At 39.8% G+C, this 68,718-nt stretch overlaps 8 protein-coding genes across 13 annotated transcripts; 2 read left to right on the top strand and 6 right to left on the bottom strand.

Annotated features, from left to right (window-relative positions):
* Positions 1-9,648: 9,648 nt before the first annotated feature.
* LOC146662259 (uncharacterized) lies at positions 9,649-20,580 on the bottom strand. Of its 5 annotated transcripts, none has more exons than XM_085418779.1 (16): positions 20,096-20,580; positions 19,123-19,166; positions 18,824-18,888; positions 18,568-18,710; positions 18,314-18,362; positions 17,905-18,115; positions 17,712-17,798; positions 17,184-17,327; positions 15,440-16,176; positions 14,768-15,265; positions 13,541-14,105; positions 13,366-13,436; positions 12,148-12,288; positions 10,231-10,391; positions 10,035-10,125; positions 9,649-9,892 (listed from the first exon to the last, which is right to left on the bottom strand). In XM_085418779.1, exons 1-16 carry the CDS (start codon positions 20,117-20,119, stop codon positions 9,810-9,812), a joined length of 3,114 nt encoding a protein of 1,037 aa, XP_085274905.1. In that variant the 5' UTR covers positions 20,120-20,580; the 3' UTR covers positions 9,649-9,809. The 5 variants fall into 5 exon arrangements, with proteins under 5 accessions (XP_085274905.1, XP_085274902.1, XP_085274904.1 ...); XM_085418776.1 differs by having other exon boundaries at positions 15,479-16,176; positions 18,869-18,888; XM_085418778.1 differs by having other exon boundaries at positions 15,479-16,176; positions 18,869-18,888; positions 19,123-19,163.
* A 2,558-nt stretch (positions 20,581-23,138) lies between these two features.
* Positions 23,139-25,279, bottom strand: LOC146662258 (uncharacterized). The gene is made up of 7 exons (XM_085417788.1): positions 25,180-25,279; positions 24,795-24,939; positions 24,528-24,641; positions 24,257-24,401; positions 23,979-24,127; positions 23,415-23,554; positions 23,139-23,290 (listed from the first exon to the last, which is right to left on the bottom strand). Exons 1-7 carry the CDS (start codon positions 25,277-25,279, stop codon positions 23,139-23,141), a joined length of 945 nt encoding a protein of 314 aa, XP_085273914.1.
* Positions 25,280-27,307: 2,028 nt separating this feature from the next.
* Positions 27,308-29,047, bottom strand: LOC146662257 (uncharacterized). Its single transcript, XM_085418773.1, has 7 exons — positions 28,945-29,047; positions 28,711-28,855; positions 28,517-28,630; positions 28,036-28,180; positions 27,794-27,942; positions 27,573-27,712; positions 27,308-27,459 (listed from the first exon to the last, which is right to left on the bottom strand). Exons 1-7 carry the CDS (start codon positions 29,042-29,044, stop codon positions 27,308-27,310), a joined length of 945 nt encoding a protein of 314 aa, XP_085274899.1. The 5' UTR covers positions 29,045-29,047.
* A 3,563-nt stretch (positions 29,048-32,610) lies between these two features.
* Positions 32,611-33,111, bottom strand: LOC146662256 (nanos homolog 2-like). Its single transcript, XM_085418770.1, has one exon. The coding sequence runs from the start codon at positions 33,109-33,111 to the stop codon at positions 32,611-32,613; it is 501 nt and encodes a 166-aa protein (XP_085274896.1).
* A 1,364-nt stretch (positions 33,112-34,475) lies between these two features.
* Positions 34,476-41,525, top strand: kpna1 (karyopherin alpha 1 (importin alpha 5)). Of its 2 annotated transcripts, XM_085418769.1 has the most exons (15): positions 34,541-34,588; positions 34,853-34,917; positions 35,209-35,342; positions 35,491-35,604; positions 36,229-36,328; positions 36,612-36,706; positions 36,889-37,020; positions 37,159-37,247; positions 37,348-37,447; positions 37,613-37,776; positions 38,153-38,231; positions 38,325-38,450; positions 38,567-38,694; positions 39,121-39,296; positions 39,433-41,525. In XM_085418769.1, exons 3-15 carry the CDS (start codon positions 35,217-35,219, stop codon positions 39,618-39,620), a joined length of 1,617 nt encoding a protein of 538 aa, XP_085274895.1. In that variant the 5' UTR covers positions 34,541-34,588; positions 34,853-34,917; positions 35,209-35,216; the 3' UTR covers positions 39,621-41,525. The 2 variants fall into 2 exon arrangements, with proteins under 2 accessions (XP_085274894.1, XP_085274895.1); XM_085418768.1 differs by lacking the exon at positions 34,853-34,917 and having other exon boundaries at positions 34,476-34,588.
* A 2,012-nt stretch (positions 41,526-43,537) lies between these two features.
* fam162a (family with sequence similarity 162 member A) lies at positions 43,538-47,017 on the bottom strand. The gene is made up of 5 exons (XM_085418771.1): positions 46,732-47,017; positions 45,736-45,834; positions 45,250-45,361; positions 44,628-44,736; positions 43,538-44,199 (listed from the first exon to the last, which is right to left on the bottom strand). The coding sequence occupies exons 1-5, from the start codon at positions 46,772-46,774 to the stop codon at positions 44,083-44,085; spliced, it is 480 nt and encodes a 159-aa protein (XP_085274897.1). The 5' UTR covers positions 46,775-47,017; the 3' UTR covers positions 43,538-44,082.
* Positions 47,018-47,205: 188 nt separating this feature from the next.
* On the top strand, positions 47,206-50,937 carry mix23 (mitochondrial matrix import factor 23). Its single transcript, XM_085418772.1, has 5 exons — positions 47,206-47,363; positions 48,747-48,872; positions 49,824-49,970; positions 50,477-50,536; positions 50,637-50,937. Exons 1-5 carry the CDS (start codon positions 47,313-47,315, stop codon positions 50,685-50,687), a joined length of 435 nt encoding a protein of 144 aa, XP_085274898.1. The 5' UTR covers positions 47,206-47,312; the 3' UTR covers positions 50,688-50,937.
* An 11,310-nt stretch (positions 50,938-62,247) lies between these two features.
* Positions 62,248-63,818, bottom strand: LOC146662252 (cystatin-B-like). Its single transcript, XM_085418767.1, has 3 exons — positions 63,708-63,818; positions 63,517-63,618; positions 62,248-62,982 (listed from the first exon to the last, which is right to left on the bottom strand). The coding sequence occupies exons 1-3, from the start codon at positions 63,774-63,776 to the stop codon at positions 62,854-62,856; spliced, it is 300 nt and encodes a 99-aa protein (XP_085274893.1). The 5' UTR covers positions 63,777-63,818; the 3' UTR covers positions 62,248-62,853.
* Between the last annotated feature and the right edge of the window lie 4,900 nt (positions 63,819-68,718).

The following is a 68,718-nucleotide window of genomic DNA, read 5'->3' as shown; positions in this document are numbered from 1 at the left end:
ATGAGCAGGTAAGCAGGAGGGCAAGGCCTGATGGGTAAGTATTACTGCGAGGGCCATGGAGAGTGGGCAAATAGGCAGGTACTCAAGGCAAGAGTCTATTTTCTTTGGAGGGGAGCGATAAAACTACTCCAGGACAGGTGGTTACTTTTAAGTAAGAGCCTCTTTTCAGAAGAGTCTCAATCCAAAACTTCAGCAGCTTCATGTAGCAGGGGGTCAAACAGCCGGGGTCCTGCAGGAGCAAACTAGGGAGGGGGATGAGAGTGCAAGGTTAGTACACAGGAAGTAAAACACAAGAAAAGAGAGCCCGATTGTTGCTGCTAAGGTTCTTAAATCCACAGCAGGTAATGAGAAAATGGAAGTAGAGTGTTGATGCCAGGTCTCCAGGTGGAGTTTCCTGGAGAGGGGTGCCTGGCACACCCAGCAGAGACAAGCGACTCAGAGGAAGGAGATGGAACGGCCAAGCCATAACAAGGATACAATTATTAAAATACCCTTTATCAGAGCTTTCTGATTTTCAATGCAATGGAAAAGCGATTAATGAGCCGACATCATGTTTGAGCAACAAATTGACAGGTGGGTATAGTATGTGAAAGCTGTATTGTGAGTCTGGAGAGTTTAAAAGGGTTTCCACAGCATTCATTATCAAATAAATGTTGAATCTATCATGCGCCAAATCCTCCTTTTTTATGGTCTTTTTGTTCTGTTTTGTAACTAAACACAAATGAGCTGTTATCTCTCGCCTCGCTGTGTTTTTTTTAATGCTCTGAACATTTTAAGTACATATTCTAAGCTAAATTCAGAACTGAAAGGTTGGGTGGGTGTTTGGGGCGTTTGTGGCTAATGTATGTGGTGTGACCTGTATTGTAAAAAGTCTCCGTAATACAGTCCGTAATACAAATACCACACAGCTTAATCACAACACCACAAACCGCAGCCTCACAAAAATTCACAGCTCTGATACGCTGTAAATAACTATTAAACATTCAAAGGGTTTAAGTTTATTGTAATTGAAATAAGGCAGCTGATGTGCTAAGACTTGTGTGAATCCTGGATGCATGTCACACCTGAATAAAAAAACATTAGAAACAATTTAGTTATAGTAATTGCAAAACAATTACCGTAACAGTTAAAACAATAAACTATATTTTAAAAATAATGCAGAAGTAATCATATAAAAATAAAAGAGACTTTCCCTGAAATCCATTTCTCAGCAGCTTTCAGTTGAGAAGAGCTGTAGCAGAAAAACACTGATTAATCCGTGAGTCGTTCGTGCCTGTATCTGTGACTAAAGCTCTCGCTCTGCTTTTCTAAAGCCGGGACACTTTTTTGAGAGAATCTTTCATTTGATACGCCTCGAAAGGTGCAGACGGAAAAAGCTTGTTTGTGGATTTCAGCTGCTATGAATCTGACTGCAAGGTTGTAAAGTGGAAAAATGGAAAATGTAAACTGCCACTTCTGATGGGAATCAGCAACTGATTTTCAACCATCTGAGACGACGCAGGGAAAGTAAAAGGCCCGTGTGGATTACATTTGATGAAGATGATGGGACGACATTGGACTGATTGAAATTTAATAAAGATTGGCAACAGAATGGAAACACTTTCAAATATTACGCAAGATTTCGCTGAGGATGCAGCTGCTGAGAGTGCCTTCAGTCCTGCTGTAGTGGTTTATCACCTTATCTTGTCAGGTATACTCCTACAGCCTTCGCTGACACCACTTGTCATGTCTCAGATGGGTTGTGATTCATACTGATTAAGCAGTTTATTTTGACACACAAATTTTATTCCAGTGTTTATCTGTTTTAAATCAATTTTCCATAAAATGTGATTTATTATTGAAGTCTTAATTAAACAGGTTTCTTTTAATTGTTTCAATCTTTGAGTCTCCCTCTACCCAGCCACCTCCTCCAGCTTATCCGGGGGAACACCAAGGAGTTCCCAGGTCAGCCGAGAGATATAATCTCTCCAGCGTGTCCTGGGTCTGCCCCGGGGCCTCCTCCCAGTGGGACATGCCCGGAACACCTCACCCAGGAGGCATCCTTGTCAGATGCCCGAACCACCTCAGCTGGCTCCTTTCGATGTGGAGGAGCAGCGGCTCTACTCTGAGCCCCTCCCGGATGGCCGAACTTCTCACCCTATCTCTAAGGGAGAGGCCAGCCACCCTTCGGAGGAAGCTCATTTCTGCCGCTTGTATCCGCGATCTCGTTCTTTCGGCCACTACCCACAGCTCGTGGCCATAGGTGAGGGTAGGGGCGTAGATCGACCGGTAAATTGAGAGCTTCGCTTTTACACTCAGCTCCCTCTTCACCACGACGGACTGGTGCAGAAAATTCATTTGGCTGAATTTTTAGCTAATTCAGCCAAATGCTAGAAAACCGATCAGATAATGATAATTAATGACCCAAACCATCCTCCAAACCATCCCAAAAGTTTCTCACAGCGAAGAAATGGGATCAAGGATACTTGGGTAAACTGTTTAGCCGAAGGTTAGATTGTGCAGGGAAAGGACATAAGAACTACATCTGAGACTCGACAGGCCTCATTAGTGTGTTAAATGTTAAAGTTCATTAGAGTGCAATTAGAAAAGAACGGAGGATTGTTGCCAGGAACAAACCATGATACTTCTGAAACAATGTCCTTTGGACAGATGAGATGCTCAACACCATATTTGGTGAAAACCAAACACAGCTTATCACCACAAACACGTCATACCAAAGGTCAAGTATTGTGGTGGAGGGGTTTGTCTTGACATGACGGCCTTCCAGTCATTGAGCCGAGCATGAACTCTGTTTTAGAGTCCATCTCTCTGACACCTAAAGACAATGATCCCAAGCACAGCAGCAAATCTACAACGGAGTGACTCAAAAATGAAAGAATCGACATGCTGCAATGGCCCAGTCAGTCCAGACCTCAACCTGACTGAAATACTGTGACGGGGCTTAAAGAGCTGTGCATAAATCAATTCTCGCAAACCTCAATGAACTGAAGCAACGCCTAAAAGAAGAGTGGGCCAAACAAATCCTCCACAACCATGTGCGACACCGAGAAAGCAAACAAAAGATGATTACCTCAACTTGCAAGCTGCTGAATAATTTTCACTGGACTGTATATTTATTTGTTTTTCACAAATGTAATTAAATGGGCTTAGTAACCGAATATATCTGATACTCAAAACACACATGGCCATTTTTTAAACACTAACACTGGAATTTGCAGGTCTGCTTTTCGTCTTGTTCTCTTTTAAATTATATCTGGCCAGTTACAGCTAGTGTACCTGGCTGAAGGTGCTTCTCTCAGCATCCATCTGCAGCTGTAGAAGAGTTCAGCGGGAACAGATTGAATCCAAGGTTAGAGAGGCCTGAACGAGCTGTTCAGGGAGGATTCTTGAAGCGTATGTGTGTCATTACAGCACACAGATGGAAAACCATTTTCCACTAAAATGACCTTTTATCATTTAACACAGGGAAGATAATGACTGTGCCCCTTGATTTCTTCTTTAAAAAAAAGAAAAAACAAGAAGCTCTCAATATATGTATTACGCTGACAAGCGAACATACTTGGCTGAAGCAGCCAAACCTGCTGACAAAAGATAATTGGGAATTTTAGATTCAAAGGCTGCTTCGGCTCCCTCATCAAGACAGTAACCCTGAACACATCTCTCTACTGTACTTCTTTATAAAGAGAAACGCTGGTCCATCATGGTCTGAGAGCCCCCTCTTTCTGTAACCGCAGGTGAATCAGGTCATCAGGGTGAAATGTTTACATTTTTCAGACTGCTTCCATATTATTGCATCATAATGATATTTGTAGAAAAGGTTAATGTCACAAGAAGTGACGTCAGAGGAAACCTTTTCTTATTTACGTCTAATTTTTGATTACTGACTTTTGACAACACATGGCACGTAAAATATTCTTTATCAGTGCTTTATTATATATTATATTAGCTTGAATAAAACACTGGTGCAGTGCATCACCAGATTTATTAAATCTACTTAATCAATGTTCATTTTGATGAATGCTCCACTGCAAACTATTTACAACATAGTTAGACTAAACGAACAAGGCTGACTGTTCAAACCACCTCTTTGAGTTTTACTGAAAAGGTTTTTGTGTGTGTTCAGAATGTATTCTTTTCCTAACACAGGCTTGGATTAATAAACTCAATCCAGTCTCCCTTTTTCTTTTTCTTTGTTGTTGTTGTTATTGAAATCAAATAATATGTCTTCCTGCTGCTGCTGAGAGTGACTCCTACACAGCTGAAGATAATTATTTCACTGTTAGTTTTTACTCCAGTCTGTTTGCCCAGTAAAGTGTGCGCAGTCTATAAAGCCAAGTCCGCCAACCTGAGCGACTATATTTGTCCCTCTCATACAGGACTGTAGCAGGGGCAAGACAAACGTTTTAAAATTACAATTTTAATCAAAATTTACACTCACCGGCCACTTTGCTAGGTCAACTTTATTAGTACCAGGTTGGAAACAGTCATGATAAATAAAACAGTCTGAGATTACATGAGCTTTGTGACGTGGTGCGTTATCCTGCTGGAAGAAGCCATCAGAAGATGGAAACACTGTGGTCAGCAACAATACTCAGGTAAGCTATGGTGATTAAATGATGCTCAGTTGGTACAGAGGAACCCGAAGTGTGACAAGAAACTATCACACCACTGCAACGCCAGCAGCCTGGATGAATCCTTGCTTGTTGTTTATGCCGAATGACCCTACCATGCGAATGTTGCAGCAGAAATTGAGGCAGATCAAATGAGGCAACATTTTCTAGTCTTCCGTTGTCCAGTGTTGGTGAGGCTGTGAACTCTAGCTTCAGTTTCCTGACTTAGCTGACAGGAGTGGCACCTGGTGTGGTCTTCTGCCGCTGTAGTTCATCTGTTTCAGGATTCAATTTGTGGTGCATTCAGGGATGCTCTTCTGCATATACTGGTTGTAATGAGTGGTCATTTGAGCTAATGTTGCTTTGCTATCAGCTCAAAGCAGTCTGACTATTCTCTGACCTGTAGGATCATTTTTATCCAGAGACCTGGTGCTCACTGGACATTTTCGTGTTTTCAGGCTGTTCTTTGTAAACACTAGAGATTGTTGTGTGGGAAGATCAGCAGTTTCTGAAATACTCAAACCAGCCCGCCTGGAACCAACAACCACGCCAATTTCAAAGCGACTTAAATCAACTTTCTTCCCCATTCTGATGCTCGGTTTGAACTTCAGCAGGTGATTCATTGGATAATTTTCTGAACAAACAGCTGAACAGCTGTAAAAAGTGGCCAGTGAGTGTTTAGAGTTTTACGAAAGTCTGCTAATCCCTATTTCTTAATCCGAGAACATCAATAAGTCAAAATGAAGTGGTTTTATTTCAGGATATCGATCCTGTGATAAAACTAAACTGTTTGGACATCTCTGCATGTCTTCTGTGTACACCCGCACTGCATAATGGATGTGCATATGATTTACTTCTCTAGTAACTAAAACACTGCGTCTGTTTGCAGGGGCGTACTCCTCAGTGCAACTCCTGTGGATAATTTTTCAATGAGAGATATTCAAATTCTGTTTGTGCCAAAAGTGTCAGTATCCTCTGTTAGCAGGGGTGTAAACAGGATGTAAAACAACACACTGGAGTTCAGTGACATGGGAGACAGGGGTAGGAGACTGGCTCTTTCAGCTGTTCGACTCAGGGTACACATCAGGAACACAAACATGTGTTTAAGGATTAATTAAAAGGCTTTATTTTCCCTCTCAACGAGTCTTTGTGTTAAAATTTCAAATGAGCATTAAAAAAACGATTTCCTGTTATTTGCCTGAACATGAAAGCGCTCACTGATTAATAAAGGGTGATTCATGAAACAACACAACAGCTTTGTTGCAAATTGGTTTATCATACACTCACGCGCCCATTAGCAAGTGCCCCAAACAGTTACTTGGAGCCAGTTCGAACAAAGGCAAGGAAAATGATCAGTGCCTGAAGTCGGGTCCAAGAACTGAGACTAAGATTAATGACTGAAAACTTGAATAGGCTTTGTTTGGACAAATGAATTCATGGCAGGCTCAGTGAATGCAAGCCCTGTGTGATGTCTGTAGGCTCAGACTGTTAAATATACTCACTGGCAGCCAGGTTTCTCATTATAAATGCTGTCCATGGTTTATCCCAGTTGCTTTAATTCAAGATTAGAAAGCTGTGATTGCTATCCCGACTCATCGTAGCTTAAACTCTGCTTAAACTATCTCAGAAATGTAAACACTGGCTCTCCAGAAGTTGTCTGCTGATAAGCACTTTACTCACAAAGGACCTGTTTTTGTGAAAGAAATCAAACATCTGAGCAACAACTTCCTGCATCAAACGTTTCTCGGCAGAAAGAGATAAACACAAAAGGTCATTCATCTCTCCCGAGCACGCCTGAAGCCACACACCTCTGCTTTGCACTTTGAGCTGAATCACATGGAGTTTGATTGAAATCAGCTTTTAAATATATATTTATTTGCATCTGATTACATTGCAAGCCCTGGGTGCAAAACATAAAATACTTCTTTTCATTTTCTCATGTTGACATCTTAGGTGAAACTTTAATAAAATACATGCTGATCCCCACGAGGTATTAGACCGGCGAACTAAGCGCCGTATCTGTGGCGGTTAAATGAGTCATTATGCGGTTTTAGATACACTTATGTCAGATGCATTAAGGAGTAGAACTGTGAGTAAGAGAGTGCATTTCGTTGGCAGAGGCTGAGGTTAAGCTCTGTGTTAGGCAGACTCTGGATACATTATTCAGTGTCTGTCTTACCACTTAAACCAACTTATCTGAGAATGGGAGTCCACATTTGCACTTTAGCGCAAACTAAGACAGCACACTTCTTTCACTCTGTCACTCATTAGCCGAGGGTTTTTCAAACTGGCTTGCAGCTTTGTTCTTAATTTTGGTGACTGAAATATCGTTAGACTTCTAAAGGAAATTTAGCACATGAATCTGTGCGTTTGAAAAATCGGCAAGACCGAGGCCTAATCATTTCTGAGTGTCTATGTTAGAGCTCAAGCCACAAGTTCCTAAGGGATCCATGTGATTTGAGCGTTTAGGCTCAAATTAGGATTAAAAGTTCAAATCAAACACTGCATCCTCTCACATTGTCTTCCGCTTCTCTTTCGGGTTCACTACAGGGGGTGATCTGCCTCCATCTCACCCTATCCCTGTCAACTGTAACAACAGCTCTCCCTGCAGCATCCATAAACCTCCGCTGTGGTCTTTTCCTGCTGCTGGGCAGCTTTAGCTTCAACATCCTTTGTCCAATATATCCACTATCCCTCCTCTGCACATATCCAAACCACCTCAGCCTTGCCTCTCTCATTTCTAATTCTACAATTTTGGTCACTTGCATCAAAAATCTTAACATCTTCGATTCCAATTCAGCCTCGTGTCTTTTTGTCAGTGCCAGTGTCTCCAAACCATACATCATAGCTGGTCTTGCCATCATCTTGTAAACCTCCCTTTTCACTCTTGCCGCTATCCTTCTGTCACAAATCGCCCCTGACAGTCGTCTCCACCCACTCCACCCTGCCCGCACTCTCCTCTTCACCTCTCTCATGAACTGTCCGTTGCTTTGGATGGTTGAACCCAGCCATTTAAAGGCATCCACCTTTACTATCTCTGATCCTTGCATCCTTTGCATTTCCACCAACCTCACCTGCATTCTCTTTTTTAAAACGTGAGAAACACGAGGAGACGGTTAGTGAGCAAAAATTCACTTTGACGTTATTCTCTGCGCCCTGCTTTTCCTTCACAACACCAGATCAGGCTCGATGTATTTCGCTCACTTCCTTGCACAGATGTTGCGTTACAGGCGGCATATTACAGTAGTTTATAATTAAAGACCTTGGGAGGCTATTCCCGTGAATACTCTGGAGGTCCACACACATCCTGAGTGAGAGTTCCTGCCCCGAGGAGAGTCAGTCCGTGGGTGCACTATGCAAAAACCAGACGTTCAGAAGTGATGAATTATCAAACCGGCAGGTGGTTGGATCCTCACCGTGGAGAAGATTCATTTCTCCTTTATTTTACATTCAAGTCATGGGTGGTGATCAGTTAATTAGCGACTATCAGCATGCCTGCACCAGTGATGGACGTTTTGTAGCCTGCAGAAACAGACGTCTTAATGGAAGTCGCTTCGCTGCACAGCGAAAGATTTCCAAAGCCACTTGTGTGTGATACATTATGAAGGAGAAGCTTCAAGGCTTAACCCCAAAGTTCTTGTTTAAGAAACATGTTGGTATCATTGTCTCATAAACTATTCAACAGTATAGTGGGGGAGAAAATACCATATTCACTTACGGAAACATGATTTTGGCTCCTGAGGTAGTTCGGTAAATATTTAATGACAGAGCAGAGCTGTGGGTGTGACTTAGTGCCTGCCAGCAGATGTGTGAGCTTTGCTTTAAAACAAACATATGACAAACGCCCGTTTATCATCAGTTACTTTTGGTATGACTTTACTGCACTGCTCTCAGTGATGTGCTTTTTATTTCTTCCGTGCGTTACGTGATCGTTACTTGGTCAGAAATTTCAGCTGGTTTAAATCTTTTTTATTTCTTACACATCCTTTATATTGCATTTCACAGCAAAAGCCTTGAGTGTACCAAAACTTCTATAATCCATTATTCTGTGGATTCTTGCCAAAGGAAAGACAGAAAGGTGCGTTCAGGTGAGGGGAGTAGTGTGGGGAGAAGAGAAACGCTTCCAGTGGAGTCCAAGCTCGTGTCGCATGTCAGATGAGTCACACACAGTGCTAAGTAATTTTAATTTTTTCTGCAAAAAGATACAATACTGTATCTTTTAAATATAGTAATATTCAAAGGTAGTCTTTAAGGATGTGAAAGATCACTGGTAGCACGTATAATGTGTTTACGTGTGGTATTTCTCATCTCTTTATCTTTTTGAAAGATCACAATTCTTTCAAACTTGACGTGAAAAGAAACTCAGAACAGAGGAAGAGGCAAACATTTCTGGCAATGCCTCTAACATGACATGACTTCTGAAGGGCAGTTTCTCTAATGACAAACCGTCTGTGCACACCTGTGGACCCGTAACTCTGAGTGCATTCACAAGTCAGGATTTCACTGAATGCTGTGTTTCAGTGAAAATCTGAGAATGTGACAAGAAAGGTTTTAATGATGCTTACATGTCTACCTCCACCTTTCACTGCATATATCCAAGTGCTGGAGACTGAAACTAAAACATAATTTCAACATTATTAAAAATAAATGGCCTCTTCTACTTAGATTACAGCCAGATATGGCTCCAGAAATGAAGGTCAAGGTTAAATGCTTAGCCAGCCTTTGTACTCTCGTCCTCCAAGGCCTGGTATATTGTTTAGAAGTTTGAAGAGAATCATATAAAGTTTTACTGATTTTCACATTTATTGTGACCTTGACCCAATTTTCACAAAAATGAAATCAGGTCAAACTGTTATTGGCATCTACCGTAACACAAAATTTGAACAACATATCTTGAGAACTGTGAATGCCAGACAGCTAACAAACACACCTTTTTCTTCAGAGGGGGAAACAAAACCACCTCCAAACATCTTGAACTAAAATTATATCCGAATTTCTCGATAGTCACGCTCTGATAAAGACGCAGTTTAACGCAGGCTTTGGAAATGGCAAATACGGTATTTAAAAGCAAACTTTATTCAAATATTTTACATTTTTACCAACATTTTCTTTCAGTTTTATTTCCTAGAATCATAAACTGAAGTAAGTCTTAGGAAAAAAAAATTACAGCCAATTTTCTATTTACATTTTCACAATGCATCAGTTTACAGTTTCAACTAACATTCTGGTGAAGTACAGAACCGCAGGCTGCGCAGTCAGATTCTTGATGGCGTATGCATGTCCTGTAAGAAGAGAACAGTAACTGTAAGAAACAAAAAAAGCATCAAAAATATGTGCCTTTATCAATAAACCATGTTAAAGATCTATTATGTATTTGCAAACGTTTTTATGATGAGATCTTACAGTAAATGTAAATATTCTTACCAGACTCCACCACAAAAGATTTTCCAGGACTGAAGCATGACTCACAGCCATCGATGGTCACACCCACTGAGCTGGTTAGTAAGTTAAAAACCTTTAAAAAGACAGAAATAAATAATGGAAATACTTTAGGACTGTTGTATAAGAGGCCTAGTTACTGCATAATTATATGCAAGAAACAGAATAAAGTAGTACTCACTGTTGTAGCACTGTGGTCCACCCAGAGAGGCTTCTTCATGAGGGATCCCAGCAGCAGCTTTCCACTACAGAAGGAGTTGGTGCTCACGTCCTCTTGGAGGCCCATAGCTCTGTCTTGATAGAAGTACCAGTCAAACTGGTCTGGAGTGACACCAGGATCGCCTACAGTAATACAAAGAAGACATAAGGATCATTAGATGACATAACTTTATTTATTTAAAATGTCTTGTCTACATTAAAAAGAAAGCAAACCAAATTAGACACATAAATGCTTTGAGTTTTTTGATGCAGGCATTTTAAGTATTTTATTTTGATCCTAACTGACAATAAAGAGAAAATTAATAAAAGACGTGATGATCGATCTGTCCAGTTAGGAAGGATAAACTACTGTGAATCCTTTTCAGCTGTTTTGGTGCAAGTGAAAGTGACAACAGGTGCACTGGAGCGGCCACAACATGGTTTTAACAGGTGTTTGCCATGGACCACTGCTTTCTCCTTATCCCTGCTGACTGATTGTTCTCAGTTTGGCTTTTTGCTTGTGTTTTTGTTCCTGCTGATAACATGAGATGATGCCTCTAGCCCAGGGGTGGGCAATCTCAGTCCACGAGGGCTGGTGTCCCTGCAGGTTTTAGATGTGTTCTCGAACCAATACAGCTGATTTAAATGGCTAAATTAGCTCCTCAACATGTCCTGAAGTTCTCCAGAGGCCTGGTAACGAACTAATCATGTGATTCAGGTGTGTTGACCCAAGGTGAGATCTAAAACCTGCAGGGACACCGGCCCTCGTGGACTGAGATTGCCCACCCCTGCTCTAGCCCATTCTGTTTGCACAAGTACTGTAGTTCAGCTCCTCCAGGATGGCACATTCATATGTGTCGTTACAAGAAGGCTTGTCGTGTCTCCCAGCAGAGTCTAAAGAGCGTGGACGAGATAACAGATGGGCCGTTACAGGAGAAGAGCCGAATAGGGCCATAGAAGGTCATCAGCCCTGCAGCAGAACGGATATTGACTCCTTTGTGCAGGGAGACGGATGGCTGCAAATGTCCCCACAAAATGACCAAACTGTCAGAAAAAGACTCCATGAGCATAGCTGAGGGTCCTTTAGTGGGACCTTTGCTCATAGCTCTGCACCGTGCAGCTCAACTGGCATTTGCCAGTGATATATCTCCCCATATACCATCGCTGACCCACGGTCAAACCAGTCATGCAGGGTGATTTTGAAGGCAGCATAACATTTGCTACAAACGGTTGTCTTGAGACTCTTTCACATCTGTCACATGTACTCAGTGTGGCCCTGTGCTCATGTGCTCATCTGTGAAAAGAGAGGCCAGTGGCGGTTCTGCCTGTTCTGGCGTCCTCTGGCGAATGCCAATTGAGCTGCGCAGTGTTGAGCTGTGAGCAGGAGTCCCACTAAAGGAAGTTAGGCCCTCATGGCATGCTCATGCAGTCTGCTGCTGACAGCTTGGTCAGAAACATGCACATGAATCGCCCACTCAAGGCCATTTTGTAGACCTCTGGCAGCGCTCCTCATGTTCTTCCTAAAACAAAGGAGCAGATGCTGCTCCTGCTCTGTTGATCCCCTTCTACGTGCTTGTTCAGGAGTCCTCGGTTAATGACCCCTGTCACGGCATCTTCTCCACAGTCTTGAGACTGTGCTGGGAAACCTAGCAAACCGTCTTGTGATACGCTGTCCTGGAGGAGTTGGACTACCTGTGCAACCTGAATGGACTGCAGACACTGTAGCCAATCTGCTTTACAAACAGCACAAACCACATTTATGACCAAACAGTTTATTTTATTTAACAGTGTAAACGACAACAGACATTTAAACACCTGTATCTGTGAAGTCAGTGCAAAAACAACATTTGGAAATTATTTTTTCTTATTTTTTCTCTTTTCTTTCTTAGAATTTTCTTACCTTCTGGTGTAGCCAACCAGAGGCTCCTAAACCACTCAGCCAGGTTGGCCATATCCTTCCGCTGTAAGATCAGCGGCTTGAGGGGAGGGGCACAAAGATCTGAAGCAGAGAGCAGAACTGTGCTCCTGGATGACGGCAAAACTGGAACATAATAAAAATAAAACGCAGATATTTATAATGAAAAAATAAGGTTTTTTTAAACCATTCGGGCACGCACCCAAACAGTGATCACACTTTCAGATATTTATCATTTATATTCAAGCCAACTGAGGTTAACAAGGACGACCATTTTAGGGCTGTAAATATTGCAGTATGAATGCTCGTATTGCCAGCCTGACAGACGAAAATGTCAAATGTGACGGATTCATTTCATTAATTCAAGACTGAACTCACAGTGACACACACTGATTCATCCACAACAAACACTAGATTAGGCTTCAGCCGGTTATACTACTATTTAACAACAAAGGAAAAGCTTCAGCACTTTTAAATTCCTCCTCTAATGATTCTGAATCCTTTCAAAACCATTTCTGAGTCTCTTTATCTGTTTGGTAGTTTGTGGGACTGACAGTTTTTTTCCTAGTTGGTCTGACATTGAAAATCATTGTGAAAAACAATTCTGCTCTCAGTTATTTACTTATTCATCCAGGTTTTAAAACGTGCCAGTGCCCCAAGTTCCCGCTTCAATTACTGATACTATAATATTTGTAGAAAAGGACCGTCCACAAACACTGCACTTTATAGTGGTTTATCTGACTGTCTGCAGATGCCTGCAGTATCAGAAACACTGAGAGGCTAGGAGAGATTATGAATGAAATATCAGATGATCACAGAGCTTAATGGTTCTGGGCATGTCACCAGCTTGAAGTCTGACCCAAAATGGAAAGAATTTCAGGGCCTTGAGACTTATAAAAAACAATAAACTGCCTTTTTTTAAATTAGCAAAGTACTTAAAGGGGTTTTGATTTCAAAACAAGCCAATAACATTAAATCCTTGTTGATTAGATTTCTTTCTCATGTAAAGTAAAAGCATTTTAATGACTTCAGCTCATCCCGTCTCATTTTTACTACGAGTGAAGCAGCCAGTGTTTGACACTTTATACTTTTCTTTACACTTTATTAAATGTTATAGTGAAGCTTTCTTTTCAGAGAATTGTGTAAAATGTTCTTTGAAAGATGAAACTGTTGGAAAATGTTTTAATGTAATTTAAAACCCACTTATGCTGTCAGCGTCTTCATAGTCTTCCAGCTCAATCATGGAGGACGGTCCACTCCTGTGGACTTGTGACCTGCCGATAAAAGATGAACGACAGTCAGAAATATACTGAAAATATAATAAAGACAGAGGTTAAGAGTAATTCAGGCTTTTCCTTGCATGTCATGTAGCTGATACCTGCTGTCTCGTGTGGTCTCCTGGTTGTCTGGGCTGTTGTCAGCTGCATGAGTGTTACTGCCTGCTACACAGATTTCCTCAGACGGACGTGATCTGACATTACATCTGTTAGTCTGACGTCTGTCCACAGTCGAAGACTCTATGACTGAAGCAAAAATGTCTCTAAATGTTGCCAGAGAGCGTTTGACAGTCTTAGGAGTGATCGGTGACTTTGCTGTCAAAGGAGGCACTGGAGCTCCTCCTAGAGGTTTTAATGAGACTGCCGTGTTGCCATTTTTGGGAACACCGAGTCTGGGAGATTTGCTCTGTTTAGACTGTTTCTTCCTTTCTTTTTTAGGTTCGGGCCTCTTGGGATGAAGCTGCTGAGGCTTTGAGGACACGTTCTCCAAATCTTCAGCTACGTTGTTGACAAGCCACCAATCGCCCGGGGCTCTCCTTCTCCGTTTGGCTGAATCTGCTTCCGTGAGCCGCTCCTTAGGTCGACTTTGCGACACGGGCGCTTTTGGTGTGGCTGACAGTTTTCCAGTAGAATCGTGCTGATATACTTTCTGAAATATCTTATTTCCTGTAACAAAAAGCACATTTCCTTTCCATTCTTTGCTACTTAATATTTCACACCAACTAGGAGGCAAACAAGGAGCACTCTGAGAGCGCAAACATTTAAGAGAATACTTTAGTTTTACTTTTAAGTTAACAGTTTTATATATCGCACTTTTATTTTGTTTGTGCTTTATGAGTACAATAAAAGCAAGTGCAAAGTACAGCCTTTTTTCATTTGCCCTGGTGAACCTCATTTTAATATACCGGACACAATTTTTTTTTCTTTATGTGTAGCATTCATTTCACTGTTTAGTAAGTTACATTTGTGTTAAGTTTTAAGCAATAAAAAGAAAAGTTTCTGATCCCAAGTTTATCGTGTCTCCTTATTTTGCCAATTCTAGACAAATAAATCATTGAGTTGACCTTGAAGAGCTTGGTGGATCTAAGCCAAATTTTAATGACTTGTTAACACTATCACAGTATTAACTCATAGCCAACAAGATTTACCTATTTTACTTTGGAAGGCTAAACTACCTGCCAAGACATCTGTTAAAAGTCGATCCAACACAAAAGGCCAAATTCTCTTTATCTACACATGCATCAGTACTAAGAGTCCAATAGCACAATATATAAAACATCAGTCACAGAAACTCCTCTGTAGTACTGGCACTTTTACCTTGACCTTACCTGAGTTAAGGCTGTGGTCCCTCTGAGTAAAGACCAAAGGGCTAGACTCCTGGTCCAATTCTTGATCCGGGACCTCCTGCTGCTCCGGCTCGTCGGCAAGCTCCGGCTCAGCCGTTACTAAATCTTTATCAATTGCTTTCATCTTGTCTAACTTTTCTCCTTGTTTATTTCCTTTTTCGCTCTGTTTTGTTTTCCTTTTTTTAAACTCACTTGTCTCCTGATTGGGCAACACTTTAAGCTGTTTCTGATTTCTTTTCTTTGAGGCTTTGTCTTTCTTTGCTTTTGCAGGTGAAGGAACTGCTTCGCTGGAGTCTTTAGGTTTCTGTTTGGACTTCTTTTGCGTGGCCTGCTGGCTGTTGTCCGCTTCCTCTGTGCTCTGAGGGCAACTCAACCACCACTCTCCTGTCGATTTCCTTTTCCTTTTCCCGAGAACCTGACAGTCTTCAGATGAAGTCCCTTTAGAAACAACTGACTGGTTGTTTTGTTTCACCTGTCCGTCTGTGAAAGGAAAAACATATATAAAGTAAGCAAAGTAATTTTAAGTGAATGAAGGAAAAAATTGTTGCAATTCCAAAAATTAACATATTTTGATGATAAAGATCAAAACTTTAATCAAACTTCAAAGGTTAAGATCACATAAGATGACAATAGCTAGCACAAATATTCAACAACCAATTATAGAAGAGTTTTTAGGAAGTACAAAGGACTCACCAACAGTAGAAACTATGTCTTCAGTATCTCTGTGCTTGTCACTGGTCTGCTCATCAACATCCTTAACAGTAGGTTCTCCCTGCAGCTCTTTCCTGCTCGCCTTTAACGAGTCAGCCTTCTGTGTCTTGGTATTTTCTTTACCATCTTTTGAAGACTTTTGTTTCTTTGTTTCAGCAGACTTACTTGCTTTCCTTTCTGTTTTCTTAGAGGGTTTCGCTTTTTCTGTTTTGCGACTCGTTGTGTCTTCAGGCTGATCTTCTGCTTCATCACTCTCCTTTGACAAAGTTTTCTTGAGCTGCTTCTTCTTTTTTACTGGCTCTTCTTGAACCAATAAGTCACCCGCAGGAGCATCTTGAGGAGCAGGAAGCTTATTTTCCTCATTTCTAGGCCCAGTCTCCTCACTGTTCTTCTCTTTCTTCGTTTTCTTCTTAATTTTCTGATCAACAGGCTGATCTTCCAATTTACTTTTTGACTTTTCTTTTTCCTGCTGTGGCTCTGGCATCTCCAGTGATCTATCCTTTGTCCTCTTATCTGAGCTGTCTTTGTCTGTGCTGGGAATTCTGCTGTGACTTTGTTTCTTACTGGCAGCACTTTTACTTGGGATGGAAAACCACAGAGGTGTATCATCTTCTAGGATCATAAAATCATCCTCTGGTTCAGGGGGAGGAGTGGGTACTTTGACTTGTTTCTTCCCAGAACTTAAAAAAAAAGATAAATACATATAATTAATTTTTTTAGGAAAGAATGTGACTGAGGCCACGTGGTATTATGTGATCAGTGTTGGGGAGTAATGGAATACATTTAACAATGTTACATATTTAAAATACAAAATATGAGTAACTGTATTCCGTTACAGTTACTGTTTAAAAAGGTGGTATTCAGAATACAGTTACTTTGTTGAAATAAATGGATTACATGGCAGTCTTTTCCTGTTTCATATGTTAGGCTATGCCCTCTCTATTTTTGGTAATTCCACGCCAGTGGAAACCCAAACAAAACACGCATTAAGAGGCTCTGTGTCACCGAGCAGAAACGGGAGCTGGAAGCATGTAAATATAATAATAACCACTGCAGCCAAAAAGAGTGCCTGACGAGCCCAGCTGTGAGTAAGCTATTAAGACTCGACTGTACACCGTGTTCGTGTTTTCCTCTGAAACAATAAGTTCCGTTGGAGCAGGCTTTCAATGCCTCTCTCTGTCTCTCGCTAGCAAAGTTGACCCAGACAACAAAGTAAAGCTAGTTTTCAGTTACGAGCCCGACACAGAACCCGACGTATTAACCAGAGGTCCCTTTACTATGGTTTGGAGCCGCAGACCTGTTTTCTATACACGTGAAACAGTTTTAATACGAGATCACTGCAAAAAGTGCAGCCTTACCTAATGTCCACCTACTGTTACTTATTTATATTAAGATTTAAAAATCTAGTTGGTATTAGTATGATGAATAACCTTCAGTAAAAGTAACAAATCCCACAGCAATAGTACATTCATGTAGTTGCAAAAAGCATGATAATATATTAAGTATTCCAAAGTATTCAGAATACGTTACTGTCATTGAGAGACATAACGGAAAACGTTACAAAATACATTTTGGGGCATGTAATCTGTAGTGGAATACATTTTAAAAGCAACGTTCCCAGCACTGTATGTCATGCAGACATGTTTACGTAGACAAGTTATAAAGGTGTCCTCTGATCTCAACTCACCTGAAAGGTTTTGACTGTGCTGCATGTTTCAGTTTCTGCAGAAAAGCTGTCATATCTTTTCCCGCTCGTGTGGATGCCACAGGAGCTGCGACTTCAGGCTTCCGGCTCACTGTTTGAACAGCTGGCTGTGTGCTTTCTTGACTCCTGTAAACAAAGAAGACATAAAATGTGACTGAAATAATCAAAACGTTTTCAAGAGCGACCAGAAACACTTCCCTATCTTTTTGAATCGTTGTTCCTGCCTCCACTGATCAAAATGAAGCGTATCACCAATACAGTATGTTTGATGTGCTATATAATCCCGTAGCCTATAAATATTGTTCATCTTTGATTACTGTTGTGCAGTATTGCTGTGTATGTTCGTTTAATTGGGGAATTTTTTTTAAGTAGAAAAGGGCAAATGGCAGATGGCAAAAAACTAAAATATCTTGTACAATTAATGGTCTCATATGGTCACATTTATAGCATCAAAGTCTCTTCCTCCTGAAAAAACACCCAACGAGGTATTTAAATGAAAAGCAACCTTACCCTTGTAATTCAATCTCCTTCTTGTGGCCAGATATCTTTGTTAAATCAATCTTGCTTGGGGGAGACTCCAATCCAGACTCGCCGTTCCTAGAGAACAGGATTAGTGAAAGATTTGTGGAAAATAAAAAAATAAAAACATGAAAAATTGTAGAGGCAACATTTCCTGCTAGGAACTAAGTATGAATTTCCGTACTCCTCTGTGACTTGTCCATTACACTGGGGATTCTGGGTGGGTAGAGAGTCTTTCTTCACCTCTTCTATTCCTTCATATTCACACATAAAAAGAATTGGGGACACAACTTGTGCTTTTTCATCGTCCTGCTTTTCTTCTTCAGCAGCCAAACTTTGTTCTGCTGGACTGGAAGTCTTTACTGGGTGATGTCCTTTAAAGGGGATGTCCAAATCTGCAACAAGAAAAAGCCCAGTCCTAAACAATTCATTTATTTCCCACCTGTGGGACTAATAAAGGTCATCTTACCTTATCTTATCTTAATTAAAAAAAAAAAAAAAAAACACAAACAAACAAAGAAACAAACAACAACAACAAAAAAACACACACAAGGCATATATTTTCATTATGAACACAAATTTGAGTGTCTTACCGATATCCAGTTCAGTACTTGCAGGATGCAAGACATCTCCATCATCTCCCTGAAGAAATTCAAAATTGTGAATTAAAATAATGAACACAAATTACCAAAAATATTGTCTTGTTCAAAAAAGGACTCACGGCTGAGCCAGTAAACAAGAATTCATTAGAAAGTGTGTTTGTTTTAATAGCTGGACTGCAACAGATGTTTAACACTAGAGCTTAGGACATGCATGCAATATAAGCAGAAGTATCAACTGACTGTACCATTACTAATTGGTGTCCTGGAGGTTTTTTTATCAGCTGTCGCTCTGGGGGGACCGAGTCCTCACTCTTATTCTGGTGTATTTCTGAATCAGAAGTCTGGAGCAGAGGAGAGGGGGGCTGTAGATTTGCATGTGAGGCTGAATCTGGAAAAAACAACAACAACAAAAAAAAAAAACAACAGTCGAGAAGAGGTTAATAAAATGGAAATACCTAATTTATAACAAAGAATTACACCAATCGGATGAATATCACTCACCCATGTCATCAAAGATCTTATCAATATCTTGCAGTGTCAACGTACCTTCCCAGTGCTTAGCTGGGCTGAAAAACAAAGGTAAGAATTAAAGGGTAATTCCAAACTTTTGTAATTTCGGTTCTGTGATATCAAATACAAATAAATCTGCAATAGCATGAATAAATCCAGAAAATGAATTTATGAAGCTCATAGATATTAAAACACACACACACACACACACACACACACACACACACACACACACACAAACGTTTAACTAAAATAAAACAGCTACATTTTAGAAACGTGTTTAAACTTACCTTTCATTGTCAGTAATGTAACAGAGCTTCCTCTTGGGTCTCTTCTGTGAAGAGAAACCAGCTTAGAAACCACTCCAGGATTAAATGAATAACTATGTTGACTTAGCAAACACAGCCCCTGTTCTAATAGATACAAAGGGTCTAAAGAGACAACAGATGTAAGGCTAAATGATCAACTCTCTAAAACTTTACAAGAATCATAACATTCATGGATGTAGTCAAGTTCACTTCAGTTTTGTTTATATATACTGTGACTTCCCAATTACAATAACAACAAGTATCTCATAAGAGTCTCTGTCCAGATGGTAAAAATAAATCCTACAATATTAAAGAGAACTTAAACAAACAGAGCAAATGCTTGGTAACTGGCAATCCCACATTTGTTTGACCCTGGTTTAAATGAGAAAGGATTGATCTTTTCAGTTAACCCATTTTTGAGGTTCTGCACATTTCCAAACCATCCCAGCCTTGCCTCTCTAACTCAGTTTCCAAAACACTTAACCTGAGCTGTCCCTCACATGTACTCATTTCTAATCCTGTGCATTTTGGTCTCTCCAGTGAAAATCTTAGCATCTAGGCCTGCCTCCTGTTTTTTTTGTTTTGTTTTTAGTGCCACCTTCTCCAAGCCATGCATCATAGCAGGTATTACTACCATCAACATTTTTTCACTCTTGTTGCTATCCTTCTGTCACAAATCACCCCTAACATTTGTCTCCATCCACTCCACCTTGCATGCACACAGGTGCTGCAGAGATTAAAGAATGCAGTCCTAATATTAAGTTTAGAGGACGAGTTAAATGACAAGTCATGTTCAAATGGATACAAAAGGCGATCGGTGTGTGTAAATAAAGACGGTAGTCTGCAGCCAGACTCGGAAGTTTAAAACTTGTCACCGGGAAAATGTCTGAATCCCAACCCTTGGGCTAGGGTAATGTTTGTAATAAGTTTGTGCAAAAGCACGAATAGAACTTACTAGGACTGGGTACTCCATCTCCATTTGTGTTAGCTGGCTGTCGTTCTTTCAACAGTATGGTTAGCCGACTGTTTCTGACCGCGAGACCAGAGTTAACAGGTAATAATCATTTCGTGTTCGTTTACTCTCTAGTTTGTTAGCCCTCACGTGAACACCTTAAAAAATCATGTAAAAAATAACTATTTAGCCATACAAAGACCAAATATAACGTTTTCTTCTAGCCAATATCCTCCGTTAGCACAACAATGGCGCTGTTTACAGTTTGTACTTCACCCGCGCACTCTAGAAAACTAAAGCGACATTATGCCCCGAGTACTGACTCAAAGGCGGGAGTGTCGCGAAATTGGCACGCTGTAATTCACAGTCCATGTCTTCTATAACATCGCTGTGAGTGTGTTAATTAAGTAATGACTTGAAAATAACTGTCTAAGTGGTAGGGCCTACTGATTTTTAACAAAGTTTTGGCTGGCAGCGGACTTGCAGCCTGAAGAACAACGCACAGGGAATCAGTGTTCACTCTTTTCTTCTTCTACATATTAGTTTCCGGCAGATTAAAGTTGGCGCTTTGCCTACTGCCCTCTACAGTTTAAAGTCGGAACCAGCATCCTGCACCATATACTGGATAACAAAATCAAAATCAGAATACAGTACTTTCCTAAGGAAATTATGTGGTTACAGTTGCTCCAAGAAAATAACAGTAAAAGACTGAACTAAATACTATTACAATATTACAATTTATTACTAAGTTTACAAAATATAGGAAATAGCTCTAATAAATAGCTTTCCAATTTCATATGGTAAGTATGACTGTGCAATGACAATAAAGAGCTATCTTATCTTAATATATACAAATACTTATATTTACTTAATTATAAATAGCATATTACAGAGGTGAAATACACATATTGACATATTAGTCTAAAATTTAAAACTTTGTTATTTGTTAGGTTGGTCATTGTAGGTCATTGTAGAGGTTGTGCAAAAGGGTGTAGCTGTTTCACTATTTCACAACAGAACCTTGAACATGACTTAACTGACTTAATTTCTAGGCTTAATGGATCAGCCGCAGTCAAACAGCCAAAAGCTGTGCATTAATGGCAAAAAAATATGGCTGTTAGCTGCTGTTTATATTAGCTGTTTCCTCAATGTATTTATCTGGTGAAATACGTTGTATTATTTTGTGATTTGTTAATTAACAAGCTACACAGCTTTGAATGAGGCCTTTAACCCTTTCAAGCATAGTGGTTACTACAGTGGACAGCTATTCAAAGGCTGTTTTCTCGTATTTGTGTCAGTGTTGATGGTGTACTTGCACATAAACTACTACGTTGGACACTCATGTGCCACTCCATACCCTGCCACCCACTTTTCAGGCAGTGTAAGTGCACAAACCATTTCTTATTTAATTAAAATTGAAATTTCTCTAACTGCTTAGAAGTTAAAAAAAATCTTTTTTTCATGCCTAAAGATGAATAAAAATACTGAGGTTGTCATAATTCATGCATGAAAGAGTTAAATGGTTGTTACAATTACCAGCTGTTGCCGTTTACTCCTACAAACGTCTTTTCTTTTGGTAAACTGGGTAAATATCTTCGTTTTCATATATACAGATAAATGTTAAGTAACGGCAAAAATTTGGACGCTATCTTGAGAAAATGGAAATGATCGTCATGTTCAAATGTGTAACATTTCACTGAAAACAAGTGCACACTGATATATGAAACTTAAAGTTTATTTGTACTTTTTAAATATGACATATAACTGATTAAAACATATGAAAATGTTTCTCCTTCATGCATATTAATGTGTTGCATATAAGCTCTATGGTGTATGTCATTTGCTATGAAACCACAGCCTGCACAGAACTCATCCCTAGAGCAGTAACATAACACACCCATATATGATCTGCATGGGATATAAAGAAGTTAAAAATAATTAAGTGCTGTAAAGTATGCACTGTATAGAGTATATGCTCTAAATCAGGGGTGTCAAACATAAGGCCCGTGGGCCAAATTTCAAATGCAGCCCACTGAATGGCTTTGGAAAAGATAAAAGAGGGTGTAAAGTCTGGACTTTTAACTGTATTTTCATAAATTTTACAGCATTTCCTACTGATAAAGGCCTCTCCCATGGCCATACACTAAGGTATTTAAATAATAGATAAACAATTACACGGCATAAAGATAACAGTTTTTTCACTTTCTGCTATAGAAGTTTGTTTTTTTACAATGGGTCCACAGTTTTTGTTAAGTAACAAAAACTTTTTTATGTTTTATAATTGCAGGGCAGTCTGGGCAATCTGCAGCCAGAACCTTTTTGCAAATTTTACACATTTATTTTTACAATTTAAGCCCAAAAGAGTCATGCTGACAGATTTTTTTCATTTGCTTTCAGGAACATTTATTTATCATGTAGAAAAACTGAGATCTACAGCTGATATTTTCCTTCTTTTCTTTTATTAACATATCTCAGGGATTTTGTGTGTATTTACATTTCTTTACACTGATAGAAATGTAAATGATATAGTGATATAGTAAAAGTATGTTCTCTAACGTTACAAGCCTTGTATTTTTTAAATGTAAAAAAAAAAGGATGCTTAAAATAAAATAAACGAATTTTTAGCTCATATCTTAAATCAGAAATAATATTTTATAAAACCTTGATTTTGGAGTAGCAACATTTATATGGTGTTAACACTGAACAAACAGCTGTGATCATGTATGGTCTATTTCACAATAAATATGTCAATATTAAGAAAACTACATTTGGCTTTGGAGTGTAAGTTTGCACTAATACAAAACAAACATAAATATATATTCAGTCATTTGTTATACATAATAGTCTTATGAAGTTCAGTGTTTACATGTTTACACATCAGTGTTAAAATTGTTAATGCAATATTTTCAAAAAATTCCGGTGCATTTTAATACATCAATAAACATTAAAACAATACAAATCAATACGATGGGAAAAACAATCACATCATACATGAAAAACCTTCAGTAATAATAACAAACAGGTTTGTTTTTTATTATAAAGCTGCTCAGCGAAATATCTTTTTCTGCTTCTTAGCGATCTCCATCGGTTCCATGGCTTCAGGATCGACACCTTCATAGAGTGGCTGTTTGATGTGTCTCCAGACCACCAAACTAACCCGAATCACAAACAGCACACAGGCTGCAGCCAGCAGCACAGCTGAGAGAAGAAAATCAAATCAGTACAGCTTTTGCACGTGACACACAGTGACACAGAGCTCATTTTGTGGGTGTATTTATCTAAAAAGTTTAGTGTGGATGCAGGGATTTATGTGAAGTCTTACCAATGAAGACGCCATTGCGACTGGGTGATTCAGCATCATAGTTTTTGTCAAGGTTTCCAGACAGCGCCCAGATCACAACGGGGTAGGTAATGCAGACGTACCGCACATGCTTGTCGAGGACAAGATTCTCTAAAACAAACCTATGAAACACAAAACGCGTCGCTTTAGCATCTCAATTTTAATATGTTAGATTCTAACATATATTAATATGTTAGAAGCCTAAGAGTTCAGCCAATTCTACTCCAGTCATATGGATAAAGATCATACAAGGTCAAAGGCCATAAGTTTTAGCTTTCATTGGATCATCTCCAAATTTTAAATATACTAATCATTGGGGGAAATAAGCGCGGTCTTTATTTGAACTCTTTCAAACATTATTGTTTTAAACAAACATTATTTGACAAATATTACAAAAAGATTAATATACTACATTAGCTTTCCATACTGATGCATAAAGCATCTGAGTTTTAGTGTAGCTGTTGCCCTTCAAAGGGAATTGGAGGGAACTGAGCTCTCTCAATGCTCTCGTTTGGGTTTTTTGGGGTTTTTAAGAAGCACACTCACCATCCAAGCAACAAAATAGTCAAAAGAGAGTATGAGAGTGTGGCAGCATCGTCTTGGGACATGTCTGTTTCATAAGCCAGTACAATGGTCAGGTTGAGGAGGGTTGCAACAGTTGTCCAAGTCGTGTATATCATGACACCATTCTGGACCTGCAAACAGATTTTTTCATGGAGTCCAAGCAAACATTATATTAATAATGTCTGACCACAACAGGCTAATGTAACTTGATCTACATGCAAGATTAAAAGCTTAGCTTACAGTTAATAATGCACACTTACCAACACCCGGAGGAGCCACAGGTCTGCTTTGTGGTATTTGTTGAGCCAAGCTCCATAAACGTGAATCCCATGGCAGATGAAGCATATCATGGAGTAGTTAGTGCAGATGATGAGGATGAGAAACACCAGTGCAGGAATCATCAGTCTTTTTTAAGGATAGATACAGCAGAAAAACACATTTAATGAATCTGTTGAACAGCTTTCATTTACATCTTTCACAGCCATGCATCACTGCAGGCTTAACTCACACACGACACTCAAAGACTCTTACTCTCTGTCCCAAACCAGCAGCCAACCAATATTGACGCCCATGTTGAGACACCAGCTAATAAAGAATCCATAAGGCAGTACTGCAGGAGTGCAGTAAACATATCCATATCCATTCCTAGAAGATAAAAAGTTGATCAACAAATCTGTGGGAACAGTTTTTCAGTGGGTTTTAAAAATAGACTGAAGAGACCTGGATTATATCTTATATCTGTGCTTTAAAAATAACACTGTAGTTTTAAAGAGGAAAATAAAAAGAAGTGGACACAACTTTCTGAAAAGACCCGCAACAATGTAGATGATCATGAAGATCAGCCAGATGTAGATGAGGGTCCAGATGAAAAATGTCCATCCTGAAGGCGTAAGCTGGGTGTCAAACAAAGCTGAGACATTGGCTTGGGTGGTGTGAAAAGGACCTTTGTGGAGAAAAAGGTTCGATTTTAGGGAAAGTTGACTGTTCGCGGTGTGTTTTCACATCCTTCACATCCAGTGTGTGAATGTGTGTGTGAATGGGTGGATGACTGGATGTGTAAAGTGCTTTGGGGTCCTTAGGGACTAGTAAAGCGCTATACAAATACAGGCCATTTACCATCCTCTACACGAATATCAAAGATGCTGAACACAACTGACAAACGGCTAACAAAGTTTCAACTTACTAACTCCAACTACAGCCAGCCCATTAAACACCAAGCTCACTACAAAGGCAGCTAAAGACATGAGTACTGCAGCGATACGTCCTGGGTTGTGTTTTCCCATCACGGTCCTCTTATTCTAAGATGGGAAGAAAAAACATTTTATAAAACAAAAGCAGGAACAGGAAGAAGTGGCAATCGATCACTTTCACACAGTTAACACAGAAGCCACTTAATATATCTTTAGACATTTATCAGAAGCTCTTTTTACAACTTTTATCAAAGTTTGCCACCATAAAAAACAAAACTACACCAAGAAAATTGCACAATATTATTACTAGATATATTATATATTATTATTATTATTATTATTATTTTTTTTTTTTTTTTTTTTTTTTTTTTTTTTTGCACTAACTTGTCTTGTAGCACCTTGGTTCCTGGAGGAACGTTGTTTCGCCTCACTGTGTATTTTTAAACTGTATATGGTTGAAGTGACAATAAAGTTGAACTTGAACTTGAACTTGAAAATTGACTCTTCTTAAGAGAGGGCCAGATAGTAATTTTTAAATTAATTTTTTTAATTCCTGTGTGCATTATCCACACGACATACATGTTTAGTCCGGTCTACTAAAACAGCGTCCACATGATGAGATTAATAAGACTTACCTGGCTTTGCTCCATGTTGTGTAAGCCGTGTGAAGATCAAGAGTAACTGCAGAGGACACGGGACCGACTTTTATATAGAGCGACTAGTTGTGCAAGAAGGTTTATGACTCTTCAAGACATCACGTGCATCTCTTATCCTCTTTACATTTCTGAAACAATCAATCATAAAACGCTGATAAATATATCTACTCATATATTAAATAATTTTGAAAGCACTTATATACAAGTATGTGTTTAATGAATTACAGTTTACAGCATGATTTTATTATGTTATTACTTCCTATTTGTCTCAGCCCTCCTTCATTACAAAAATTACTTTTATACTGTATAACTCGGAGTTTGAAGGTCCTTCATCGGGTGGCGTGGCATGATAGTAATCCCTGGTTATGTATAAGGTCATATCTGATGATGAACACACTCTTGAAAACAGGGTTTGTGGAATATACAGGTAATTGCTTGCATAAGGAAATCAGTGGGTGGAGGTCTGTGGTTTTTTTTAATCAAAGCTTTTTATTGATCTGCAAAAACAAAAAAAAGAGCAAAGCCAAGATAAAAAGATAGATTTGATGAAATTGTACAGCTTTTTAAATCTAAGTAAAGAGCATAATCCACATATCTGTGTAAGTAGACAACAACAGATCTTGGAGGCAGCCATACAAATCCACCCAGCAACTAGATATAGATGCAGTCTGCCACCAGCAACTTGTGCTGTTTAGTGGAATTTGTTTAAAAATATACATTAAAAGATTATTAAGGTGTACAACCAACAGAGGCTGGCTCTGAAGACTTAAGACTGACGTGACAAAACCAGCGGACTCAGACTGGAGCAGAAAACACGCATAATCGTAAACTTTGAACACAACTGAGATTTGTTACCTTTGTGCATTTGTTGACTCCGTTCACGTTTTTATTCGCTTAAATGGTTTTATTCCCACAGCGCTCTAAATAGTAATGCATTTACTTACAAGTGCAGTGTGCTCTTAGTTTATGCAATAAAGATGATTTTTTTATGAGGCTGATCAACAATCAGCTCGAGAGCTCCATTGTGTGTGTGTGTGTGTGTGTGTGTGTGCGTGTGTGTGTGTGTTTATTAAACATAACCATATGTGTTAAAATGACATTTTATAAATCTTATCATCCATCCTTGTCATTATTAATGAATCTGAATTGCTTTGTCTTCTCTCTTATTGAACAGATGTGCTGTCTGTTAAATAACTCAAAAAAGACACCATTAAAGTCAGTGTTAACGTTTATTTTTACAGCTTATGAAAGAAAAGTAAATGAAAGCATAACTACATTTTTCATGTTTATGTGGTGAAATCAGAAATACACACTTTATTGCAGTTTATACTTTTTGACAGGTGTGAACCTTCAGCTTTATATATCACTTTATGAGGCTTGATGATATTCAGCTGAGGCTGGAGTCATTTACAATACAGCCCTGGTATCATACAGAAATCATACTGCAAATCTTTTCCTCGCTCTCTCACTTAAATATCTTTTTCTGCTTCTCTAAAATCTCCATCGGAGACATTTTGTCAGGGTTTACGTCTTCGTAAAGCGGCTTTTTCATTTGCCTCCAAATGACCAAACATATCCGAGTGGCACACAGGGCACAGGCTACACCCAGCAGGGCAGCTATAGTGGAAAGAAAATATCAGAGCGTGGCATCAGTGTGCATCCACATATGAAGTTATCATTTATAGTCAGTGCTATAGTGTCATTGAGACCGGTTGATGGTTTATCCTCACCGATAAAGATGTTGTTGCGGGTAGGAGCTGCGGTGTTGTAGTTTTTGGTGAACACCCCTGTCAGCGCCCAAATCACAGTGGGGTAAATGCTGAAGATGAATCTCACATATTTTTCAAGAATGGAGTTTTCCAGGATGAACCTGTGAGAGAGACGGCACCTTTTATTGATCCATTTTTTCTAAAGAAGTCGCCCTTGTTGTTTCCTCTGTTTGTCAACTTACCACGCTATCAGCACAATGGACAAAACAGAAAGAGCAAGAGTGGCGCCGTCAGCGTGGGACATGCTTGCATCATACGTCAGCACAATGGTCAGGTTAAGCAGGGAGGCAATAGTTGTCCACGTTGCATAGATGGCAATGCCGTTCTGAATCTGCAATGAAGACAAAGCAAAAGACAGAGATGCTGAGATTATAACCATGTACATGAAAAAAAAAGAAACGCAAACATCAGGTGCCATACTAACCAGCAGATGATGGAGCAACAGGTCTGTTCTGTGGTATTTGTTGAGCCAAGCTCCATAGTTATGCAGACCGTGGCAGGAGAAGTATATTACAGCGTAGTTAGTCAAAGCGATTAGGATGAGGAAAGCCAGCGCAGCAGGTGTGTACCTTGAGCAGGGATGAAAAACAGAATTTGACCACAATGAAAACAATTAACCTGCATGTTAGAAGCTGTGTTTACATGCTTCTTGCATGGACATACTTATTTTTCCCATTTATTGCATGATTTCAGGTCAATCTTATCTGCATATTTAGGCCAAGAGGGCCTGACAATGTGATTCAACACAGCTTCATTTGGTTACTCAGCTTAGGTGGACTAACCTAACTAATCAGCACTATATCCAGCCCTCATTTATACGCCCCCTTTTCTAATGCAGCAAGGAAAAACATTAATCAATACTATGGCTTTTTAATGATATCATTTAAAACTCTCATCACACTCACTTTCTGTCCCACAGGAGCAACCATCCAATATTGACGCCCAGATTTAAGCAAAAAGTTACAAAAAATCCGTGTGGCAAAACTGCAGGGCTGCAGTAGACATAACCATAGGCATTCCTGCAGAAAGAGGTAAATGTAGACTTCAACAAACATCATATAGGAGAAGAAAAAATTTGTCTCAAGAATAAAAAACTTACTTCCTAAAGATGCCTGCAAAGACATAGAGCACCCCTGAACCCATAAAGATGTAAATGATGGACCAGATGGTAAAAGTCCACCCTGAAGGCGTGATCTGGGTCACAAACTCATCTGAAATGTTCGCGGTGGTGGATAAAAATGGATCTGTGGCGCAGAAACACAGAAATCAGAGAGAGAGACAGAGTGCTCAAAGGTTACAACGTAATTCTAAAAGTATTAAAAGCCAGACTTACGTTTTCCTAACGCTGCCAGAGCAGACAACACAATGGTGACGATGTAGAAAATCACTGCCAGCACTATGGCAATGGCAAGAGTGATGTGGTGTTTTGCCATTTTTAGTAAGCCAGTTTCTATAAAACAGAAGAATTATAATTGAAGACAAATTATAACAAGTTTCTAAATTTCATATTAACAAGTTGCCATCAGTATTACATGTCACTAATCAGAAGAAGCCATGACGTACCGTTTAATGTCTTTTCTTGACTGAAAGCACTGGAAGACTGCTGTGTGGGGTGGGCTTTTCTTTTTTACATAAAACGAAGCTGGTTTTGTAACAGTGGAGCTTTTATAGCCCTGTAGCACGTGTACACGTTTGACATCCTCCACGTGTCCTCTGTTTTCGGCTGATTAACTGAACAAAAAAGGGGTAAAACAATCCTGTTGCCGAACTCACTCAGCTTTATAACCATCTTCCATAACTTTAAACATACATAAGAGCTGGACTTTGCCCCAGCAGTCGTGTTTAGTAACAAGTTTTTATCGCAGACTCGTATCAGCAGCAGGTGAGACCAGGGAATGAAGAGCCAAAGGATTATATCAGCTTTAAGCAACTTAACCCTCACAGTTATGAAATGTTGGGTAGCTGCCAGCTGGAGATCTATGTATCCCAATTCTAAAACTTCTACGGGTAAATGAGAAGAGCCAATGATATGTTTGCTAATGACAGGCAAAATAAATCAGCTAGGATTATATAGAGCTGGAGTGCACATGAAAACAGAAGGTCATGTATGATCACGCACATACACAGAAGGCCACACACACTCCACATCAGAGCAAGACTTTACTAGAAACACATGTAAAATGCTGCACTGAGTTAAAAGTTTATGATCACCTGTTTGGTCAATTTTCGTTTCTTTCAGCTGTTTTGTTTCTTATTTGAATCACGTGATCCAACAAAAGATATCTGTAATATATAAAGTTCTGGTCTTTAGGACATATTTTTATACATCTGTGGAGCATTTAAAGATAGTGGAAGTAGGTTAACTGCACTTTTTTCATACATTTCCATCTGGAAATTAATATCCAACATTGTTTTTTGGAGGATTCTTAAGGGGAAAAAAACAGACGAGACTGAGACTGAGCTTACTAAAAAGCACCACTGAACGACACAGGAAATAATTTCCGTTAGGGATCAATAAAGTATTCTGATTCTGATGATGTTAACATTTCAATAAGTATGTAATGTCGTATTTAAAGGCAGTTTGTTGTGGGGGTGTTACGTCCCTCTGCAGCTTCTAATCGTCTCAGTGTTTTCAGCTGGTGCTAATTGGCCACACCTAGTCAGGTGTGGATAAAAGCATACCTGAGGCAAGCTTTCCGGCAGTGCACTAGTCTTTGCCTTGGTGGCACCAGCCATTTTAGCCAACCTGGTTTTCCATTTTAGGATGAAACCTCTTCTCACCCACACTCTGTTATTCATCTCCTTTTTTTATGTTGCGGCTTTTGAGCCGGGTCGTAACAGGGGGTTTTACAGTTTTTACAAAAAAGCTTGTTTGCATGTTATCGATTCAAAACCTGCGATAATGTTCAGATTTATGTGCTGGATTTGTATTCAGATAAGCTTATATTTAGAAATGTAGGCTTTATAATGCATTTTTAAATGTATGCAAAAGTATTTAAATGTACATTTTTAAGAACTTGTATTAGGAAATTAAATTGTCTTGATATACAACACTGTGCAAGCATCTTGAGTGACTCATTTCTTAATATTTCGCTTCCAAGGAGCCAGATTTTGTTGTATTTTATCAACTTAATATATATTCATATGTCTGCTCTGTCACACATACACTCATTTCTGGTAATCAGATGGCATCTAAAAATCTTGGCTTTATGTCTGAATGAATATTTGGGTCATTCTTCTGTAAAACTCAGGCTGGAGGCTGTAGAGGAGCTTTTCTGTATCATGTTCTAAACAGCACAAGTTTTGATGCATGCAGTGACATTGACACGTAGTGAGCCACACAAATAGCATGTTGAATCTTTCACACACCGTGCAGTGTGTTTGTCGCCTCACCAGACCACAATGATGTGTGCAAAGTTACATTTTATCACACAAACTGTAATTTGCATAAATTCCTATGTGAGGCATTTAGTTCTAATCAGTAAGAGCACTGTCTCTAAGCATGTTTAAGAGGAGTGAGCTACAGCTTTCTCAGCACCACTGAGCAGACTCCCTGCTCCAAGTGGCAAAAATGAAAGTGAAACATTCAAAAGTGTAGATACGCTTCCCTCTTGTCAACTGACAAAATTCATTGTACCAAAAAGATTCCTGATATCCAGGTGTATGAGATGTCATCACTCACTGCACACATCAAGTCGGCTGTGACAGCAATTCATATGTTTTTAAAAAATCCCCATTGTTGTGCACACAGGGTGGGGTGATCTCTGAAGACATGATTCAAATGATTTTCTCCAGCTCTCCTGAGCAGCAGCTAATAGGTACTCAGCGCTTTAGGAAACTACTTTCTAAAGGTAAGTTTTTCTTTGGACATTTGCTGCTCTTTCATTCATTTTCAGTCCAGTTCTTGTACCTGAACATTTTCAAAGGACTCTTTTGTTTTTTATTAAGCCACTTAACTCTGACCTATGAATCATTTACGCATGTTTTGAAAGTACGAAACACAAGTGCTGAACCAGTGTTGTGTCCACACATAACAGCAAAACCCTAGAAGAATGACCGCCTATTCTTCAAAGAAAACTCAAGAATGAAGGTGGTCATACTAAATTATAACTTTGACGCTCATTAGAATTGTACAAACTCTGTTTTGACCTTGTATACTGTATTTCCCCAGCCCCTCTATTTTGAAACTAAAACTATTGAACCTTAATTCAATTTCTCACTTCACATAATCGTTTCACTTTTGCCTTGAAGTGTTACTTTTAATTTAATTTAATTATTTTTTATGACGCATGTTCTCTGGTGAGTTCAGGTACATCTGTAACATGTGAGTTAAAATTTTCTATAATACCAAAAAAAAGACAAAATACTGATGTTTTTGTCGAATAATCTGTTTGACATGAGGGATAATATAGCATTTGCATTTTAACTAAAAGACTCGCGCACTGACACTATGGGCACATTTTTAGAAATCTTTTTAATTCCACATATTAAACAACAACAACAATAACAACAACAATAACAACAACAATAAACACTCGAGGACTTTAAAGAGTTAAATTTTTTTCCAAAGCTTGAGAGCGCTCACCCCGGCTCGGGGCTCCACAGATGTGATGGATGAGGGCTCCTTGCTGCAGACTGCAGCGGAGTGTTTGACAGTCAAACTTGAAACAGTCTTTGGAACTGAAACGGTCTCTGCCAACATGAACACATACCCCAAACAGTTCGGTAAATATGTACAGTTTCTCGCAGCTTCAGTTTTCAGTTGCTGGCAGAACTTGGGACACCCTCAAAGCTGGCGCAGATTTCTCCCGTTGAGCCTGCGCGTACTGGCGAGCGCAGATGTGATGGATGAGGGCTCCTTGCTGCAGACTGCAGCGGAGTGTTTGACAGTCAAACTTGAAACAGTCTTTGGAACTGAAACGGTCTCTGCCAACACGAACACATACCCCAAACAGTTCGGTAAATATGTACAGTTTCTCGCAGCTTCAGTTTTCAGCAGCTACCAGAACTTGACTCCTGTCTGCATCCTCCCAGCCGCCTCCCACTTCATCTGCGGGCAGTACCTGCGTGTGTGAGCGCTGTCACCGGTGGCTTCGCAGATCGGGCAAGTGTAGTTCCGGAGGATGGGGCAGAAAACTTTCCCGTCGTCTGATTTGAGCTTGTGAGATCGGTACACCCTCGGAGTCTCCCCGTTTTGCTTGCAGAAGCGGCAGTAGTCCGAGGATGACGCGCTGCTGCTGGTGTCCGACGCGCTGCTGGTCGGACTGAACTGCGATGAGTTTTTGGAGGATTTCTTCCCCCGAGTGGAAGTGTGGACCTTACTCCAGGGGGGCGCTTGTCCCTTCTTTGGACGCTCGGTGTCTCGGTTATCAACCTCACGGTTGCTGCACAGTTTCTCGAACACTTGGCTCAGATTCATGTAGTCGTGCCACATGTTAAAGCTGTCCCCACCAGTGAGGATCGAGCTCTGGACCTCCAGTCGTCTCGGCATTGTGGTCATTTTTTGGCAGAAGTAAAACTGAGGGTGTGTTTGGAGCGCCTCATATTTATAGCTCACTGAAGATGGTTTTAAAATGCAACAATGTTTGGATCCTATAGATTGCATGCAGCCTGGCGACGTTTTTTGGAGGCAGAGAGAGAGAAAAAAAAGAACTTTGGTGCAGGTGCAGTCTTTTATGTAGCTTTCTGGTGACCTTATAAGAACCTTTACGAAGCCCGTTGACAGGCCTTTAATCGAATGATCGGTTGGTTGATTGATAACAGAAAAAAAATGACACATAAGATGGACATAAAGGACTGAAAACACCAAGAGCAAAATATTGCATCGCACTCATTTATGTAGTTTATGTTTAGATTAGATAATTTTGCAAAATAACGCAGCAAAATAAATAATAAGAGCCGGGATGTGGAGACTATGTAGCACTGAAAAAACTCCGTCCATGTGAACAGAATCAGGGGTTACCTTACCTGTTGATTAAATATCAAGACTATTTAGCAATAAGCTTACTTTAAAGGCTCGTAATAGGTGAACTGTCTTGGTATAGTTGGGTCACGCAGAGTTCATGCATTTTTTTTCTATCGTAGTGCGTTGGCCTTTATCCTCTCATCCCCTCTCGATCTCTGTCTCTCTCTCTCTCTCTCTCTCTCACACACACACACACACACACACACACACACACACACACACACACACACACACACACACACACACACACACACACACACACACACACACAGTGTTTAATAGATAGATAGATAGATAGATAGATAGATAGACTAAATTCAAAGTGAATTATGTGATTTAATCTGTTAAGTTCAAATCTCCATTCTTTCCCTTAGTTTTGCATGTGTTTGCGTTTTTTTTTTCTTTGTCTTTTCTTATTTTGTCACTTGTTTACAGTTTTATTATTATTCGTACTTCTAATGTGCTTGTGTCTGACAATGGGCCGTGTATGTGTGTGCGTGTGTGTCTGAGGATGATGATGGTCCATGTTGTGTTACTTGTTGTTTGTGTGTGTGTCCCCCCGATGACCCCTGGCGCCGGAGCGTCTAGACTACATTAGAGATGTGTCACATCCAAGAGCCGCACCTGCGCTTATAGAGAGCGCATACATAGAGGTGAGGTATGAGGATAAATGGATAGATGCGGTCCTTTTTCGAAGCTGAGCGCACAGTTGTATTTCCTGCACAATCACACACGAAGTGAGGCTGTGTGTATGCCGGTTATACCATGAATATAAACCCTGCAGGCACCGCTTGTTTGTCAAACTGTTTATGAAGCAAAAGTCACATTTCTGTTTATTTACAAAGCAAAAAGAAGGGGGAAAAAGAGGCGTAGGAGGGGGCGGAGCTTAGATACGTGCGGGGGAGTTGTGGGTCATTTGCGTTTAGTTGGACGCGTGCGCACTAGCATACCGGCGACGGCTGTTCAAACGGTGGCCTAGCGAATAAGGGGATTACGGAGCCCAATCTGACAGGTTAGATAACGAAAAACGTTTACATTTTTAGCTGTGTACGTGTGGCAGCGATTCATAATGAAAAGTTAAATGAATTCTTACTGTCTGAGACGGTGGTCTGTCGTTTGCGCTAACGTTAATGTTGGATTTTGGTACTAAGCTAACGTTAGCTACAGCAGTTAGCCGCTGGTTGCCAGCTAGCTTTCGATAGTAGAGGAGGCTAAGAGCGGCGTTGACATTAGCCAGCTGATCAAGTGTACCCTCCCGGGGGACTTGTGCTTTTAGGTTTTCCTTGTGCTTGTCCGAGTTGTGAGTTGACAACGGAAATACTGGACCCCGATCAGTAGATGGTAAAATGATGCTTTCTTTCCACGCAGCATCAAGCCACGGGAAGCTAATAGGCTAGCTGCTATCCTTACATGACCCTGTTTGTTGAACATTCTTTTTTGAGAGGAATGATACACACCGGTAGCTATGCCAGCGTTGGCTACGTTAGTTGGTGTCTGTCTTGCTAGTCTTTGCAGTACAGTTGGAGGTGTTTTAATAAAAAAGAAAAAAACAGAGGGTTTGTTTCTCAGTTGGGAACTTTGAAAGATTTGCTCCAAAGCATATCCAAATAATAGACTTCCTACTCTTCTCAGGCTGCACAATGAGTCAGGGTAAGGACAATGCACGCCTCAAAAGCTACAAGAATAAGTCTCTCAACACAGATGAGATGAGAAGGAGGAGGGAAGAGGAAGGCCTGCAGCTCCGTAAACAGAAGAAGGATGAGCAAGTAAGCAATGTGTTATACTGTACAACTAAAACCGTCGTAATGATCCTGAAATTACATGCTGACAGTGTTTGGAGTAAACTTGAGGCCATGCTTTGTTTGTAGCAATTTAGTTTTGGAAGGGAAATGCATATTTGTCCTTCTGTTGCAGCTTTTTAAGAGAAGAAATGTTGCCACTGTGGAGGATGATGGCATCCTGGATGAGGATGGGATGGCTGATAGCGGCTATCTGGAGTCCCAGGCCAACAACATGGACCCACTCATGGTGAGAAGGCATTCATATGTCTGCTCTGTCACACATACACTCATTTCTGGTAATCAGATGGCATCTAAAAATCTTGGCTTTATGTTTAAATGAATATTTGGGTCATTCTTTTGTAAAACTCAGGCTGGAGGCTGTAGAGGAGCTTTTCTGTATCATGTTCTAAACAGCACAAGTTTTGATGCATGCAGTGACATTGACACGTAGTGAGCCACACAAATAGCATGTTGAATCTTTCACACACCGTGCAGTGTGTTTGTCGCCTCACCAGACCACAATGATGTGTGCAAAGTTACATTTTATCACACAAACTGTAATTTGCATAAATTCCTATGTGATGCATTTAGTTCTAATCAGTAAGAGCACTGTCTCTAAGCATGTTTAAGAGGAGTGAGTTACAGCTTTCTCAGCACCACTGAGCAGACTCCCTGCTCCAAGTGGCAAAAATAAAAGTGAAACATTCAAAAGTGTAGATACGCTTCCCTCTTGTCAACTGACAAAATTCATTGTACCAAAAAGATTCCTGATATCCAGGTGTATGAGATGTCATCACTCACTGCACATATCAAGTCGGCTGTGACAGCAATTCATGTGTTTTTAAAAAAATCCCCATTGTTGTGCACACAGGGTGGGGTGATCTCTGAAGACATGATTCAAATGATTTTCTCCAGCTCTCCTGAGCAGCAGCTAATAGGTACTCAGCGCTTTAGGAAACTACTTTCTAAAGGTAAGCAGGACTCTAACTTTGCCCATTACAGCCACTCCTGTCTTTGCATTTGTTTCAGTATGTCTTACAAGGGAAGGATAATGACTGGTTGAGGCCCAGTGCAAGGACAAAAGCATTGTTTTGAGCTGCATAATCTGCCACTCTGTCTCACAGTTAACTACTGCCTAAAATTCATAACTACACAATATAAGTGTGGCTGGAGTGAATGTTACATGGGGTGTAATGCTGTTAAGTGTGCCTGTATTAATTGTTTCTACGTCACCTCACCCTCCCTCACACGCAGAACCCAACCCACCTATTGATGAAGTCATTGCCACTCAAGGGGTGGTGGAGCGCTTTGTTGAGTTCCTGAAAAGAAGAGAAAACTGCACATTGCAGGTACGTTTTCCTAGAAAACTAATTTTAGATTATATTTGAAGCTTGTAGATTTTTGTTTTTTTTCCCCCCTCATGTTTGTTTGTAATGTGCTCTCTTCCTGTTTCACCATCGTATCTAAAAAGTTGCATGTGTTGTGAGTTCAGTGCACTAACTTTCTTCATATATTTTGAATATGATTGTAGTTTGAGGCTGCGTGGGTATTGACCAACATTGCTTCAGGTACGTCTCACCAGACACGGGTGGTCATCCAGGCAGGAGCTGTGCCTATATTCATAGAGATGCTCAGCTCGGATTTTGAGGACGTACAGGAACAGGTGAGGAGGCTTCATTTTTACCTTTCCTGGTGTCTACTGACCTCTGGCAGCTTGTTGAGGTCAAATTTAAACTGATTAAAATTGTAGTTTTTCATGTTGTTTTTATTGTTTGACTTGAATAATTCCTTCACCCCTCAGGCGGTGTGGGCCTTGGGAAACATAGCAGGAGACAGCACAGAATGCAGAGACTTTGTCATAGACTGCAACATACTGCCCTCACTGGTGCAGTAAGTATCCCTTCAGTCTTACATTCTCTGCTTTTGAAGTTTCCTCTACGGGGAAACAAAGAGCAACTTTGATTGCGATCGTCAAATTTTCCTCTTGCAGGTTATTGGCCAAACAGAATCGTCTAACAATGATGAGGAACGCAGTGTGGGCGCTCTCAAACCTGTGCAGAGGAAAGAACCCACCTCCAGATTTCACTAAGGTAATTTGCCAAGATAAACACATCACTATGGTAACTGCACACCTCTTAGACTGCTTAAAGGCACATCGTATCTCAGATTTCAAGGTCACAGGCTATATGAAGATACTAATATGCTAAACTGGATAACAGTTACACCTGCTGAATGTGTCCCTTTGTTTCTTGCAGGTGTCTCCGTGTCTCAGCGTGCTGTCTTGGCTGCTGTTTGTAAACGATACGGACATCCTAGCTGACGCATGCTGGGCGCTCTCCTACCTATCAGATGGCCCAAATGACAAAATTCAGGCTGTTATTGACTCGGGAGTCTGTCGCAGGCTCGTCGAACTGCTGATGTGAGAGCCAAAACAAACACACACACAGATATTTTCAGAGGCGTTCTACAAAGTGTATGCGAAACACTTGGGACTCTAGTTAAATACCCATAAAGTGACAAGTAACACATGGGTGCTATAAATTAACAGGACTGAAACATCTGGAAGAATTAGGTTATGTTGTAGAGGAAGGGTGCAAAGGTGCATTTAAGCGGGTCTGACAGCACATGTTGACCTTAGTAAGACTGCATTTTTTTTCCCTTTTAATTTGTCACCTAGTAACAACAAATAGTGGTTTAACATTATTGCTACCATCCTAAAACTGGAGGGTTAACATTTCTAAAACTTGATGAAAAAACTGTATCATCTCACACTAAGACTTTGCTTTTTGTTCCAGACACGTGGATTATAAGGTGGTCTCTCCTGCACTGCGGGCTGTTGGAAACATAGTCACTGGAGATGATTTACAGACACAGGTGGTAGCTGCATCACAACAGACAGATGTGATAAAAGTTTATGCAGAAGGCAATGGCTCTTTGTAACTCTGTGAACATTTGGTATTTTTCTAGGTGATTCTGAACTGTTCAGCACTGCAGTCTCTACTTCAGCTTCTGAGCAGTCCCAAGGAGTCTATCAAGAAGGAAGCGTGTTGGACAATCTCCAACATCACCGCAGGGAACAGAGCACAAATACAGGTGTGCTGCGCATTCTTACAGACTAAGCTAGAAAAAAAAGCTTCCTTTTTTTTGTTCCCTGAGATTGAAAAGCTAACTATTGGAGCTGCTAACAAATTGTTTCCCACTTCTTGTAGATGGTGATAGATGCAGGTCTGCTGCCTCCGCTCATCAATATCCTGCAAGTAGCAGAGTTTCGCACAAGGAAGGAGGCAGCGTGGGCCATTACCAATGCCACCTCAGGGGGTTCTGCAGAGCAAATCAGGTACAAACTGTGCACAGTATACAGCCAGTGTACCCATAATAGTCACACTTGTCTTGAGTGAAGAAGTCAACTGATGCCACTGATTTTAAATTATACAGACTCTTCTATTATAAACAAACCTACTTCTGTTTTTCATTGTTGTATCATTCAAGACTCGAAACTATTATTTTGTTTTCATACTTTAAAGTGCATAAAATCTAAATATTATATGTAGCAAATGTGACTTCAAACAGGTTTATTTGAATCATTTTTCAAGACAGTGACTTGGAGAGGGATTAGGGAAGTTGCCATTCAGCTTGTAGCCTTGCATGTCTGCATTTCTTTCAGTGCACTGTGTTGTTCACTGATTAATATGTTGCGTCTTAAAAAGGTATTTTTCTTCGATGACTATTAATGTCTACTCTGTGTGTGTGCTGCCATCTGCAGGCACTTAGTGGAACTTGGGTGTATAAAACCTCTGTGTGACTTGCTCACACTCATGGACTCCAAAATAGTTCAGGTGGCTCTAAATGGCCTGGAGAACATCCTGCGACTGGGAGAATTGGAGGCCAAGAGGGGAGGAGGCATCAACCCCTACTGTGCACTCATTGAGGAAGCCTATGGTAAGTAATTAAATCCGGACGAAGGAAATAGGAAAGTAACGGTACTAGTCAGCAACCCTGGTCACTGGCTAATCTTTTATTTTCTGGAGTGTGCCTCCTCTATTTTAGCACTACTCTCCACCTTTTATCTTTACAGGTCTGGACAAACTGGAGTTCCTGCAGAGCCATGAGAACCAGGAAATCTACCAGAAAGCCTTTGACCTGATTGAGCGCTACTTCAACACTGAAGATGAGGATCCATCTTTGGCTCCAGCCGTCGACCTGCAGCAGCAGCAGTTCCTCTTCCAGCAGTGCGAGGCCCCGATGGAGGGCTTCCAGCTATAATGCTAATTCCTCCCTTTTCCCAGAGCTCCACGTTCATCCTCACCTTTGCTCCCGTCTCACTCTATCCCTACAGCCATGATCCAGGGTGACATACCTCGGCCTCCCCCTCCCGTTCCCCTTCTCATTGTCTGAGAGGTTTAATCATCATCATGATTATTAAAAGCATACCATTAAAGGGGCACACTCTGTTCATGCATCCAGCACGGGTGAATTCTGCAGTCTTGTCAGCCAGTTCAAGGTTTCACTCATTCTGTCTTTTGCTGAATTAATTTTTTCCCTCAGCACCTGGACCTCTCCTGTGTGGTTAAGCCCCAACATTTCCAGCTATAAACTTTTCCTATAACTCCATCCCCACATTATTGCTTTTTTTTTTTTTTTTTTGGGGGGGGGGGGGGGGGGGGAATTCTTCCTCAGCTTATCCCCAATAAAAGAACCTCTTTGTGGTCCTGTAGGATTGGCTTTTGCTAGCTCTTGAGTCAGTGGTAGTATTTGGGCTGCACTGCTTGTCTGATTGAAGCATTAATGAGTCTCGAGACAGACAAACATGGACATGATTTCAATTTCTTTCTATATATATATATATATATACACACACACACATACAGCCAACCCCCCCCCCCCCATCCACATTGAGAATAATGAACCTAAACACTGGACTGACCATGAGACGTTGACCGCACACTCGACTGTGGTCACTGGACTGAAATGCCCACACTGGGCCACATGGCTAGTTCCAAAATAAAGACTGATCTGACCACTACGAAAGGCACGACTCAAGAGTGAAGGTTGCTCTCCGATCGCAGATGGACAATTTTAGAAATTGCTGAAGGTTGGAGCTCCTCGGTGACAAATCAGGCTGCTTGCATTCCCACCTGGATCTCATATCACGCATTCCTCTTTCCAGTAATGGGACTATTCCACCTGCACAGGCTCCATCCCGAAGAGTTTAGACTGCCTGCTGCCTTCTGGTGTGACGTGAATTAACCCCATGGAATCATGGGAACCTGAGTCTTCCCACGCACTGAGACAACTGGACAGACTTGGACAAGACAAAAAAGACTATTTAACCCTGGTTTCTGTCCAGCAGCAGACCAGTGGGGATTTTTTTTTTTTTTAAATTACCATAATTTCATTTCTTTTGCAGCACTTTAGTTCAGGACTGATGCCTGCTCATTGACAATAGACCACCGTTTATACATTAGCTATGTAATTGGTTAATGACACGGCTCTTCCCTCCTAAAAATGCGAGGTGCAAAGAGGTGGTCTTTATCATTGTCCCCCCCACCCTCCTGGTATGACAAGGATTTACACTGTTTTGCCCTTAACCAGAGAGACTCGAGCAGTTTGTGGACTGAAAATGTTAGCACACACTTTCGGGGATCATGGTGCCTCAGCAAAGCTAGAAGAACTTTTATTCTAACAAAGCAACCTCTACCAATCAGACAGCATTTTGAAAATTGGCTGTTTAGCTGTTAGCTGTGTAAAACATAACGTTCAAATACGTGTTCAGGTAGTATTTTTTTTAATTTGATCATGCCAAATCAGAAACATACAGTATGCCAGCTATTAGGCCCACAGTTGGTCTTATTTTCAATAAAGTGTTTTATTTTGTTTTTTTTAATTTGGGGTTTAGCATCTGCCATGTAGCTGATGGTGCCATAATCCTTATTCTACAGAAATCCTTCCACATAATTTCAAGAAAAATCCAGATTAAAACTTGAAAACCCCGGTGATCACCTTAGTTAGCAAAACTGAATGTTTGTTTACCAAGTCCTCTTTACATTGCTTATTTTTGTCAAAATCTTAGCAAAAGATGACCAGCTCTACGTGTTCATTATTGTTTGTTGTACTGGGTTTGTGCATCTGTCCCCTGTTATGCCATTTGCATAAAAGTCGTTTCATGAACTACAACGTTTAATCGGTTTCATTATAGTCACTGAGTCTTTTTGGTTTTTTTTTCATTAGATTTTTATTAACTTGCTTCCTTCAGTTTAAGGTAGCAACTAATTATTTTCCGTGTCATTATATCAAAGCATGTTAGAATCATAACTGCTAAAAGATAGCTGAAGCCACCGTGACATCACTCTGATTGCACGGTTAAAGTCAGTAGGAGCCACACAGAATCCATGCATCTGTGGCTGTGAGAGGGCGATGGGTGGAAAGGTAGTGAAGGTGGATTCAACCATTCAAAACAGAAGACAGTGCAGGCGGGGTTGAGTGGGTGGAGATGAGCGTTTGATGAGAGTAAAAAAGAAGATCTACAAGATAATAGTAGACCCTGCTCTTGTGTATGGTTTGAAAATGGTAGTACTGACAATAGACAGAAGACTGAGCTGGAGGTGGTTGAGCTGAGGATGCTAGGACCAGAATAGACAAAATTAAAAATTAGTACATCAGAAGGGTCAAGGGTTTTGGAGGCAAGGCTGAGATGGTTTGGACATGTGCAGAGCAGGGATGGTGAATGGATATGGAGCTGACAGGCAAAAGAGGAAGACCATAGAAAGATTTATGGTTGTAATGAAGGAGGACCAAAAAGGATGCTAATCGATGGGGTGAGATGTAGGCAGATGATCTGCTGTGGTAACCCCTAAAGGATGCAGCTTCGGAAAGCAGCTATTTTGTAAAGCTTTACTTTTATTAATATTTTGGCTGCTTCCATGTGTTTTCAGAGCCAGGAAGGATTACGTTTGGATGCAAGTGGAGTACAAAGTTGTTTAAGGACTTTACACTGGATGGGTGCATCACAGACATTTCCTAATTTGTGCTGAGTGACAGTAGTTTTTGGTTGTAAATCTGTTTTAAATACTCTTAAGGTTGAACGTTCATCCACTAGGAACTGCCTGTATGCTCTCGCCTCATGAATCCAGGTGTTGTTATGCACCAGGGTGAAACCAGGATCCACGGTACCAGTGTAGGCGCTGACAGCATCCTGGAGTTGGACTACCTGTGCAGCCCCTCTAAGGTCCAGGTATCACCTCATGCTAACAGTACTGACAATGAACATTAAAACTCGGGTTTTTACCATTACTCACAATTATTAAAAAGGGAATGTCCACAATTTAGGGTTTTTGAATGTAGGATATTTTATTAAAGCAATTTAGCAGAAGCAAAGCCAAGCACGACCTATCTTAATGACCTATTCTGAGCTAATGTTGATCTAGTTCTAATCTTTGACCGAGATTAGAGAGAATGACCACACCTTGGCCACTGACGCACTTCTCTTCTGTGTAGATATGTAACCCAATGGGAGAGAAGCAGAGGCCAAAATCCTGTTGAATTTATGATCTAACACAGGAAAATAAGCAGAGAAACAGTCAAAAATTATCAAAAACAAAACAAAACAACAAAAACAAAACACTTAACCTCACTCAGTGCTTAGTCATCCTAGCCGTGTGCCATGTTTACATACCCTGCATGTGTAAGAACCACCACAGCACGCACACACACACACAGCAGTAAAAGATAAAGGCAGGTGGTAGAATAATTTCATTGCTCCAACTTTTGTTAATCAAAGATTTACTATTGGCGAAAGCACATACAGCTAAACTATATTATAGGACTCTGTATCATTTCACCCATGATGATAGATAAGACCTTTTACCACCCAGCCGATATAATGAGAGGTAAGCCAGGAGAGATCAATCAAATCTTTCTCACCAAGCGATACGCTGATTAAAAAGTGGTCCTTTAAGTTTTGAGCAGTATAGTTTGTGACGATATTGCAGGGAAAATATACCATAGTATCCAAATTACCCTCCAAAACTTTAGTAAAGATAGCTGCAAAAAAAAAAGAAAAAAAAGAAAATTAAAAGCGGTATTGGTCACAAATGGTGAATATTTCCTGAAATAAGCCTTCCAAAAGCCTTGGAAGGTGCCCACATGTGCCCAAACCAGGGGTCATTAAATTACACTGCACATTTTTATAGAAGCACTGCTTTATTGAACTAGTTTTGGTGCTCACCACATACAAACACAGATAGCACATCATAGTGGCCGTGAAATAAGAAGCCCAGTTAGAGGGGTATCAGGACAGACAGCCCACTGCACAGGTGAACAAGTCACATCCAATCAGCTACTTAATGTTCCACAAAAAGGGGAAAGACAATGTTTTTACAAGGCATAATTGCACATTCCTGCAATAAACCCTCCACTGGTCTGAGACGATGAAATGCCACTACCAAAATAATGGCTTGTGCCATTAATCAAGTGCCACTTTGTAACCCTGTTATTTATATACATTCACTAAGTAGATACATTTTGCATCAGGTACTCAATTATTGCAAAACTATTGTTAAGGCCAATTTCCTTGTTGCAAAAGCACTACTCAGAATTTACTGCTGATTTTTTTTTGGTTGCACTACACCTCCAAAGGTTGGGACTGGAGAAGTTGTGGTATACACAGAAAGTGGGATGCTATTGACTTGGGTTCGAGAATGAGCGTGTCTGAATGAGTCATCTTCCATCACTGAGCCTTGTCAGACAGGGCAATGGCACTTTCGCGTGGTTTCTGGTGTTCTTCTCTCCATCTGGCTTTCTTCTCGATGTTTAGTGCCGTCAGGGTCTCATTCCTGGCAAGAGCCTGCAGAAAAACAGGAGAATACATGTGGCATTATTTAAATGTGAATGAAAATACAGAGGCAATGCATGAATCAAAGCAGTGAGAATTGAATTACTCACTAATTATTAAAATTCTTGCAGGGGACTTAATTGTGATACATTTTCCGCTTCGATATCCTTTTTTTTTTTTTTTTTTTTTTTAAACATAGGTTGAAATGTCACATTGGGAACTTTGGGACATTTTGTGACCAAACTTTTAATTGCAAGTCATTGCTCTGTTTATTCATAACATGACGTAGATGAGTTTATGTGAACAGGCAGGTTTAAACCTGCTCTTTTACATTACTGGATAGCAGTGATGACATGTCTGTCCTTGTTGACAGTTACTGGCGTCGAAAAGAGAAAAAAAAAAAAAAAACGTTTCATGCAAGACTCATTCATTATTCTTACCCTTTTGCCCAGAAACACCATAATCATACAGGCTCCTATCGTGGCAGCCATCATCACGTAGGCAGCCTTTACTCTGATTTTGTTTCTGGCAGCGTCAATCATCTCAAACCTGTAGAAGCACATGTACACATGAACACTCATTAGGAAATGTTTTCTTGGCTCAAAAGAAGGCTTGAAACATAAGACTTCAGCATTTAATCTTGTTATTGAAGATCAGCGCAGCAGCATGATATTTACGGGGCCTTTTGTTCCAGTTATAGCAGCATTGGTGACTGTCAGCAGATAGTCTCTTGGGTCCTTCACACATTTTGCTTTGTTTTGGATACTGGGGCTTTTGAGTACATGACATAGGAGGGCTTCTGTTTATAAGCTTGCCATGCAGGTTTTTACATCACAGCAGCAGATCAGATGTGATCTCCACCCCGATGCCAAGATAATCCTCTCCAGTCACCAATAGAAGGCTTGTTTGAACTGCAGCTGTCTGAGGACCAGCTACACGCTGTGCCGCCGCTCATCCTGTTAGTTAGCCCTGTTCTTGTGATGTAACTTAACTGAATGTGACAGAGGCAGTGGGACTGCGGTGTGCCGGAAGGTCTGGTATAAACAGGAAAAGGCTACTTACGACACAGTCTCTGGTATCTGGTCTGCTGACTTGAAGCGCCCTGACCAGATCAGCATCTTCTTGTCCATATCTGAGGGCCTGTAGCCTGGGAGTCTGAATGCGGGACGCGGCTCTGTGTGAATTAACAAAGCATGCATTATAATGAATCCTGCGTGCTTCCTGAACAAAAAGCCAGAGATTCACATCATGACCTGCAGACTGCGACCTCACTTCCTGTGTCCCTCTTAGTCTTTTGGGATTTAAAAAAAGTCACATACTTAGCCATCACAAATACCCTGTAATGCACAAAGTCAACATTTTTAGAATACTCTTACATCACTATGAGTGTAGCATTTTCCACATTAAAGTCATGCCACACATTTATATGAAAACCTAGAAGTTCAAATTCAAATTTAGAAGCTGGTATTTAGTTTTTTCAGGTTTATCAGTAAATATTGTGCATTGTCTTATGATGACTTTTGAGCTCATCTGTTGTTCAAACCCTACCATGTGCTGGTGCTGCAGGTGGGGACTCCGCTTTGGTCCCCTGCAGTTTATTGCACATCCCTCTGTGGCTCCATGTCTGAATGACATGTCTCCTCTGACCTGTTTAGATACAGAACTAGTATCACATCGAGTAAAGCAGGAAGTCACAGTGACGATAGAACTAGCTGATGCTACTGAAAAAAAGAAATTAAACGTTAAACAAGAAAATTAGTAACGTTTACATTAACATTACAAATTTTAGAACAGCCCTTAAAAGGCTCAAAATAAAATTACGCTGGGGAAAATCTCTTCATGCGAAATCAAAGGATTACCGTTTACCCCAACTTAATCTCATTTTATTCATTTATTTTTTACAATCGCGTGATAGCTATCAATCAATCACACAATTGTGTGTGTGTGTATATATATATATACACACACACACACACACACACTAGCACTTTAAGTTGTGTATTTATTATATACCGTTATTCTTTATCCTCCTGATACAAAAACAATTTTCCTTGTGGGCTCAATAAAGTATCTATATCTAAAGCCCTAAATTGGACACAAGTGAGTACTACATGACAAAAACAGAAATCATCACACCTGAAGGGACTAAAACTGACAACTGTTTAATTTTACTTACAAACAAAGAAACAAACCACGACTACGAATATCTTCAATTATAGACACTGTTCATACCAAGCAGGAGTGCCTGGTTAACCAGGCCTGAATAGCGTATAATGATAATAAAACAAGTTAACTAGGCCAAGTGTTAATTTACCGAGACACCACGCACCAATTTACACAAACTGCCTTTACTGCCACAAGCACAAACACCATTTCAATAAATGCAAGACGTCGAAAAAGCATCAAACATGTATTTATAACCGAGTACAGAACTCACTCACAGCTGATTTAAAAACAAATAACATCAACAAGCATCGGATTAGAGAGTATTCAAGCGACTTATTACGCAACGAAAACACAGAAATTCAAGTTAGCTATACGAACCGAGGAGGCTGCCGATGGAAAGGCGGGATCTGATGAAATTCATGCTTTTGCTGATTGAATACACAAAGTCCAGTGTTTCTAAAAAGCCATTTAAGTGCGCTGGAAATCTGTCAGTCCCTCCTCAGCTGCTGAAAGTCAAACAGCTAACAGGACCGTCAGATAGGACGCTGTGTCCTGTGACTGATCAAAAGAAACAAGCTAGGGCCCGTATTTATGCCATTTGGACAGCGTCCATACGGATCGGGTAGTGACAGCCCTGTGGCTGTGGTTGGGTCTTTGCTTTCGCTAGGTTGTGGTTGAATTATTAGGAGTCTCAAACAGGGCTGCTGGGAGTTAAGCTAAAGTTGAGAAGAACAAGTGGAAAATGTATTAGTATAAATGGCGCTATTCACTATAGTTGCACTTTTATCTATTTTAATATATTCACTTTGCGTTAATACGTGCGGCAGATGTTAATTTGTGAATGCGGCAAAAACAAATAAATAGCATTTAGGCATTATTAAAGCCTTTCCGTGCAGGCACTTTCTTGGACAGCCACCTCCACCACCAGTGATCCTGGTGAAGGACCCGTGCAGTCCACTATGGCGGCGCCCGGTGGAAGTTTAAACTGTGAGGACTATTCAATGTTTCAGGTAACGTTAACGACTGATTAATTGATCCGTGCAGGCCGATCACGCACCGACGGCCAGTCGAATCACCGCCTCCCCCGCAATTCATTTGCCGCGCTGTTTATTTTGTGCGAGAGCCAATGAATTGGTGACCCTCCTGATTACTAAAGACCTGCACGAGTTCAAGGAGGCACAGTACTCAGAGCTTTCAGTATGTGGATCAACATACCCATGCAGCCTTTAATAACTGACTCTTTAAACTGGCATAATCTACTTATAGATGTCATGGTTTGGTATATTGTTTTATTTTGTAGATTTATATTTTTATGCTAGAACCTCACTGAACTCGCTTTGCATAATTCATAACTAACACACGTACATTTATTTATTCCATATAGGCTGTTTATGAGGCTTTGGAAAGTCATTTTAGCGCCTATCTCCAGGCGGCAAAAGCACTCTTTCTTCTGATTGGTCAGCTTTTGCAAGCCAGCAGAAGGGCAGCGCTTATCTTTTTATGTGCGGATGCCAGAATACACACAGCTGTATCTGATTAAAAAAGAGCCTCATGCATTACTGCTGACAAAAAAAAGTACATATTTCAGATTCTTTCACTCAGAAGTCCTCTCAGAGTACGGAGGGTACAGACCAAAGCTATTTTACTTTTTATGAGTAAACCATATGTAGAAGTAGAGTTAGCTTGTAGAAATTAAGGGGGGAAAGCCCTGTTCTTAGTTACATGTAAGCTTGCCTCTTATTCTAACATTAAATTTGAAGATTTAGAAGTTTGGCTTCTTTTTCTTGGTGGTTTTGGAGATGATCATTCATGCTGTCAGTTTGTTTGTTTGGCGAGCAAAGCATCTAAACCACAGTTAAGAAAATAAACAACCAATAGCAGCCTATTAGTGTGTTCCTAGAGCTGATGCAATCCCCCCACCCCACTGTCTACACTTTGCCATGCTGTTCCTATAGCAGATGACCATATAAGGAAAGCGGTGGAAACAGAGCATTGTGAGCACAGAATATTACATTAACCCTTTACCTTTTTGCTGAACAAATATGTAAATTCAGTTCAACAGGTTCAAATTTATATTAAACATGCATTTCTCTCATGGTAGAAGGCTAAAGATGTTTGGATCCCTCCTTAAAAGTATATCAGCTGCTAAATGAGCCTTGTTAATCTTGCCTGCCATCTTGCCCTCTGTTATAAACACGATACATAAACTTATTTCCTTAAGGAAGCAACGTGTTTTGAACCACCATTTTTGGGTGGGGGGTACAGTTGTATCAGATTTAAATCTGATTCCATCTTAATGAGACAAAAGACAGCATATCGTGTTACAAATGTATTTAGTTTTAGTTGAAGTAAAACTGCTGACTCTTTTTGTGTACTTCTGTGTGTTATTTCAGGAGGTACTGAAGGTGATGCGCACTATAGACGACCGCATTGTCCATGCCCTGAACACCACCGTGCCCACAGTCTCCTTCTCAGGCAAAGTGGATGCCACACAAACCTGCAAACAGCTCTATGAATCTGTGAGTGTGACCACCAGGTCTCACCACGTTGTGAATTCAAATTCCCATTGTTGTCATTGCCACACAAACAACAAAAACGTTACCACAACAATAAAGAATAAATAAATGGCATATTTTAAACAGTGAACATAACACCTGGGAGTTTGGTTATGTAACGCAATGGCAGGGAGAGGTGCAGAGGGGACCTGTTAAGAAGTCAGTCTAACATCAAGTGTCTGAGAAACAATTTCAAGCAGCCTCTTTAAACTTGCCTTAAATCTTCACATAGAGTCAGGGATGAACTGATTCAAATTCAGTCTTTCATTTAAGTTCAGTTTCATTTCAAAAAACAGCGTTCACCTCAAGGTAAAGACACCACAATATTAGGGAAAACCTCAGTAATCAGACGATCCCCTGTGAGCAAGCACCTGAAGAACTCCAGTGAAGTAAAATGACGCTGAGGGAGGTGTGGCCCTCTAATGCACATGTGGTGATAAGCCAAAGGTTACTGTGGCTTAACAAAACTCAAGAATTCATACTCTAATTATGACAGTTTCCAAATTTTGGTCAACTAATGACATTTTTGTATTCAAAGAAGTAAAAGATCACAAACAATATGGCAAAATAAGGGTCTACACAGACCAGCGTTCAGTGCCATAAAACTCAGGAAGAGAGCTTGATGTCATAATCCACATCTGGTCGCATGCTGAACTAGTCATAGTTGCTTACTTTGGAAATGCTGTGCTGCCGGGTATATGTGTGTGAAGCATCCCTGTTTCAGAATTGGTCCATGTTTCGCAGCGTCATCCATATCTGAATAATTGTCTTGTGTGAGAATCAGCTGTTGTCCTCCAAAGTCTTCGCTGCAGGAGCCATAAGAGTCTGAACAGACAAGAAAGCTGGCATGAAGTCTGTGAAGGCATGCAGAAATATTAATCTCATGTGTGCGTGTGTATTTCTGTTTTCTCACAGATGATGGAGGCTCATCTTAGCAGAGACAAAGCTATCAAGGCTTGTATAGCTCAAACATCAGAGGTGGTGGGACAGCTGCGTGAGCAAAGAGCAAAAGACAATGAAAACATGGCACTAATCAAACAGCTCAGGAAGGAGCAAACCAAAGTAAGTCCTGTCTATAAAAATTCCATGTTTTTTTTTTTTTTTTTTTTTACATTCTTAATGTAGTTTTCTTGTCATTTTTTCTTTAAATCTGTCTATAGCTGTTCAGTTGCATTATGGGAGATGTAGGATTCTGTGTTTCTGCAGTTTTTGCCCATTAAAACGAATACAAATAAGGATATGTTGCTTTCTGTTGCTTCATTGTTGTTGTAGGTTTAGCAGCTATCTCCACTGAATCCACTGTGGATGCGTTTAATTTAGTTTTTCTGTGCTGTGAGGATCATAAATGAAATGTAAACAAATATCTTAAACTTGAAAAAAGCTTGAAATTTGAAAATATAGAGGAAACCTGCTGCAGCTGACTGAACCTGCAGGGCTAAATGCATCAAGTAACCACTGAGGAAATATAATCCTTCTCTTTTTAAAAAAAAATTTGAATAAACAGACCCTGTTATCTTATTAGAGCAAAATAATAATAGAAGTACTTTGTTTTTTTTTCCTGTCCCCAGTTAAAGCTGATGCAGTCAGAGCTGAACGTTGAAGAAGTTGTAAATGACAGAAGTCTGAAGGTACAGTTTGCTCGCTGTTCTCATCACTGACTCGTCCTACAGTCACACATAAATGAGCCGTCGTTATCGTGTGTTACTTACTGACGTTTCCTCGGTTCAGGTTTTCAACGAAAGGTGCAGAATCCACTACACGCCTCCAAAGGTGAAATGAAGTCCTGCTTCATGAAAGGAGCTCTTTCACTCGAGGTTTAAATCCAGGCTGAAACTGTGAACTGCTGCTGAGTCCTCGCTGCAGGCTGTTCACCACCCAGACATCTCTGACCTCTTCCCCGACACACAAATATATTCCAGCGTCATTACTGTATTAATTTACCATCATTGTAAAACAGTCGCCCGTGTGCTTCTTCCAAGACAAAATTATTGTACAAAAAAAGAGTTTTTTAAAAATTGAGTCAAATGTTTGTCTGAGTTTGAAATCATTTGTTGACCTTAGACATCCTTTTTACATGTATTGAATTCAAATGTTTACTATGCACTGTCTTCATCAGGAATTGGTTCAACAACTGCTGGGTTGATGGATTACTGTGACATTTTGGACGAGTCTTCATCAGTCCATCCCTCAGGATGGGATCTACAAGCTTTGATCATTCCTTAAGTTTTCATACAGTGTCAAAAATCTGTCCAAAAATTTGATTTGGTACCAAGCACCAGCAAAAAGAACGACACTTCCATCAGCCTCAAGTGTACCTTATAAGAAATCGCCAATCCTCCAAACTAAGCTGTCTTTGTTAAACGTGATCTGTTGTACTTGCTCAACAACAGGAGCTGTATTCACTACGTACGTTGGTATTTTAGTTTTTAGTGCTTCTGCCTTGATCTGATCATTTTCTCTGATTATCAGAGATGTAAAGATCTCTCAACAAGGAAAGGACTAAAACTTCTATTTCACGGAGGACGTGTGACTGATCGTAGTGTCATGGATGACACGTTCTATTACTATAATGTTTCCCGACTGAATAAACAGAAGCACTGCAGCGGTCTGTCGCAGCCTCCTGTCAGCAGAGTGATCACACAAGCTCCAGCAGTCCAGTACTTGCAGTTTGTTTCATTTCCACTGGAGGGCCCCACCTGATCACAAAAGCTGAGTCTTCCTCCTCTTAAAACACTTGAGTAGATTTTCTTTCTAAAATTTCCACCATCAGAAATAAAGCAAGCAAATATATTTACTCCTGTGAGCTGTGTTTTCAAACATTTTTAGGCTGATGCAGATATTTCTTGAAACTTTTCTTACTTTTATGAACATAAATTCTCAAATTTCTTGGACCAAACCACACAGATGATGAACACAGCCAGTTAAAAATAAAAACATTGTGCTGTATGTTAAAAGACTTGCAGAGAAGTCATAAACATTTACTGAAGGTACTGGGATTGTCATTCCACGAACAAGAATATAATCAATCAAAATCAAACTTGCAGTAAATTATTGTTACCCTCCTTTACATGCTCTCACACTCTGTCTCGCAGATGTATTCAAGTCCTGTAACTGCAGAACAACTAAAGTCATTTATGGTGAATTTCCATGTGTAAGGAAGTTGTGGGAGAGCAGTACTTTCACACTTCCAAATAACAACAGAGTGTGATGAAACTTTCCAGTGAAACATTGGAAACAACACCCTTATTATTTGTTCTCTCAGATAAAACAGTGCATGGAAAACTCTGCAAACAGCAATGCTTCCATGTATTTTATATCACGTGTGTAAGCAGGTGGAAATTGTTTACGAGTGTATAAAGAAACTGAATCAATAAATGCATCCATGACAATTTGATAACTAGAGCAGAATATGTGCAAAACAGTACAGATGACAGCAGACTTCAGGAGGAGCCCATCTTTCAACATCTTTGCACTCTGCAACATTGCACCATGAATAAAAATATGCTACATGTGCTGTTTTTGTCTGTGTCATGTTGCTGCTGTCAGTATTGTCTGCATACATCTCTACCTACAGTTCGATTTGTCGGTTCAGCTTTTTTCAGTGAGATCCAGCACAGTCACCTGCTGCTGTGATTATTTTGTCTCATTATATTTTTTCTCCGTGTCATGTTTATGCTTCTGTAATGAGAGGCATGGGCGTCTTCTCTTTTTCAGATTATTCATGACCTAATATGAAAATATAAACTTTGAAGAATCAATGTTTTTGATGTAAAATCCACCAAGAGTTTTTCTGCACTTTTCAGGTTTAATTAAATATCAACTTTTTCTCCCACCAATGACATTTACTTCATGTCAATAAAACCATGAATTCACATTGTCTATGAGAAATACGACTTCATGACTCAAGGAATCAACAAGCAACAAAATATTTTGCGATGCTTTATTTGTCATTTAAAAAATTGTTCATTCAACTGTACAGTGCTTATTACTCTCAATAATTGTGGATTTAAAGTAATACACTGTTTATATGTTATTGCATTGAATTATTTGATGTTAACAGAATAGTACTTCTTTCCCCCCCCCCATGAACAGCTGTTTGGTCGCATTGAGCAGCTGAAGTGTGATCAGATCAGAAAGTGTTGATTGGATCATCTTTGGTGCGGTTTTCCTCCACTTTAATCAGCTTAATCTCTTCTCCGTTATTTGGAAGGCTTTGAAAGAGGTCCAGATGAAGGTAACTGGGTCCACCAACATGAACCTGGAGTCAAGAGAGATGAAATGCTTGTAGTGTGTTGAAGACTGAGGATGTTCAGGAATTTGAAGAGCTGCCTACACGAATGAGTAGACTTCCCACAATGGAAACAGCACTCTCTGTGTGGTTTGAGAAAACAGTCAAGTTGTTAAGAACTATGACTGAGAAGAATCCGCCTGTGTACAGCAGCAGGCTGCCTTCCTAGAATTTGGATATCCCCCGTGCGCTCGTCTCTGCATTATGTGCATTACCTCTCTTGGAAAATTAAAACCACAGCAGCTTTTTATAGTATTTTTCATTCACTATCAGCTTACACCAAAAGTCTATTCTGAAGAAGATTATTCAAAACATGCAACACAGTCACCAATCCCAGCAAATTCACCCCTAAGTCAGACTGTAAGATACAGAAAACAAAAGAGCTACATCTCAGACTCTACAGGCTTCAGTTAGCATGTTAAATGTGAAAGTTCAGTCAGAAAAAGACTGAACAAAAACGGCCTGAGTTGAGCAATTAACCAAAGTGACAAACATTGCTCTAAATAATACTCCCCTAATCCAAGTAGTCACCCAAACCTGGACGTGGATTTAGAGGCCTGAGGGCCATCTCACACATTTATTCAGAATAAAGCAAGTTTAAATTAAAATTAATTGTATTTTACATGTTGGTGCAATGTTTAGGATGAGATGGAGATATAACACTCATGCACCCCGAAAATTATGAAGGTCTAAATATGTGTCAAAGGGACTCACTGAACATCAGTGGATTTCTATGGGGCAAACGTACTTAAAGCAGCCACTGTGACCATTGCTGCAGAGCAGAATGAATGATACTGATGGGGACTGTGAGGGTTTGTAGTTAAATTCCTGCTCTTACAGGATCAGTGAGTGTCTGTTTAAAGATTATTAACATACTTTTACATCACTATGGAACACCAGCATTTCTGCAGAGGACAGAACCACCTGCCTTAATCTACCACGATGCTCTGTGCTATGTTATCATGGCAATATGAAGTCAAATAAATACAAATGTAGAAAAATGCACATTTAAAAGAGGACAAGAAGACAGGCAACTGGAAGAGCTTTTGAAGCAGGAAAACTTTTTATGGATTTCTCTTAATTTAACTGGAAATTTTGCGAATACAAGTCAAGGAGGAAACAAGGAGGCAGGTTGGATTATATTTGAGGACAGGACGCATGAAGGAGAAGCATGAGGAGAGAGAAAACAGCAGAGCGATGGTGCAGAGCTAATCGTGGATCAAGTCAAAGAAGCAAGCATCAAAACTGTGAGTAAACATAACACACAAAGAGGTAAAAATTACTGTGCTGATTAAGGAAACATTACATTTGGTTAGTTTGGGGTCTGCAGCTTCAGGTTTGTGGGTTCAGTTGCTCTCAAAATTGAGGAAAGACAAAAAATGTTTCTTTTGAAAGGTTGTTGGAGGATTCTTACTGTAAGAAATATCTGGGTGTGCATCTGCTTTTATTTAAAAAACAACAACAAAAGTAGAATTTTATTTATTCACATTGGAAAGGGAAAATTGGAGGATCAGAACAATAATGTGGCCAAATTTACTGTTTCCTTAATCAGAACAATAATTTTGATCTGAACTAGAAATTTTGAAATGGGTTATTTTCTTTCTTCTCTACTGATCACTGTGTCACATGTTGAGTTACTTGTCAGTCTACATTAATGTTAATGGTAATTTAAAAAAAATGCAGTTTGTTCATAATTTTGTAGAAAAAGACTCTGCACCTGTGAAAAAATTAGGTATCCACACCCCCAAAATCACTGTAGATCAGAGTAGCTAAGCCCTGGTTAACTGCAATTAACAGGAGATGAAAAATATTGGAATGATTGAAAGAAACAAAGATTGCTTTAGGGTTTGAAGATTTGACTTTCTTATTGAAAGAGACGAAAACAAATCTATGTGTCACACTGAGAATAAAACTGAAAGCTTAAAAGATCTGGATGTCCAACTGTTGTTATACAAATGTGCAAACTTGTTTTAATGACATTAGAAAGAAAAATCAGGTGTTTAAAAAGGTAATAAATAAAATTGATTTTTATTTTACTTGAAAAAAATGATGTTGGTTAGCACGGCTGTATTTTGCAAAATGCTGGGTCACCAGTAGGCTGAGATTTAATGTGATAAACTGAGGATAGGTAATATAATCTACACACTCGCTATTATTGTTGTAATCCATACACCAGGTAATATTTTATCAAACATCAATCATAATTGGTGATCGATGCAAGTTTTAAGCAATAATATTTATTTGCATTCACAACTAATTTACAAAATATAAAAAGAATCTTGTTTTTTTTAAGAAAAAAAGACGTTTCTAACTGACTTCAAACTTTTGAGCTGTAGAGGAGATTGATGAGCGCGCAATAAAGTGAACTTGTTAGGGAGAGTTTGCAATCAACTCAATTTTTGATGATAGACACAGCTAAAAAATGAGCGTCTTTTGGACACTGATGTGTGAACTGATCACATGGTTATAAACCAGGTGAAAATTGACTTCAAAATTTTGAGCTGTAGTGTAGATTGCAATGATAGCGTATAGTTATCTATTACAGAAGAATACATAAAATTATAAGGACAGAGAGACACTGTTAAAAAGTTATGAGCTGTCTTGATGCAGAGAAAGTGGAGTTTGTCATCCTTGAATGATGGGATTAAATGGATTGAATGATGCTCTGGCTCTGTGCTCAAGTTCAGACATAGGCTTTAAGCAACCATGAGCCACTGATACGCGTGATAGATTAATCAGCATGTATCAAGTGGGCTTGTTAAACAGCTCTGATAGGAGAAAGTCAATGAGCACGCAATAAAGTGGACTTGTTAGGGCCAGTTTACCATCAGCCTTGCTAAAGTTGAACTTCATTTGTATTTAAAGACAGACTTTAAAGAAAATAAAAAATTGGCTTTAATGTAATATCACATGAAGGTTATCAGTAATGTTTTCACAGCTTTAATCAAATCATTCATCATCCATAAGTTGTGATGGAAAAATGTCTGCAAGCGTGCAGGAGCCCATTTTTAGAGACAATCACTCCTGTGTTATAATCTTAATTGAAGTTCATCAGGTGAGATGACCAATAGATGATAAGAAATATACTCTTACTAATTATTAGAGTTAAAAAGTACTTTGCTAAGCAAAATTAAATGAATTTATGTTGGAACTTGAACTTTTAATATAAAAATTTCATTTGGTGATGTATTTAAGTTTCACACATTAGAAATCTGTGTTTATCGTTTATTTTGGTTTTAATCTGAGTTTAGTGTTTATTTGTGAGCGTTGTTTTTATTTGCACGATTTTACTCTGTTTGTATCACATGTTTTTAGTCTTTTATTTTTACATTGTTTTAATCCACTGTGGATTGGCTGGGCATGGGACAAATGAGCTGATAGTGCTCACCTGCTGAGGCATGGGTGTGCCCAGTGGTGTCCTTTCAGCTGTTTAAAGGCCTTATTAAAAGGAAGCAAGCTGAGCACTGGAAGGAGAGAGGCCCTAGATTGGAAGAGGAACGCATGAAGGCCAGGTGGAAAAGAGGGAGCCGCTGTGTGATCGTGGGGGTGCGACGCCTCACCTGGAGACCCGTCAGCGTGATGTGGTCATCCAGTCCCGACAGCAGGAACGGCAACAGTGGGAGACAACGTGTGTGATTGACATCAGGGCAGATGTATACCACTGCCTGCATTTGTGAGTAGTGTCTCACTGTTGTTCACTGGGTGCAGCCGTGTTGGGAGAGGGTCGCCATGGCTATAAGCCAGGGCAGCTTCCGGGATGATGGTTCTGGCTCCTATTTGTTTTAACTTACAGGTGATGCGTGAGGGGAGCCGCGGTGGTATCGAGCGATGGACTCCAATGCAGAATGCAAACTGGGCTGGGATGTGATGGGCCCAGTGGACGGACGAGACTGGGACAGGAGGCTCCTCGTCTGCCTGGCACGAGCCCGCTCAGCAAGAGGAATTTCTGTCCAGCTCAAGAACACACAAGGAATATTCATCCTGGGTTGTGGGACTGGGTGGGATTTTGTGCATGAAGAGAATTGTATTTTTACCAGTTTTAGAATAATCTTTTCTAGTCTTGGTGGGAATTTTAGCATATTGAGGAAAATGTTGTTGTGAATTTGCTTGATTTAAATCAAATTGAACTGCATTCAATTAAAGCCAAATATAACTTGTAATCAAATCTATTCAAATGTAAAGTCATCTCACTCAATTTGGACAACTAGCACTAAAAGATACACTGACATCCTCTGTTTCCCAATTAGCAGATCAGAGGTTGCTGTTTTATTTGTCACTCCATACTTGAATGGTTTTATCCTGTTTATAAATAAACATTTAAAAATGACATTACTTCATTGTATGATTAATTCTTTGTCTGTGTTAGTCCTTTAAATGTTGTTCCTCCATAATTATTCTAGAGTCTTTACAGTGTTCAGCGACTGCTGTGAATCCACCTGTTCACAGGAGATCACAGGAAGATGACACCAAACATCAGAAGATGTTATCGTGCGCCACAGTAAAAGGGTGGTTTCTTGGGATTAAAAGCACATAATAAACTACAGCAGAAGCTCACACAAAGCAGGAAATAAGCAGGCAGCACTTCATCTGCTAATGCACGTTTTGCACTTTTATTGTTGTCTCATTCACTAACAGCTCAATGGTGCAAGATTACCATACAGAGAATTAGGATATCTGCATGACACATCTATGCTATACAGCGAATGGATTATAATTATTACAAATAGTAAACATATTTACATTTTAGTTCAAGCTCCATACAACATAGATATTTACAAAGTATGAAAATGAAACCGGTCTGACAAGTAATGTACAGCGTTAATGATGGGTTTTTTCTCCTTTTCTTTTGGTGAACAGATCTGAAAGGGGGCGGGGTTAACTGATATTAATTGTCAGAGGGGGAAAATATCATGGCTAGTTTTGTTTGAAAGGCATCAGCGGAAAAACAAACACACAGAAAAAAGTGATGAGGTGAAGAAAGACACATTAAGTGTGCTGTCGTTTTAAATGTCACAAGCTACTTTGTATAGTCCTATATCCCTGATATTAGAAAAAATTTAAATTAGTTAAAATACACCTTTATTTTGATAGAGTTCAGATGGATGCCTAGCATGACTAATGAGTAGATACCCCCCCCCCCCCCCAAAAAAAAAACAAAAAAAAAAAACAGACTTCTAATTCACTCGAACCGCTTTTTAATAAAGAGGAAGCACTAATGTAACTCACCTCCTCAGTCGAGGTGCAGGGGGTTACATTTTAGGTCTCCTTTTCCTCCCCCCCCTCTCTCTCTCTTACATTCAAACCCTCTCTTAGTTCACACTAGAACAGGCCGCCACACCATCATTTGGTTTAATATGAGTGGAACAACTAAACCGCACAGACTTTATTTGACCAGTTAGTTGAACCTTTTATTAATGTGTGCAAAGAGCTGCAAACTAATATATATACACTGCAAACAATAAATACACAATCCAAAATAAAAACACCTCTGCAAATGAAGTGGAAACGTTTGCTCTGGCGGCGCTTCGCATCAACGTGTATATGAGGCACTTTTGAGACTTGATCTGTGCATATGTGCATCTTTGATGTGCAGCTCAGAGATCCACAATCCAGCACGTTTCTGTTTCTCTGACCGTCAGGCTGGCTGACCTGAGGTCACGTCAGAGCTTTGTTTTTTATCTATATGTAACAGACAGTCGGTTCCTCTCCTTCCACGCATTTCATACGACACAGCAGGCAGACTGCTGGTTGGTTGACCAGAGTATTTTAATGTCTGTCATTAACACATCCCCAAACAAAACGTGAAAAATAAAATGACAGTGCCATCTAGTGACATTTTAAGAATACTGACAGTTAAATGTTATCAGGTTTTAAATGGAACATGAAAAGACCGACATACATTAAAACACACGTGGAAAAATGATAATTGAGTAGATTTGTTTGATGGTTGTGAGAGTAAAAACATCTGAAGCTTCAGTTACTTTGTCTCTGTACTTTGGTAACACTTCAGTGCTACCAAAGTGAACTTTCTGTTCACAGACACAAATTACACCTTTCTTGGCGCTGTCGGTCTTGCGTGCTGCACGATAACATTCAATATTTAGTATTTACTGTTATTTACACTAAGCTAGATTATTGCGACGGTGTTGTGTTTATTCTGTTGCTCTCTTTTTTCTTTTCTCAACAGGTGATCCATGTGATTTTTTTAAGTGCCCTTTCTCACTGTCCCTCTTTCCCTCGCTCTCTTTCTTTATTTCTCCCTTTCCTATCCTGAAGTCATGCCTGTCCCATCTGTAACAACTGAAAATAAAATAAAATAAATAAATAAATAGTAATAACGAAGGTCAATCAAATAGACCAATATGGCAAGGCCGTGATGATCCACTTGGTAACATAAATCTGTTGGGCATCTGTCTTGGCCTTCAGACAATAATTCTGATGGCTAAAGAACCAAAACGGGACAGGCAAAAAGGAAAGGAAAGGAAAGGAAAGGAAAGGAAAGGAAAGGAAAGGAAAGGAAAGGAAAGGAAAGGAAAGGAAAGGAAAGGAAAGGAAAGGAAAGGAAAGGAAAGGAAAGGAAAGGAAAAAAGAAAAAGGTTGGATGGGATCTTTGTCATGATGGTCTTCCACACCAGTAACTACGGCTTCTCCTCCATAACATGGAAGCTTCTTACAGACCCTCAGATGAAGGTAGCTGCATCCTCCCACATGAGTCAAATCAGAGGAAACTTGTACTTGCTGAACACTGAAGATCTTCAGTAAGGTGTTCAACAGTGGATCTCACAAGTAACTCAGTCCATAAACACTTTCTTTATTTTCTTTAAGTAATAATCAGTAACATGTACTTTATGACATAAAGTATGACATAGACTCTTTGCAGGACCAGTAGAGTCACCCACATGAAAATAAGAATTAAATAAATTATTAATTAATAAATTACTTAATCCTCCATATCCATTGATTTATTAAGTACGACGCCTCACTCAGTAAATTGAAAAAGAAAACAAACAACAAAAATCAAATTGCACATGATTAACAAAGAGAAGTGTCAGTCACAAGATCAAACAAACACTGACTAATGGTAAAGTCTGCTAATAAAATACTGCTGACAACCTATTGACCACCTTTCATGTGTACTTTTAGCCACTGAAAGCCTGCAGAGCTCCACTGGATGGACAGCACCATTCTTACAATAAATATTCCCTTTGTGCCCTGTGGATGGAGGCAGTGCTGCACTGGACAACTCCCTTCAGGGCAGAAATGTTTCAGCACAGGAGAAAAAATTATAAATTTTGATTGTTTTGAGATGAGGAATGAAATTCTGTCATCTCTTAAAAATCGAAAAAGTTGAATTCAATCAATAAGGGACTCTCGACTCAGGTCAGACTGAACTGTGCTTTATTTTAGGTCACTTTCAGAAAAGGATACCATGCTAAATGAAATATAACTCTCCAAATGATGCTACAATAAACTCTCCAACATTAAAGAACATGGGATGTGGGGGGTAAACAACAACAACAACAATCTTTATTTATAGAGCACATTTAAAAGCCTTGGGCATACCAAAGTGCTTTACATAAAACAATAAAAGGTTCAAACATTGATAACGGATAAATAAAAATAACGAGTTATGTTCATAGATAAAAGCTACCAATAAGAATGACTACAGCACATGGGTAATAGCAAGATAAAAGCTGTACCACCATAATAAAAGACACCAATAGAAAGATGGGAGGGAATTAATACAAGAGGTCAATAGGTCACAGCAACCAAACAAACAAACAAACCAGCAATTAAAAGGTGGAGAAGGCAAGTTTAAAAAGATATGTTTTAAGCTGTGATTTAAAAGAATGAATAGAATCAGATGCCCGGATGCCAATCGGGAGATTGTTCCACAGCACAGGTGCAACAAGAGCAAACGATCGATCACCTCTAGTCTTAAGTCGAGATCTGTGCTGAGCCAGCAGTAACTGTGACGATGACCTTAAAGCCCTGGCAGGAGCATAAGGGTTTAAAAGGTCCTTAAGGTAGCTGGGTGCAGTGTTGTTAGTAATTTTAAAAGTAAACAACAAAATTTTAAATTGAATACGATATTTGACAGGCAACCAGTGCAGATCGGCAAGGACAGGAGTAATGTGGGCAAACTTGCTGGTTTTAGTTAGAATGCGAGCTGCAGCATTCTGAACTGTCTGTAATCTCAGTAAAAGGGAAGAGTGGAGACCACAATAAAGTGAATTACAATAGTCTAGCCTCGACGTTACAAAGGCGTGGATGAGCTTTTCGAGATCTTTATGCGGGATATAGCGCCTAGCCTTAGAGATAAGACGAAGCTGGTAAAAACTAGATCTGACAACAGCAGACACTTGTTTGTCAAATGAAAAGGAGCTGTCAAATAAGACACCCAGATTCCTGACAGTATCAGAGAGAGAACAACTAAGAAAACCAAAGGCATCCCGGAGTTTGGCACGAAGGGCATTACTACCAAAAATCATAATCTCGGTTTTCTTCTCATTAAGGATAAGAGAATTCGACAACAACCACTTCTTGGCCTCAGACATGCATTCTCGGAGGCTATTCAGAGACAGAGCAAGATCGTCGTTTAGCTCAAAATAGAGCTGGATATCATCTGCATAATAGTGATAAGCAATATGGTATTTCTCAAAGATGGCACTTAAAGGAAGCAAGTATAATGAGAAAAGGGTAGGGCCCAGCACAGATCCCTGGGGGACACCACAGCAAACAGGTACAGCCGAGGAAGAGGATGTAGCCAGATGTACCGTAGAGAGCCGATTGGAGAGATAGGATTTAAACCAATCCAGGGCAGCGCCCTTGATGCCTACAGTGTGCTCAAGTCTCGCTAATAAGATATTATGGTCAACCATGTCAAATGCCGATGATAGATCCAAAAGCACTAAGACTGAGGGGCGTCCGTTGTCAGCCATTAGTAGGAGATCATTGAAAACACGAAGCAATGCTGATTCTGTGCTGTGATGTTGTTTGAAGGCCGATTGAAATTTATCATTTATATTATTACTTACAGTTCAGTCTCACATGGTTATTGCTACAAGAATGTAAAATATGTTTGATAAGCAATCAAACCTGAACCAAATCAATATGACAGGTCTGCAAATTTTTTAGCTGAAGGGGGAAAAAGTGCATGATTGGAGAAACTTTAATTTTTGTAAAACACTCCAGAAACATGTCTTAAAAAAACATGAAAGGAGTATTCAAACCATATAAACCTGAATATAAAGAATGTAAATATTATTTTGGGAGTTTGAAAAGACATAACATTGTGTGCTAAAATCCATGAATCAATTCAGAGCCTGGAGACATGATTGCAGTTGAGTTTTACTGCAAACATTGTCCATATCAGGAAAGAGATATGCGTTTGGCTTCATTGTGACAAATGAAGAAATAGAGTCTGCTCCTGAAACTGCAGGCATTTCACAGATCAGAAACAATAACAGAAAAATTATCGGCTTCATTTATTTACCCACCTCGTATTTAACTGATGTAATTTGCCTTCTATTATCTGCAGTATGTTATTATATATAAGTAAGGAAAACTTTCCCCACATGAAGCAGCAGGTTATTAATGGATTACAATGAGAGCACAGGCTGTAGGCACTGATGCTTTGGCTGGTTCATCTTCCCATTAGAAGTACTCAATACTGTCACATTGACTCTTGGGGTGCTGCAGATCGGTCAGCTCGAGCTCTTCTACATCACATGGGAGTTTCTCGTAAACACGGAGGTGAACATATTCTTCATCTCCCACATAGACCTGCAAGGAAGTACATGGAAAGTTAAAGGAGATGCTTAATGTGCACATAGAAGTGCTGATCATTTTAACACAGCTGTGGTAATTAATGTAAGTCACACTAGCCAAACAACATGCTAACATGTGGAAAAGGAGAATCAATGTCTTCATATATAGAGAGTGCATGATGGCTCTAATGTTCACAAACAGAACATTTGTTGATTTCTTTTCATGGCTGAGACAGTATGAAGTGCACACGGATTTTCATTTTCTTTTATAGGTTTCTCTCAAATTTTAAATACATTTCAGCAAAATTTGGCTGGAAGCAGCAGTGATGAGTAACACTTCAGGCTAGAAAGTCAAAAACTTTTGTATGAACCTCCATATAAATATAAAACCACATAACTACAGAATGAAAAAAAATCACTGATCATTGCTTTAGTTTTCACTTGAGAGATCAGATTATCTACCATCAATACTCTTATCGATGATATTTTATTATATTGAAGAGCATTGTAGTGTTGCCACTGTGCTCACTGCTTGTATTACAAACATTACCTTAATGAAGTAGTTGGTCCCAGCTACGACCTGTGTTTTGTAGCTCTGTGCAATGAAAACCTTGAAGTTTCTCTCGGCTTTCGGCTCTGCGTGAGGTTTCATCTGAATAAAAATTACAATAACATCAACAAGAAGCACAGGCCCCGTGTGTGCATAAAGTTGTGAGTGTAAAATCTCTCTTTTCTACTCACTGCATCACAGATCTTCTGAACTTCTTCATCAGCCTCCTTTTCCTCGGTCAGCCCTCCGCACATCAGCATTTTGACAAGTTTTTTTGGTGGTGGAAAACGACTGAAAAGTGAAAAAACGTACACAGAGCCTGCTTTTATGGGGTGTTCAGTGAGTCAGTGAGTCATGGGGCGATTAGAGGGGCGGTATTTGTAAAAGGTCATGTAAAAAAAGTGTAAGAGAGGGAGAGAGAGAGAGAGAGAGAGAGAGAGAGAGACTCATTTTGTGTTTATAGGATACATCTCTTAAGTATCTCTTAAATATTCATACACAAATATTTAGGCCCTTCCCTTTTTCCTGCTTGCTCTCGAGTCTGCCAGGATGTGAAAATACAGGGTGTGAGCTGCAATGTTTGGAGAGGGTCACACATGAATCACGGCCTAAAAAACTGCTTTCAGCTCTTCCTTTCTAGTTATCGTACATCTGACACCTAAACCTCAGTAAACCACAGTTCCCCAGAGTACCGAGTGGAGACTGCTCTCTGTGGTTCAGACATTATTTTATTGCTGTTATTTGTTGTTTATGGCAGTAGAATTAGATTTTACCCAGTTACCTACTTTTTTTTTAAAACTGGGGGTCTCTTCTTGTCACATACTTTCAATGAAAATTTAGAGGGCCTCTGCCTGATTAGTACTCTTTTAAAGTTCAAATTTAGAGCTGTTAATGTTAGATGCAAAAATAAAAAAAAACTAAACGGAGACTTGAGCAGCAAAATAAAACAGAGAGATGAAAAACTGGACACAAGCTAAAAAAAAACCCAAACAGACAAAATGGGCAATGGCCACCTAAAGATGAGGACAGACATCAAAGAGACACAAATAACACAGAAAAGCAAAACCAGTGCACACATAGATCAAACAAGCTCACTCACATGACATCACTGCATTTTCTCGTAAAATTACTCTTTGTCTTGTAATTGCACATGATCTATGTTGTGTCCACTTGCTTGTGTTCTAACCAGCTAGGTCAGGTGTTGGGTTCCTTATTGAACAGGTACCACAATGGTTCTGGTGCATACAGGAATCAGGGCAACTCTAACATTAAACCCCTTCTGCTGTTACTGTGGATGTTGATGTTAAATCTCTGAGCTATCGTGCTTTTATAACTTAAGAAATATTTCCAAGTCACACTTTAGTGTGTCATGCTCAGAATTACTGTTATTCATGCCTTTATTTCATCATGTCTGAATTATTGTAATTCATTGCTCACTTTTCTTAAAAAAACAAAACATTGGGATGTCTGCAGGCTTCTGACTAAGTCTTCTAAGTACTCACAACACGCTGTTGCTAATTCAGTTGCTAATTCAACTGATTCCCCATTAACTTTAACCTAAGATTCTGATTTTGACTTTCAGAGCTCTGCATTGAAGAGCATCAATAAAGTTTTACATCCACACATTTCCCAAGGTCATATGATCAGGTCATGCTGGCTGTGCAGCATACAAAGCTGAGAACTGAAGGAAACAGAGCTTTTGCAACAGTGGGTCCACAGACTGTAGATCTTTAGTTTTCAGTAGCACTTTTCTTTTTCACCACACTGTGGAACTCTCTCCCACTGAGCTTTAGATATGTGGACTCGATGGTCTGTTAAAAAGCAGCTAAAAACTCATATTTAAACCCTTTTTAAGGTAACTTTATACTTTGTAACTTTAATTACTGCATATATTTTGAGATTTTAAGGATTCTTCTTTTTGTTTTGCTTTTTTGTTTTTCTTAATGTCTTAGATGCTTGATTGAGTGTTGATACACTATTTTCTCTGTGTTCTACAGATACTAGAAATTAAACAATCATCAATAATCATTTCGACAGTAAAACAAAATTATTATTCTTGAAAGTCATTTTAAATAACAAAATGAAACAGAAGGGAAACACAATGAAATGTTAGGGTGATCACTGAGCAGCCTTCTAACATTACCATGAGGTATAAATTAGTTACATTCAGTTAGCTCAAGCATTTATATAACATTAGCCACTGCATGTTAGCCTGATTTTCACAACGACAACAGATGTCTCAAACAAATAGACAGCATGCGTATATAAGAAGGATAAAATATTGGATTATATTTAACACTGAAGTCTTTAAACAGATCTACATGCTGGTCTATTAGATAAGTTGCTAAATATTTTAAGCATTTCTCCCTTTGTCTGAGTAACATAATTTGAATATCAACTTCAGTGAATCAGCTGACTTTTACTGTCTTTCTTATCAGTGAGGCAGGGTGCACGTGAAGCTTCTCCTCTGAAAGCTTGTGGCTCCCTGAGAGTCTCTATAAAACATTTAAAAGCACCACGATGTTCCAGGCAGGGCGAGTCCGAGGCTGCCGGGAAAAGTGAACATGGGGGAATATCTTTGACTTTCAAGGGTTGATTGATTGATTGAATCTTGAAAAACGTGTTGAAAAAGTACAACAACATAGAATTAAAAGAGACAAATGTTATGGGTTGTCCATAAATGCTAACCAGGCAGCACCCTCTCAACCTGAGCTGTGGCTGAAAAAGGCAGACAGGCCGGTTCATGTTTTTAATCCACAGAGAAACCTACCGCATACCTTGCGTATCAGCAGCTTCGTCCCATGATTCAACACTCGATAATGGAAGACAAATTAATATCAGAATTGACTGAGCCAGGCTATATAAAGTAGTTCAGGGTCAGCAGGAATCTAAAATGTTCTTTTTTAAAGGAGCCCAGCTGTGCTGCAACTCCCAGGCATTTACATTACTTACAAGCGCAGATGCATTGCGAGCACATGCCCTCCCTGAAATGTAACACATTTTTCTCTTTTGTACATGACTAGTGTCACCTGATCTGATCTTCTTCATTTTGTTGAACACCTTATGCTTTAGCCATGACTTATGGATTTCCTATGTCACTGTTAAAAGCATTTTCAGATGAGATGTGGTGTGTTACATTACGTTTACAACAGTTTATATTTCTCGGCAGTTACTTCATTTTCCGTCTTCGCACGCATCTCAGCATGAAGGCTATGGTCCCATTCACTGAACAGAAACACTGCAGAACAAAATGAGCAAACGAGACAAATGAGTCCAAAGTTCTTTTGCTGTTGACTCAATTCAGATGTCTTGAATTCGATGAACACTGGAGCCGAATGCTTTTAACAAAAAAAATACTGTTTTACTTAAGTTGTTTAAGTCACTCCCACTCTCATATAGAAAGACTAACAGTTTAAGGTTGTGAATAAGGGAAGTCAAAGAATTGACATGTGCACATGACCTGATTTGTGCACTTGTGTGTCTATATTACGTTTAGTCTCAGGGGAACAGATGTCTTCTGTATGACCTTATCTCTGCAGATGCATGACTTGAGCCACTTGCTGACATTATCACATTCACAGGGATACTCCCTCACTCCCTCATTTCTCTGAACACATCAATGATGTAATCAATCGCTTAGTGAAGAATCGTTGTCCTGCACGTTCACCTACGAATTTAATAGATCATCTCAATTTCTTCAAACTAAAGATTCGGTCTTTTGAATAAATTGTTAACACAATCAGATTCACTTTCATTCAGAAAGTAAATCTGATTGTGTTGTAGCTGTGCTTCCCTTAACAAGATTAAATATCAACCCATACTTGGAGCAAATATTCCAAATACAGTAAATTTAATTTGGCGAAGTAGGGCATACAGGGAGTGCAGAATTATTAGGCAAGTTGTATTTTTGAGGAATAATTTTATTATTGAACAACAACCATGTTCTCAATGAACCCGAAAAACTCATTAATATCAAAGCTGAATGTTTTTGGAAGCAGTTTTTAGTTTGTTTTTAGTTTTAGCTATTTTAGGGGGATATCTGTGTGTGCAGGTGACTATTACTGTGCATAATTATTAGGCAACTTAACAAACAACAAATATATACCCATTTCAATTATTTATTTTTACCAGTGACACCAATATAACATCTCCACATTCACAAATATACATTTCTGACATTCAAAAACAAAACAAAAACAAATCAGCGACCAATATAGCCACCTTTCTTTGCAAGGACACTCAAAAGCCTGCCATCCATGGATTCTGTCAGTGTTTTGATCTGTTCACCATCAACATTGCGTGCAGCAGCAACCACAGCCTCCCAGACACTGTTCAGAGAGGTGTACTGTTTTCCCTCCTTGTAAATCTCACATTTGATGATGGACCACAGGTTCTCAATGGGGTTCAGATCAGGTGAACAAGATGGCCATGTCATTAGTTTTTCTTCTTTTATACCCTTTCTTGCCAGCCACGCTGTGGAGTACTTGGACGCGTGTGATGGAGCATTGTCCTGCATGAAAATCATGTTTTTCTTGAAGGATGCAGACTTCTTCCTGTACCACTGCTTGAAGAAGGTGTCTTCCAGAAACTGGCAGTAGGACTGGGAGTTGAGCTTGACTCCATCCTCAACCCGAAAAGGCCCCACAAGCTCATCTTTGATGATACCAGCCCAAACCAGTACTCCACCTCCACCTTGCTGGCGTCTGAGTCGGACTGGAGCTCTCTGCCCTTTACCAATCCAGCCACGGGCCCATCCATCTGGCCCATCAAGACTCACTCTCATTTCATCAGTCCATAAAACCTTAGAAAAACCAGTCTTGAGATATTTCTTGGCCCAGTCGTGACGTTTCAGCTTGTGTGTCTTGTTCAGTGGTGGTCATCTTTCAGCCTTTCTTACCTTGGCCATGTCTCTGAGTATTGCACACCTTGTGCTTTTGGGCACTCCAGTGATGTTGCAGCTCTGAAATATGGCCAAACTGGTGGCAAGTGGCATCTTGGCAGCTGCACGCTTGACTTTTCTTAGTTCATGGGCAGTTATTTTGCGCCTTGGTTTTTCCACACGCTTCTTGCGACCCTGTTGACTATTTTGAATGAAACGCTTGATTGTTCGATGATCATGCTTCAGAAGCTTTGCAATTTTGAGACTGCTGCATCCCTCTGCAAGATATCTCACTATTTTTGACTTTTCTGAGCCTGTCAAGT

The sequence above is a fragment of the Rhamphochromis longiceps genome, linkage group LG9, assembly GCF_057381845.1.
Source record: "Rhamphochromis longiceps isolate RC_006_pf linkage group LG9, R_longiceps_female_GT1.1, whole genome shotgun sequence".
Taxonomy (NCBI): Eukaryota; Metazoa; Chordata; class Actinopteri; order Cichliformes; family Cichlidae; genus Rhamphochromis; species Rhamphochromis longiceps.
The sequence above is the reverse complement of the archived record's forward strand: the minus strand, read 5'-3'. Positions and strand labels throughout refer to the sequence as shown.

Excerpts from the sequence above, each read along its gene's own strand:
- LOC146662259 (XM_085418779.1), bottom strand. The coding sequence starts at position 20,119 with ATGGAGATGGAGTACCCAGTCCTA. Across the intron at positions 10,392-12,147 it reads CTGGTTGGCTACACCAGAAG|GCGATCCTGGTGTCACTCCA; the intron begins GTAAGAAAATTC and ends GTATTACTGTAG. Across the intron at positions 9,893-10,034 it reads ATCTTTTGTGGTGGAGTCTG|GACATGCATACGCCATCAAG; the intron begins GTAAGAATATTT and ends CTCTTCTTACAG.
- LOC146662258 (XM_085417788.1), bottom strand. The coding sequence starts at position 25,279 with ATGGGAAAACACAACCCAGGACGTATCGCTGCAGTACTCATGTCTTTA. Across the intron at positions 24,940-25,179 it reads GCTGGCTGTAGTTGGAGTTA|GTCCTTTTCACACCACCCAA; the intron begins GTAAGTTGAAAC and ends TTCTCCACAAAG. Across the intron at positions 24,642-24,794 it reads GTTGCGGGTCTTTTCAGAAA|GAATGGATATGGATATGTTT; the intron begins GTTGTGTCCACT and ends TTTATCTTCTAG.
- LOC146662257 (XM_085418773.1), bottom strand. The coding sequence starts at position 29,044 with ATGGCAAAACACCACATCACTCTTGCCATTGCCATAGTGCTGGCAGTG. Across the intron at positions 28,631-28,710 it reads TTTGCAGGCATCTTTAGGAA|GAATGCCTATGGTTATGTCT; the intron begins GTAAGTTTTTTA and ends CTCTTTCTGCAG. Across the intron at positions 28,181-28,516 it reads TTGCTCCTGTGGGACAGAAA|GTACACACCTGCTGCGCTGG; the intron begins GTGAGTGTGATG and ends TCCCTGCTCAAG.
- LOC146662256 (XM_085418770.1), bottom strand. The coding sequence starts at position 33,111 with ATGACCACAATGCCGAGACGACTGGAGGTCCAGAGCTCGATCCTCACT.
- kpna1 (XM_085418768.1), top strand. The coding sequence starts at position 35,217 with ATGAGTCAGGGTAAGGACAATGCACGCCTCAAAAGCTACAAGAATAAG. Across the intron at positions 36,329-36,611 it reads TAGGAAACTACTTTCTAAAG|AACCCAACCCACCTATTGAT; the intron begins GTAAGCAGGACT and ends CCTCACACGCAG. Across the intron at positions 38,695-39,120 it reads GGTTCTGCAGAGCAAATCAG|GCACTTAGTGGAACTTGGGT; the intron begins GTACAAACTGTG and ends TGCCATCTGCAG.
- fam162a (XM_085418771.1), bottom strand. The coding sequence starts at position 46,774 with ATGAATTTCATCAGATCCCGCCTTTCCATCGGCAGCCTCCTCG. Across the intron at positions 45,835-46,731 it reads TTCCATCGGCAGCCTCCTCG|GTCAGAGGAGACATGTCATT; the intron begins GTTCGTATAGCT and ends GTATCTAAACAG. Across the intron at positions 44,200-44,627 it reads TGGTGTTTCTGGGCAAAAGG|GCTCTTGCCAGGAATGAGAC; the intron begins GTAAGAATAATG and ends GTTTTTCTGCAG.
- mix23 (XM_085418772.1), top strand. The coding sequence starts at position 47,313 with ATGGCGGCGCCCGGTGGAAGTTTAAACTGTGAGGACTATTCAATGTTT. Across the intron at positions 47,364-48,746 it reads AGGACTATTCAATGTTTCAG|GAGGTACTGAAGGTGATGCG; the intron begins GTAACGTTAACG and ends GTGTTATTTCAG. Across the intron at positions 49,971-50,476 it reads TCAGGAAGGAGCAAACCAAA|TTAAAGCTGATGCAGTCAGA; the intron begins GTAAGTCCTGTC and ends TCCTGTCCCCAG.
- LOC146662252 (XM_085418767.1), bottom strand. The coding sequence starts at position 63,776 with ATGCTGATGTGCGGAGGGCTGACCGAGGAAAAGGAGGCTGATGAAGAA. Across the intron at positions 63,619-63,707 it reads TTCAGAAGATCTGTGATGCA|ATGAAACCTCACGCAGAGCC; the intron begins GTGAGTAGAAAA and ends ATTTTTATTCAG. Across the intron at positions 62,983-63,516 it reads GGACCAACTACTTCATTAAG|GTCTATGTGGGAGATGAAGA; the intron begins GTAATGTTTGTA and ends ACTTCCTTGCAG.